The sequence below is a fragment of the Hyperoodon ampullatus genome (genome assembly GCF_949752795.1).
Source record: "Hyperoodon ampullatus genome assembly, chromosome: 5".
Lineage (NCBI taxonomy): Eukaryota > Metazoa > Chordata > Mammalia > Artiodactyla > Ziphiidae > Hyperoodon > Hyperoodon ampullatus.
In genome coordinates, this window is record NC_136918.1 from 8,191,620 (window position 1) to 8,263,288 (window position 71,669).

Here is a 71,669-nt window from a genome sequence, read left to right on the forward strand (position 1 = left end):
TTTCCAGATTTGTGAGCTGTCCTAACAAATGATCACACCTGAAGTAGGGGGTTGTAGGAACCCCCCTGGCTTTGTAGCCAAAGCAGGACAGAAGCGGGCAGCCTGGGGACCGAGACTTGTGACTGGCATCTGAAGTGGGGCCATCTTTGGGACTGAGCCCTTAAACCTGTGGAGTCTGAAGCTAACTCTGGGCGGTCAGTGTCAGAAGCGAATTGAATTGTGGGACACCCGGAGCTGGTGTCCGGAGACCGGAAAATTGGTTGGTGTGAGAAAAAAGCCCCACACATTTGGTGTCGCAACTATTGTGAGTAAAAACAGCTGAGCTGAATATCGTCCTTCTCCAGAAATGTTCTGACGTGCCGTCAGCCGGCTCTGGGCCAGGCTTTGTCCAGTGCTGGAGACACACTTGTGAACAGACAGACCCCGTCCCTGCTGTTGGGTGGCTTACGGTCAATCACAGGTGACAGCGGGCCAGCCAGGAATTTCAACGTGCTTGGTTGTGTAATGACAGTGCTGAGAAGTGTCATGAAGGAGAAGCACAGGGTGACTTGACAGTGTCAGACAGGATGCTGATCTAGATAGGGGAGTTCAAGGGCAGCTGCCCTGAGAAAGTGATCCAAGGGCTGATTGGGAGTCAGCAAGGTAGGAAAGAGGGAGGGACAGGAGAGGCAGCGTGCCGGCCGGAGGAGGGCAGGGAGGATAGATGGCTGGTGGCTGCAGTGAGCCTGTTCCCTGTTCATTCATTCGTTCATTAATCCGACAAATATTGACTGAGGACCTGCTGTGGGCCAGGCATCGTTCCCAGCACTGGGGATACAAGAGCAGGGAGCAAGACTGAAGTTCCTAGCCTCATGCCGCTCACTGTTCCTGCAAAACAAATCATCCTCAAACTGAAGGCTTAAGACAACCATCCTTTTACTCTCATTCTCATGGTTTGGAGGTGAACCAGGCCCAGCCAGTGATTCTCACCCAGATCTCTCACACAGTCATTCAGGCAATGGCTGGTCTGGAATCATCTGAACGTTCCCTCACTCACACGTCTGCTGTTAGGCATCCCCACCCCCGGGTGCCCTCTCATGTGGTCTCTCCTGCGTCGTGGCCTCAGAGCTCTGAAGCAAGTGATCCAGGAGAGAGCGAGCTAGGTAGAATCTGCATAGACGTTTCTGACCTGGTGTTGGAGCTCACACAGCCTCATTTCTACGCCTTTCTACTCCTCAAGGCAGTCCAACGCCTGTTCCCAAGACCTAGAACCCCCTCCTGGTGGGAGATGTGACAGAGAATTTGTGGACGTGCATTAAAACCACCACGCTCTCATGCTGTGCTCTCCCCAGCATTTCAGCCTTGGCTTCAAACTTACCTACCTGCCGTGGCTCACTCACCAGAGTCTTCCCGAAAGAAGGCAGCCTAATGGCCCTGGGGGTTCCACCTCCCTCCTCTGCCTGAGCAGCTTCAGAAAGGTACAGTTTTCTCCACCTCAGGTTCTTTCCTGTGAGGGGTTGTGCCCCTGGTGGACTAACACCCCAGGCATCTGCCCAGCTGCCCCACCTCCTAATGGGTTGTCAGAGGGCAGGCATGGACACAGGTCCCAAGTCTCCAAGGAGCAAGGCTCTTCTGTGGGGCTGAGAGATGGCCAGGATGGCTGGAGGGCTCTCGTGTATGGGCTTGAGGTGAGGCTGGGCCTGCAGGCCACGGGCAGGGTTTGGTCATCACCCCAAGAGCATTATGGGAAACCACTAAAGTGCCAGAGTTCTAATGACCACCTGCTGGGAAAATGATAGAAGACTGTCCTTCTGGGGACAACAAGATTTTGGTTGAACATGGTTTTAAATGAATCTGTTAGAATGGTTTATTTTTCTCACAAAGGAAGATGTCAGGTATGTTCCTAACTTGAGAAAAAGAAACAGATCTCCATCCTGATTCGATCAGTCATAACAAGACTAGTGATATGGCAGGCTGCGGTTAGTTATCACAAGGTTGGTGGGCAAAGCCAATCTTCCATAACCAACAGTTCACAGCACTGTTACTGAACACGATCCACAGCAAACATTCCCACCACCTTGATGTCCTGTAATACACACAATAGTGCCCAACTAATAACGCCACAGATTTTGGAAGATGACTATTAAGGCTCTAAATATTACAGGATAGCTCTTTGCCCTGTTTAGTAGACATACTTAGAAAGTCAATTTAGAAACTCAATTTTATGGTGAGAATACAGAATAGGTATTTGCTCATCTAGCCTGAGTTTGTGGAAACTGGTGAGTAAACAGGGATCGTGACGATCCCCGTGCTTGGCATTCTCAAAAGCTCTTGCACCGACAGCTTCTTCCTTCATGTTTCGCATTAAGCATCGCTTAATTTTTTTTTTTAGAACCCCTAGTAAAGTACCAGTAAGTATGACTCACTTTGGAAAACTTGGAAGGACCTGCCATCCACTGAGTGAGGTGGCTGTCTTTGTTCCGAGGTCTCTCCCTCTCTCAGCTCCAAGTTAGGGTTCAAGGCAAACATCATATTCCAGATCACAGAATGATTTAAAGATGTAAATAGTCAGAACTCTCCAGAAAATGTTGCCTGATAATAAGCTTAGGGGGTTAGCCCTAATCTGTACATTTAAATATTCCTAGAAAATGCTTGCTCCAAAGCAAAAAAAAAAAAAAAATTTATTGGTGTATTTTCCGGTGGGTAGCAGACCCATGAGCAGAAAGGAATTAACCGTTACTGAGTTACTGTGACTCAGGTGTTTCGTGAACAGTTTGCTTAATCTTTATCAAAAGCCTATGTGTATGGGAGTTCCCTGGTGGCACAGTGGATAAGACTCCAAACTCCCAATGCAGGGGGCCTGGGTTCGATCCCTGGTCAGGGAACTAGGTCCCACATGCGTGCTGCAACTAAGAGTTCGCATGCCACAAGTAAGGAGCCAGCATGTCGCAACTAAGACCCGGCAACTAAGACCAAGTAAATAAATACATATTTTTTTAAAAGAACATGTATATGGACAAGTAACTGTTAGGATTAATGTTAAGCTGCTATAACAAATAAACCCCTAAATTTCTGTGGCTTAACACAATAGATGATTTTTCCCTTACAAAAATGGTCCAGTTTGGTTCCAAGACAATGGTATCAAGGCTGGTGGTGTGTGAAAGTGGTGGGAGCTCTGCTGCACACAGATTTGGGGCCCCAAGCTTGTGGAAGCTCTGCTTCTGTAGCATGTAACTTTCAAGTTTGCCTTTTTCTCTTTTCTTTTGGTTATTTTATTTTATTATTTTTTAACACTGTACATTCATATTTACTCAACATCAATTTATATCCTATCTTCTTTTTTCCTCCAGTTTTATTGATACAATTGACATACAACATTGTGTTAGTTTAAGGTGTACAACATAATGGTTTGATATGTGTGTATATTGCTAAATAATCACCACAGTAAGGCTAGTTAATATCCATCACCTCACAGAGTTACAAAAATTTTTTTTCTTGTGATGAAAACTCTGAAGATCTACTCTCTTAGAAAGTTACAAATATAGAGTATTGTTAGCCATAGTCACCATGCTGTACATAACATCCCAAGAACTTATTTATCTTATAGCTGGAAGTTTGTACCTTTTTACCACCTTCACCCATTTCGCCTAATGTCCACCCTCCACCTCTGGCAACCACCAATCTGTTCTCTGTTTCTGTGAGTTCAGTTTTTTGTTTTTTTTAAGATTTCACATATAAATGAGATCATACCATATTTGTCTTTTTCTGTCTGACTTATTTCACTAAGCTTAATGCCCCCAAGATCCATGCATGTTGTCACAAATGGTAGAATTTCCTTCTTTTTCATGGCTGAATAACATCCCATTGTGTATGTGTGTGTGTATATATAAAGAACCTAAGTGTCCATCAACAGATGAATGGATAAAGAAAATGTAATAGATGTATATAGATGTAGATATAGATATATATCTTGGTTATTATAAGTAATGCTGCAGTGAACATGGGATGCAGATACCTCTTTGAGGTAGTGATTTTGTTTCCTTCAAACATACACCCAGAAGTGGAATTACTGGATCATATAGTAGTTCTATTTTTAATTTTTTGCAGATCCTCCATGCTATTTTCTATAGTGGCTGCACCAATTTACATTCCCACCAGTAGTGCATATGGGTTCCCTTTTCTCCACACCCTTGCCAACACTTGTCATCTCTTGTCTTTTTGATAATAGCCATTCTAATAGGTGTGAGGTGATATCTCATTATGGTTTTAATTTGCATTTCCCTGATGATTGGTAGTATTGAACATCTTTTCAGGTACCTGTATGTCTTCTTTGGAAAAATGTCTATTCAGTTCCTCTCCCTTTTTTAAATCTGTTTTTTTTTTTTTGCAGCTGAGTTCTTTATATATAGTTTAGATATTAATCCCTTATTTGATATGTGATTTGCAAATATTTTATCTCATCACATAGGTTGCCTTTTCATTTTGTTGATGATTTCCTTTGCTGTACAGAAGCTTTTTAGTTTGATACAGTCCCACTTGTTTATTTTTGCTTTTGTTACCTTTGCTTATGGTGTCCATAGGAGCCAAAGGAGTTTACCCTTTATGTTTTCTTCTGGGAGTTTTATGGTTTCAGGTCTTATGTTCAAGTCTGATCCATTTTGAGTCAATTTTTGTGTATGGTATGAGATAGGGATTCAGTTTCATTCTTTTGCATGTGGCTTACAGTTTTCCAATACCATTTATCGAAGAGGCTATCTTTACCCATTGTATATTCTTGGCTCCTTTGTTGTAAATTAATTAATCATATATGTGTGGATTTATTTCTGGGCTCTCTGTTCTATTAATCTATGTATCTTTTTATGCCAGTAGTATACTGTTTTGATTACTATAGTTTTATAATACAGCTTGAAATCAGGAAGTGTGATGCCTCCAGCTTTGTTCTTTCTCAAGATTGCTTTGGCTAATTGGGGTCTTTTGTGGTTCCTTACAAATTTTAGGGTTGTTTTTCTATTTCTGTGAAAAATGCCATTGGAATTTTGATAGAATGTGTAGATTGCTTTGATTAGGATGGACATTTTAAGTTCTTCTAATCCATGAACATGGAATACCTTTCCACTTATTTTCCCTTCTGTTTCTTTCATCAATGTCTTATAGTTTTCAGGGCACAGATCTTTCACCTCCTTAGCTAAATTTATTTCTGGTATTTTATTCTTTTTGATGCAATTGTAAATGGGATGATTATTTTCCTAATTTCTTTTTCTGATAGTTCATTTTTAGTGTATAGAAAGGCAACTGATTTTTGCATATTGATTTTGTAGCCTGTAACTTTACTGAAATTGTTTATTAGTTCCAAGTTTTTTGGTGGAGTCTTTAGGGTTTTTTGTATATATTATTACATCATCTGCAAATAGAGACAGTTTTACTTCTTCCATTCTGATTTGGATGCCTTTTAATTCTTTTTCTTGCCTAATTGCTCTGGCTAGGATTTCTAGTACTGTGTCAAATAAAAGTGGCGAGAATGGACATCCTCGTCTTGTTTCTGATCTTAGAGGAAAAGTTTTTAGCTTTTCACCGTTATATATATGAGTACCATTGACCTTGAGGCTTGTGTTTCATTACAACTTTAAGCTGAATCAATCTAAATGGAGCTTATTACAGTGTTATTCCCTACTTTATGGGAAGGGAGCTGGGGCTAAATAACAGTTCGGATTCCTTCCAAGATAAATGTCTGTGATTCTATGTGACCATGTTCTTAGCTCTGTTTTTGCTCTACCTGTCTCTTTATACATGCAAAGAAACCAAAAAAAAAAAACCAAAAAAACAGTTTTGAGAGTTTCTCAAAACATCTGAATCAGAGAATCCTTGGATCTCAGCACATGGATGCTCCTACAGGTCACCCATGCCAGCCCCTCCACAGCACCTCCAGCAGGTAACTGCCCATTTGACCACCTCCTTGGGCAGGAGGGCTCATTCTGTATTGACACTGATGCTGCCAGCCTCCCACTGACTCACCCAGCAGTTTTCGGAAAGTTTTTTTAGAGGCATGGAGTTCCTGCCCACCAGCACTGGCAGTGATGTTGACACACAGAGGACCTGGGGCCCCATGCCTCATCATGACCGAGTCACGGGATGGGCCAGCAGTGAGCACAGGTTTTGTCAAAGCTCTGTAGGTGAGTGTGCTCCCAGCCTGAAAAAGGCCTCCCTGGGAGAAAAGCCTTGATCTGTTGCATGGATGAGCGCTCCATTCATGTATCCACCCAGAGCAAAATTCTATTTCCAGGTAGTACTGTTAACATAGAAAAAATGCAGCTTTCAGAAAGCATAAGTGGCCTTGGCAACCTGCACTTTCAGGTGTGCCTGGTTCACTTTGGACAGCTGAGATTCTCAGGACAGTGTGAGCTTTTTTGTTTTTTTTTTTTTCCTTTAAAATTTTGACTTCATCACTGAAATCTTCCATTGTACATCACTTATAGTTCCAGTTTTATAGTCCTGCCTATTTAATCCTTTTGTGCTTTCCTTGACATTTTAAGAAACTTTTAATTGACACAGTTTGCTTGCAAAATAAAAAGAATCAGCTGTATTTTTTTAAGTGGCTTTGTGGTGAGTAAGGCATGCCAACTGCGTGTTCTCCCATTTTTGTTGAAGTACTTATCGTTGCTCTTGACATTCTAAAATAAGAATGCCAGTTTCAGATGTGATGCTTCTAAAACTTAAGAAAGAGCAAAGCAGCCAAGTTGGCTGGCACCCAGACTTCTCCCCAAATGTCAGGAAAAAAATCACTGAAGAGTACATAAAAGTGAAAATCCTGGCTTGCTGAATTATTTATTTCAGTCTCTTCTGGTCCTGAGAAACGATCAGTAGCCCTGACAAGTTTATCCTTTGTCGAGCTGGAAAAAACCTCAAAGGGAAGAGTGGTGGGCTTGTGTAGCTCACAAATGCAGGGCAAAAAAACCCTTTACTATTTCAGGGATTTTAAAATACTAAGTTTGCAGATTATCTGCCTCAAAATCCTTTTTGGAAAGAAACGATAGTTAAATACTTCATGCTGCATATTTCAGCACGTGTGAAATATGGAAAAAAAGTCTTGTCAGTAGAACATGTAGTCAGTAGTCTGAGGGATGCTGCTCTGCTGGTTGTACCCAAGCAAACTGATGCTCGTTAAACATATAATTATAACGACATGTGCTTTGATTGCTGGATCTGAAAAGGGCTGGTACTGTCATCAGATGACTGGGTTTGAGAATAATTTTTTAGAGTAATTGTGTGTGTTGTCAAATCTTCTCCAGCTGTGGGTTGTTACAGGCATCCCCTCCCTCCCTCAGTCCTAACAGAACTCCCATTCTGTTCACCATCTCCCTCCCTGCGTGGGCCTCCGCCAGGACGTGAATCCTGATTGGTTTCACCCAGTCTCGGTGGTCCATTTCTGATGCTGGTGATCAGTCTGGGGCATGGGCCTGTGACACAGTTCTGGCTGTTAGACGTTTGGGGAAGTCCGCTGGAGGGTTTCTGGGAAAGGCATCCTGGCGTCCAGTAGAAATGTGCAGGATCATCCCTTCTGCCTCTGCATATTGCCAAGGGGGATGCCTGGAAAGTGGTCACCATCTGTGATCCTTGAGTGGAGCCATCCTAGGGACATGACAAACACGGAGGACGGCAGAGAGCCCAGAGATGGGAAGATCCTGACTTCCTGATGATGCCTTTGAGTTGCTGAATTAAGCAACCCTGCTGCAGCAGTTCCTAGCACTGTGACTCATGTGAGAATGTCAATGGGTCCCTTTGCGTTAGCAGGGTTTTCTATTACCTGCAGCCAAGCCATCTTCATAGATACATGAATTGTTTGAGATAAAACAAAAAATGTAACTCAAAAAGAACAAAGGGGGGCTTCCCTGGTGGCGCAGTGGTTGAGAGTCCGCCTGCCAGTGCAGGGGACGTGGGTTCATGCCCCGGTCCGGGAAGATCCCACGTGCCGCGGAGCGGCTGGGCCCGTGAGCCATGGCCGCTGAGCCTGCGCGTCCAGAGCCTGTGCTCCGCAACGGGAGAGGCCACAACAGTGAGAGGCCCGCGTACCGCAAAAAAAAAAAAAAGAACAAAGGTTACCCCAGCCATGTCTCATTTATATCACGTCTAAGAGTGATGTTCAGCCTGGTCAGTGATGAACCTAATGCAGTTAATCAGGAGTCTGTGTGCTAATTCATCACAGCCCACAGAGGGAGCCCGCATGGAGAGGACCCATGTTCTTTAGAGCTAGTGGCGAGTTCTAGTTAGGGGATTGCTCTGGCTGCTTTAACAGAAATGACAGTGACTTTTCTTTTCTTTTTAAATTTAATTTTTATTTTATATTGGAGTATAGTTGATTTACAATGTTGTGTTTGTCTTGGGTGTGCAGCAGCCTGGTTCAGTTAGACATATGCATGTATCCATTCTTTTTCACATTCTTTTCCCATATAGGTTCTTACAGAAATAACAATGACTTTAAAAGATTGTGAGATTGATTTTTCTCTCCCAAAACAGTTTGAGCTGGTAGGCAGTTAAGGAGATGGATGACCCATGGGGTCCTCCAGGGTTCTTCTCTGTCATCTACAAGGATGTTGTCTCCATGGGCATCGAGAAAGCTGGCTCACCACCATGCCAGGGGTGGGGGTGGGGGGAAGGAGGAGGGGCACAGTCGGGTAGTGGACGCAGCCTCCTTTTGACCCAGCATTGCACATATTACCTCCAATCACAGCTCATTGACCAGAACCTGGTCACATGATGACAGCTAATCGCAAGGGAGCCTGGGAAATAGCTCTCTCTAGCTGGGTGGCCACGTGTCCAGCTAAAACCTAGAGGATTCTGCTAGTAAGAAGGCGAGAATAGACACTGGGCGACACTTAGGAGTGTCTGCCACATATGTGCCCTCTACGGTGAAGAGGAAGGACGTGACCGAGGCAGAGTGCTGGCAGCCACTCTCTGGTTGTGAAGCAGGGCTGTGTGCCAGGAGGGCCAGGCTCCCTGAGCAGCCTGGAGCCTTGCGCTGGTCGTGACCTGCCCTTGGCCTGTCTTCCGTTCAAACAGGGGACTTGAACCAGGTGGTGTTCAAAACCTCTTCAAACTGACTCGGTCTGTTTGCCGCAGTGCAGGCGTTTATCTCTAGGGTGGGCACAGAGACAAGGCGGGAGCAGGGTGAAGACCCCACGTGTGGGTGGTGGGTATTAAAGCCATAAGAGAAGTCACTGCTGACACTGAGAGCTTAGTAGGAGCCCGGAACTGGGCTGTGTCCCTTACAAGGATTAACCCCATGAGCCTTACACACCCTATGAGCTGGACTGTTCCCATTTCATAGATGGGGCAGCCGTGGCTCAGGAAGTGTTAGAGAAGGGCCCTAGACCTGGCCAGCTGACCCCGGAGCCCACATACTTAACTCCACGTCGCGGGAAGCAGGACTGGGGCCTGCAGAGGGATTTGTGGGGTGTGGCCAGGTCATAGTGAGCCCGGAAGGCAGGGCCAGAGAGCGCCGGGCCGGATGCTGCCCTCATCCAGGGCCAGCTTCGGGCGTGATCTGCAGCGTTGATTGCTCCCCGCCCCCCACCCCGACTGGTGACCCTGTAGCCAAGGAGGTGGGTGTTGCCACTCCGTGTCACATCTGGGCATGACGCTGTCTTGGGTTACATCACCCCTCCTCCCCAGCCCAAGGTAGAAGACAGGCTGTCCTTCAGGAGGAGAGTAATGTGGGTGAGAGAGGCGTCGGGGAGGGCTGGCGCAGAATGTTCCAGGGGAGGCACATTGCGTGGCTCTCAAGCAGCCTTTAAAGTGTCACCCCTGCTGAGAGGGGCAGGGAGGCCTCAGGGCCTGCTCCTGTCCTGTATTCCCAGCAGAGGCTGGTGCTGGGAAGAGATGGAGAATCCCAGCCCTAGAAAATGAGGGTCAGTCCACGAAGTAGGCCTGTCCCTCAAGCTGGCACTGCTTGGTGGCCTGGCTCCTGAGATCAGACCTCTCCCCTTGCTCCAACCTGGAGGTCAGTGGCTTTGGGCCCTGAGGGGACTCCAGGAAGGGAGTGGGCATCAGTGGGTGAGCAGTCCAGCCCCTTGGTGGTGGGATTCCTTGGGGTCCATGGATAGGCTGGCCCAGGCGGGGGGAGTGGGGCCCTGGTAGCCACCTGCCTGTCGGCGCCGGGCCACAGGCAAGCTCCCCGTGGAGGAGCAGACCCAGGTGGGGGGAGGGCTCCCCGGCCCGGCCCTGGTGGGGCCTCTGGGCAGCCGGCTGTCCCCGGGGGCAGCAGACTCACTGGCTCCTCGCACACACAGAGATGCAAACCCTCAGGGTCGGGACAGTCTTACTTAGTGCTGTTTCTTTGGTTCGTTCCTCAAACGCACACGTCTTCCGAAACTGCAGCTGTGAACCCGTCAGCTCCAATCTGCTGTTGAAGATTGAGCTCAGCTCGGGCCCAGCTTTCTCCACAGGAAGCAGTACCACCCGCTCTGGGCCTAGGCAGGTCCCCTCCCGCCCCCCGCTCTGCTTCCCCGTCAGGGTACTGGGTTCACAGGCCAAATGTTCTGTTTACTCACTGCTGCACTGACCAGACTGTGAGCTTCCTTTTTTTTTTTTTGTTAAACACTTAAAAAAATTTTTTTTTTAACCGCAAACATACACAGAAGCACAGAGGATCATATGATGTGCCCTGAGGGTTCATCACCCAGCTTCAGCAATTGTCAGCAGTTCGCCAATCTTGTTTCACTAATTCCTCCTTGACCTTCCCCCGCCGCTCCCCCATCCAGAATATTTTAAAGCAATTCCTAGATCTCATATCCTTTCTCTCATAAGTACATTTCAGCTGTGAGCTTCAAGATGGCAGAAACTGTGTCCTGTATCCTGTGTCCTCAGCACTTTGGATGGTGCTCGACACATACTGGCTTTGGGGAAATATGTTGTTTTGAATCAGCTGATTGACTGGATGAGTGAATCGGTTTCGGCCTTTAGAACCCAGCCTGCAGGTTAGCTGGAATTTGAATAACTGGAATGTGAATGACTGCTGGGAGCTCACAGCCCCCTTGGTGCTTTCCAGGAGGTTCTGGAATCTATCAGGCTCTCACTCATCAGACTTTAAGATTGGTTTATTCTTAGCCAAGCGTCTTTGATTTTGCAATTAAACTCCACTTTGAGGTGACCTTGGAGAGGGAGGATTACGAAGATGTAGCTTTTACCTTTGCTTGGTTCATATTTAGTTCACAGTTATAGACTTGGGGGTTTTTTGTTACTTATAATGCTGTATTTACTTAGGCCAAAATGATTAAGACCGAAAAAATATATACCAAAGTATAGAATACATCTAAAGCATTTTCTTTAATACCGTCTTTCTATTCCTGGTAATGGTATTTTAACTACACATATGAGATAATTGAATGCATATTTTTCTTTCAAACGGTCATGGTCACGTTTAAAACCCCCAATTCTGTACACTTTGAAGGGGACTCTGAGACCGGAGTCACCAGACGTGGCATTTCCAGCTTTTACAAGGTGAAAATCAGGCCAGGGCTTGGGCTTTGGAAATCTCTGGTGGTAGAATGGTAGCTTGTAAAAATGCCTTTGATATATTCCTTTTTCCTCTTAATTCAGAAATGGTATTTACCATAATACAATAATGGGAACTGCCTATTTACTAGTGCTTTTTTTTCAAAATTACATTCTAAAATATTTTCTTTCACTATTCAAATCTGTTGTAAAGTTGAATTAAGTTAACTGAGTTTTCTGTTTGCTTATTTGTTTGTTTTCTCTCTGGCTGCTTCATCAGGGATTCAGAGTAATAATTCTGTTTCTGGATTTAAGATATTTTTACCGTGTGGGTTTAGCGGTGGGGACTAAGGCTGGGCCCAGTAGACATTTGATGATTGGTAACTGTTAATATGTTCAGCCTGCAGCATGAAACAGTGGTTTCCACTGAAGTATTTACAGGGGTTGGATTTGGTCATGATGTCATATAGAGTCAAGAGCATCTTCCACGGAAGGTGATGGGACTTGAGAGACGTTTGACGGTTAGGAGAGGTGGGAGCTGTACTGAAGTAGGTCGCAGTCCTGCAGCATCTCACCCTGCTGATGTGGCGGTGACTCTTCCTGTGGACTTTGCTTTCTGGGCTGTGAGCAGGCTGTGGGGTTTCTGCTGTGGGCCCGGTCCCGGCTGTCTCTTGGCATGACCTGGACAAGTTCTATGGTTTATCTGGAGGAGCTGCAGTAGGTCCCAGGGGTGTGCGTGCTCTGAACTCCTGTGGAGGAAATATGTAGGAATATGACTGGAAGAAGACCCAAGGAATGCTTGATGTCTTGAGTGGCTGAGAGCCTCCTCGCTAGGGATGGAAAAGGAGAAAGGGTCTCTGGAGGACGGGGCTGGAGCTTGGGCCAGAGAGACGGAGAGAGCCTGTTGGCTGGTAATCCTGTCTTCTTAGGATGGGGCCCAACAGAAGCTGAGACAGACTGGAAAACCTGTGGCAGGGCGGGACACCACAGCTGAGTCAGCCCCAAGGAAGGCCGGCATGGTGGGGCCGGCCAGGAGCGGGCTGCAGACGTGGCCGCCCGCCCTGACGGACGGGGCCGGGCTCGTGAATAGGCAGTGGCCCGTGGCCAGGGTTTGGAAGGGGAGCCACAGCATGGGGCAGAACAGCAGCCCCGGGAAAGGGTGACTCTTTGTGCTTAGCTGGTGGGCAGAGGTCTGTGTGACTCCTCCAGAGCTGGGGGTCACACACAGCACATCCCTCCTCTGCGCCAGGTGCCCTGCGTATTATGATATTTACTCCTGCTCTTTATTTTATTTTTTTAATAAATTTATTTGTTTGTTTGTTTATTTTTGGCTGCATTAGGTCTTCATTGCTGCACGCGGGCTTTCTCTAGTTTCAGTGGGTGGGAGCTACTCTTTGTTGCGGTGCACGGGCTTCTCATTGCGGTGGCTTCTCTTGTTGCAGAGCACGGGCTCTAGGCTCACGGGCTTCAGGAGTTGTGACTCACGGGCTCAGGAGTTGTGGCTCGTGGGCTCTAGAGCGCAGGCTCAGTAGTTGTGGCGCATGGGCTTAGTTGTTCCGTGGCATGTGGGATCTTCCCAGACCGGGGCTCAAACCCGTGTCTCCTGCATTGGCAGATGGATTCTCAACCACTGCCCACCGGGGAAGCCCCACTCCTGCTCTTTTACGCTCTTATCCCTAATCTTTTTTTTTTTTTTTTTTTTTTTTTTGTGGTACGCGGGCCTCTCACTGTTGTGGCCTCTTCCCGTTGCGGAGCACAGGCTCCGGACACGCAGGCCCAGTGGCCATGGCTCACGGGCCCAGCCGCTCCGTGGCATGTGGGATCTTCCCAGAATGGGGCACGAACCCGTGTCCCCTGCATCGTCAGGCGGACTCTCAACCACTGCACCACCAGGGAAGCCCTATCCCTAATCTTATTTAAAGATCAGGGTCCTGAAACTCAGCAAAGTGAAGTTGTCAGGAGGACACAGAAGAAAATAGCGGCAGAGCAGGGAATTGACACAGATATGCCGGCCTCTGAAGCCTCATGTTTTCCACTCTATCAGGGCTCCCCGGATCTCTTCCACTGAAGAAGTGAAGAAACACCCCAGGGCGGAGCCATGCACCGGGTTCTCACATTGGGGTCCTAGCTCCAGCTGCAAATGCAAACTTCAAAGCCTTGTAATTATATCGTTATTCTTTAGCCATTTAAAAAAAAAAAAGAACAGAGCGTGACCTTCCTTTCCAAGTATTCTAGGAAAATTAGCTCCAGGAGAAGGCATGTATGTGTTTATCCCAGGTTCGGTGTTAATGTGCTGGCCCCTAGGCTTTGTGCCACCGGGCTGGTCCTAGCACAGTGGCAGTAATGAGATTCTGACCATTATTTGCCATTTGCAGTCTGCCAAGGGAGAGTCAGAAGGTAGGGGCACAGAAACCCAGAACGTATCAAGGGGAAACGCTGCGTGTCCCTTGATGGAGGCCTGTGTCATCAAATGAAAAGCCACAGATAACGTGGAGACGTCAGTAGCCCAAAAACTAAAAGCAGTACGGCAGTCATATGATCCCAGCCATCTGGTTAACCCACCATTTCCTCGGTATTTTAAATCTGGAACTAAATATAGCTCCTTTCCCCAAAAGCCCTCAGCATGTTGAAGAATGTAGATGAGATGGAGCTTTTGTTTGTGGTGCCTGCAAAAAAAAGATGAGGATATAGGGATCTAGACCCTGGCTTAGAATTTCCTGGTAAAAACCCAAGGTGTTTTCTCTTTATTGGATCAGTTAGCTTTTGCTTTACAGGTCTCAAGCTCCCCAAGCTTAGTGGCTTACAACAGCAACCTTTACATATTTGCTGTGATCTGGGGCTTGGCCGTGCAGTTCTTTTAGTCTGGGCTGACTCTCCCGATCTGCATCTACGGGTGGTAAGCCTGGGCTGGATGGTCTCGGATGGCCTTGCTCACATGTGTGGTGATTGGCAGGTTGGTGGTCTGAAGATAGCCGCAGCCGGGACTGCTTGCCTTGGCCCCCTGTGGTCTCTCATCGTCCAACAGCTCACCTGGGCCTCTTCACACGGTGGTCTTGGTGTTCTAAAAGCAGCCAAGGAAGACAAGCCCTAATGCATAAGTACTCTTCATGCCTCTGTTTGCAGCTCATTTGCTATCGTCCCACTGACCAAAGCATATACCTCGTCCAAGCTTAGAGTCGGTTTGGGAGGCATCTACACAAGGCCGTGGATACAGAAAGGCATGAACAGACTGGGGGCCACCACCGCAACAAATCAAACCTGTCTATAAGCCTGAGATTTAACTTAGCAAAAGCAGTTGTTTCCACCTGATGCCCACCTGAAGATGACTCTGAACCAGGCTGTGACTCACCCTCGTGTAAAGAGGCAGTTCTAGTGGCCTCATCTGTCAGTAAGTGTGGTGGAAAATCTCCCGAGAGCCTGGAGGCAGGAAGTGCTTAAAGGTCAGACCTAGCCCAGCACCAGAAGAAAGTTCTCACCACCCACACCGAAATGCAGGGCAACCAGGAGGCAAGTCTGGTTCCCGAGGTGCTAAAGCAAGAGACACCACCAAGCTCAGAAATCAGTGGTGGGTGGTTTCCCCCGGGCAGCAAGGCTGCATCCCAGGCCCACAGTGAGAGGCTGAAAATGGCATCTGAGCCAGAGCGACAGAGGGACGGGTGGGGATGAGAACAGGTGACCATTTTAGCACTCACATAGCTGGAGGAACCAGCAAACACGTTAAGAAGCTCTTCCTCTTTCCCAGGAGGAGGGAGGAAGCAGCAGAGTGGACTGACAGAAGATGAGTAGGTAACGAAACCATTTTCATTACCATTTTCTTTTTTTTTTTTAATTTATTTATTTTATTTATTTATTTTTGGCTGCGTTGGGTCTTTGTTGCTGTGCGCGAGCTTTCTCTAGTTGTGGCGAGCGGGGACTACTCTTCGTTGCGGTGCACAGGCTTCTCATTGCGGTGGCTTCTCTTTTTGCAGAGCACAAGCTCTAGGCACGTGGGCTTCAGTAGTTGTGGCTCACAGGCTCTAGAGCGCAGGCTCAGTAGTTGTGGCACATGGGCTTAGTTGCTCCGTGTCATGTGGGATCTTCCCAGACCAGGGCTCGAACCCACGTCTCCTGCATTGGCAGGCGGATTCTTAACCACTGCGCCACCAGGGAAGCCCACCATTTTCTTTTAATATTTATTTATTTTATTTATTTATTTTCCTTATGTTTTTTGGCTGCGTTGGGTCTTAGTTGTGGCACACGGGATCTTTGTGGAGGCGAGAGGGATCTTTTCGTTACGGTGTGCGGTCTGCTCAGGTTTCTGTCTAGCTGTGGCGTGCGGGTTTTTCTCTCTCTAGTCATGGCCGCGGGCTCCAGAGCGCATGGGCTCTGTAGTTGGTGGCACGCGGGCTCTCTCGTTGAGGTGCGCGAACTCAGTAGCTGCAGCGCGCAGGCTTAGTTGCCCTGCGGCATGTGAGATCTTAGTTCCCCAACCAGGGATCAAACCTGCATCCCCTGCATTGCAAGGAGGATTCTCTACCACTGGACCACCAGGGAAGTTCCTGACAACCATCTTCTTTTGAGCGTCTACCATACGCTGGGGATTGTACTTAGCCTCACAACATCCCTGGGTAATTAGTCCCAATTTACAGATGAGGAAACTGAGTCTCAGAGAGATTAAGTAGCTTGGCCCATGGTCGCCGAGCTCGAGGTTCTGACCCAGCTCTGTCTGCCTCCAGAGTGCCGTGTGCCCTTTCTCTGCACGTGCTGCTGATGTGGTCCCACAGAGAAGCATCTTCAGGCAGCAAGAAAAGCAGAACCCTCCTAACAGAACTCTGAAAGGCCCCAAAGGCCATCTGCTGGGCAGGAACACTTGAAGATGTTCGTGTAAAGGAAATGGAGCCCTTCCAAAGGTGGTATTAGCCTCAAAAGAAGGTGGTAGCATAACAGAAGGGACAGGAAGGCATGAAGGAAAGCCCCAGGATATTTATTTTGGGGGGAACAGGGACACCCAAAAGGAGACATTGCTCTGAACCTTCTCCACATTCTGTGATCTAATCTCCATCCACACACCCACTCACCTTCCCCGAATTAAAAGGACCCCCTTATAAGAGGGTCATTGTAAAGTAGAATAAATCCAATCGGGAACGACTGGGTTAGTGAGAGGGTTCTGAAATCCACGGGCTGGTGAGCCAGTAGCAGCCAGCCGTCCTCGGGTAGCCAAGCAGCTGGCACATGCCAAGAGTTAACTTGTTCTGCGTAGATACACGGGTTGCAACTAGAATCAGTATGTGGACATGTGGGGATGACTCCGTAAGGCATAAGAAAGAGCTTTAGAGGCACAGGTCTCATTTCGTATCGTGTCATCACCACTTCATAACCTTGTGCCCTTGAGCTTCGATTTCCTGCTTGCATGTTAGAAATTACCAAGCCTGTCCTCAGGGCATGTCACGGGAATCCTAAGGGAATGGATGGTTTTGAGAAGTTAGAAGTTCCTGGTTCCCGGAGGAGTGGAGCACAGGTTGGAAGCTGCCCAGGGGAGGCTGCTCCGAGGGGACGCTGACATTCCACCCGGGTGGGGTATATTTTGGAAATACTGGCCAGTGTTTGTAGCTGAATGTCGGTGCCTTCCATGCTCATCCCTGGGGAGCTTGGCCAGGCAGCAGAACCTGTCCAGGGTGAGGGGTAGAGAGACTGTGACTTGGATTTGACTTAGGTTGTTTTCCTTTGGGCGGGGAGGGGGACGGTTGCTGTTGAATCATCAGATGAGCATTGCCGAGGACACCCCCAAGGTCGAGGATATGAGAGAGTAGACTATGACGCCTCCCAGACACCCCGGGCAAGGAACTCGCCAGCCTGGATCGGCAGCCCAGAGCCACCCAGGCTTGATGCTTTATATCTGGGATTGGGGTTTGTCCACATGAAGGCTTCACCCTCTTTGTTGCCTCAAGGGGGAACAGCTACAGGGCCACAGTCAGATGGGCCCACATCCTGTCTCTCGTGACCTCAGCCACCTTGGGGGTTCAGTGCAGAAGTCCTGGCCTTGGCCTCTCACCAAGTGTAGATTCTGGTGAGCTGCTTTCAGGGTCTGTGGGTGTCCTTGCAAACACCCCCAGGGGGAGGCCATGGGGAGTTTGAGTTTGGGAAACAGAAAACATTTATTTGGGGTCCTAAATATATTAAATCCTGGGTGGGATCAACCAGGGTTGTGTGTTGTTTTAGCCAGAAATGCCAGAGAGCTTGTGAGGCTGGTGAGTCCCCACCAGGGCAGGGAGGTGAGTGTCCCCAGGAGGATAGATCACCTTGGGACATGAAGTACTGGCCCCTGGATAGGAGTGGTGACTAAAGGGACGGAAGCAGTGCTCCTTTGAAGGTATAAATTGGGATCCATTTGTTAACAGAGTTGCCGGACGCTGGACGTACAGGCTCAGCTGTGAGGTGCAAGTGTATTTTCGTCAGTCTTTTAGCCACTGTTCTCTTGTGATAGAAAGTCTGACAGGTCTTTTAAAGGAGTGGTTTCTCAAACTCCCTTGTAGGGCCCTGGGTGTGGAGGTGGGTGAGTTGCGGGAGGGCAGCTGGGAAGCAAGAGACCCCAGGGCTCTGGCTCCTGCGTCGTTCCCTGCACGTGTGCCTTTTTTTTTTTTTTTTTAACAGCTTTGTTGAGGTATAATTCACATACCAGACAACTCACCTGAAGGGTATAATTCAATAGCTTTTAATATATTCAAAGAGTTGTGCAGCCCTCACTGCATTAGCAGGTGAACTTTTATCTGATTGCTTTTCTGTTGTATTTGAAGGAGAAAAAGATTCTGCCACTAAAATCAGGTTTGAAATAACTGTTATAATCTTGCTGTGGTTAAGAACCTTTTGTGAAGAGGCTGTGTTTTTCAAGTTCTATTTTAAACCCCAGTGAGAATCAGGAAATAAATTTGGTGTCTAAGACTGATGGGGTAAAACCCATAGCAACCATTCACTTTTTTTCACAGGAGGGACATTTAGAGCCTCATTCAGCGTTTTTTTAAAGTCCTTTTGCGCAGTTCTAACATGGTCAGAGAACATTAGAATGGTGAGTGGAGCTGCAGGAAGACCCATGGATGCAGCTGAAATAGGCCCAGTGGTCCAGGATCAGGGGAGGTCTCTAATTAGCAGATGTTCCTACTTGGTGTAGGAACAGATCCTCGACACAGCCCAGCTGTCCCTAAAGGCATTAAAGTGGGGCATGAGGCAGTGATTGACATTCAGGGTAACGATTGAAGTTAAAGAAGCAGGGTCTTCATAGCGAAATGTTCATCAGAAACGGTTGAGGATTTAGAAGTCGGGGGTCAGAATGGGATGAGCATTTGCTGGTCCTTGTAAAGGCTTCATGTGTCTGGCACACTGTAAGTGCTCAATAAACATCCTGTCCGTTTTTCTTTGGAAAGACCACGCTGTAAAATCTCCTTCTCTCTTGAGGTCAGATAAATGAAGCATTCACAAACCGTTCCCACTTGTTAGTTTGAAGGGCACCTTCTCAGCTGGGCTAGTTTGGGGGTGAAGACATCAGCAACAGCGCAGGAATGTTCTCCGAAGGGGATTCACGCTTCCCTGCCGGAGGATGGGGCTAATTAGATTATTTCCGGGTGACAACACTTGGTTTTCCACCTTGGAACACGTTTCTTGCCTCTCCTCTCTTCACAGGATGTGTTCCTGATTCAAGGTGAAACCATGAAGAGAAGATAAAACAAATAATAATGCTTTTCCGCAATCGCTTCGTGCTGCTGCTGGCCCTGGCTGCGCTGCTGGCCTTCGTGAGCCTCAGCCTTCAGTTCTGTGAGTGTGGCTGGGCTGGCGGGTCCTGGCCGGGGGAGTGCTTCTCTCTGAAATAGAAGGCCCCATGGGGAGGAAGCACATAGGTCCCAAAGCCTTTGTTCTTTCGGTGAACAGTGAGGTTTCAAACAACCCAGTCTTTTTTATTGTTGGCCCTAGCGGTGGGTGGCTGTGATTCTGTGCCTGTGAGGAACAAGAGCAATCACTAAGCCTCGTGACTCGTTTTTGGCTTCTCCCTGGATTCCTAAACTGCCTGGTTATTCCTGGATCTTTAGTTCAGGTTCCCAAGGCGAAGACAGTGAGTGGGTCAGCTCGTGTCCTCATGCCAGGTCGCACAGCAGAGGTGCCTGGCCCACCGGTTGGTTCTTTGGGGGTTGGGTGTCCGTTACTAGGGAGGGTAGGGGGATTAGGTCCCAGTAGCAAATGCAGCCCCTGGGCAGCAGGGACTGTGCATGGGAAGCCCCACATGGCGAGCGCAGCTGAGGAAGCCAGTCCATGGGCCTCACCGCCTGCGCTCTGCCCTTTACTGGGAGCCTGTGCTCAGGCTGGGCCCCAAGTCTGTGTGCCCCACTGCTCCCTGAGGGTGGTTGTCCTCAAGTAACAGATGCGGTCTGGTACCTTGTTGGTTATAACCCTTCAGTGGTGGGTCTCCGGGAGGCCCCTTGCCTTCCTGGGGCCCCTCTCTCACCTTGAACTTTACGCCATAGGCTTGTCGAGTGGCTTGGCGTTCTCTCCACATCCAGGTTGTGCTCTGTGCCCAGATCCTGCCGGCCCCTCTGCCTGGACTGTCCTCCTCACCTCCCTTCCGTCTTCTCCTCCACATGGTTCACTCAGCCCTTTCTTTTTCAGGATCGTTCCGTGACTCCCTAACTGGGTCTGGGCTTCTTGGCCCTACTTCCGGGGTTCCCCGAACCTGCTCCCCTCTTAACACTAGCCGGGCGGCGTCATACTTTTCAGTTCTTGTGTCTTTTCCATCTACAAGACTCTTTGAGAGCAGGACCCACATCTGTTTCCCTCTTTATCACGGGAACCAGCACTGCCAACCACACAGGAGGTGTCTCAGGAATGTTTACGTGAACGCATGAGTCTACCCCTGCTCTGGAAAGCAGGCTGACCCTAATTCCCTGTCCTGGTGCTGTGTACTTGAAGCTGAGAAAATATCTGGGCAATGCCGGCGATTGTGCTTTTGCTGCCACCTACCTGCCCTCCACTTCCCACCTCACCCCACTGTGTGGGAGACAAGGGCTTGGCCCCTGTCACCGCCTGGGACATCTCTGTGAGGGGGTGGCGTTGCTGTCACTGTCTGCCTGATGGACGGAAGGCAGGTGGCTGCGAGGGCGGGATGTTCTGAGTGTGCTGGGGGACGTGGGAAAGACCTGGCATTCGGAGTAAGTGGTTTGAAGGGAGGAGGCTTTGAGCACGTTTCTCCGCTTCACCTCCAATCTGTGACATATTCCATGCACACCTCTAGTGCATATGACAGGCACTTCTAACAGTAAAGAGAATTAAAAAGACTCACTCTGTCCTTCCAGAGAAAGAGGTCAAGAGAAGATACTTGTGTAAAGTTTAAAGATTCTCCAGATGGTTAATAAACTGTTTTTTTTTTAAAAAAAGAATCTTTTCCAGAAAGTGTGTTAGGACTGTCATTCATTTAATTGTTTATAACTTTTCATTAAAAACTTTCCATCCTGTCACTGGAGAGGTAGGATGTTACAATCAATCAACCGTGATTGTTATTCTCAGACCCTGACAGGTTCTGAGACGTGAATGTGGGTTCCTTGTGTTTGCTGCGTTTCTCTTGCATGAGGTGGTTTCCGCATCGCTCAATTGGCCTGTGTGTTTCGCTTATATAACTCCTCTGAAAGTACCTTCTGTTTTAGGAGAGCCGCTTTTCAGCCGTACTGTTTTTCGGGAAAATTTTGCAGGGTAAATTGGCCTGCCCGGGTCTGAGGTCTTTATTCTTGAACACACGAGTTCGGGAAGACATTAGGATATGAACGTTCTTTCTGCTCTTCTGCTTCTAGGTAAACTGTAACTTTGGAATTTAACTATTTCCGTATGAAAATTGAGTTACATTGCTTTATTTTTTAGTTGCTTTATTGGTTGCTATTTATTGTGGTGTAAGAAACTGGACTAATTTGTAATACAAAGGTGTCTGCTTAAGTAACCCTTATATTTTCATCCTTACCCTAAAATATATGGACTTGTTTCTTTGCCGTTTCTTTTGACTTATTTTTGAATACTGGATTAGCACATAGAGTTGTTTTAGGTGATCTCTATTTGACGCAATCAAATAGAACTTGGTTTTCTCATGTTTTAAATGAACAGTATTGTTTTATTTGTTTTCTGAAATGATTGTATATTTTATTTGGTCTTGGTGATAGTTTTCTTTTTCTGATGTTTTGAATATGAGAAAGTTATGACCCAGGTTTCAATGAAAAAAATCAGGTTGTTTAAAAAAGCATTTCTTCCTCTCGCTACAGAAAGTGTGTATGTGAACCCACATATATTTATTAAGTGCTTATGTGTGTTGGATATTTTTCTACACTGTCGGGGTAGAGGTGGTCGGGAAAGGATACAAAAAAGATTAAAATACAGTTCCTAGTTTCTCAAACTACGTTTAGTTTAAATGGTAGTAGTGACTCCCTGTATGCTAGTAGACATTAATGAAAATCATTCATTTTGTGTTTTCAAGTCCTTGATGTTTTTGAGTTTGGAAATAGAAGGATTCTGAAATTCCCGATATTCAAATGGAAGAAGGGAACAAGTAAGGTATATATATCATTAGTTATTCTAGTTAAAATGTGTACGAGTGGAAAAAGAACTTCTCAAATTGAGGGACCCCTTCCGTGCGACAGGAAAAGACCACTGGCTTATGAAAACCTGTGGATGATTCGCTATTTTGCTGCTTTTTCTGCTCGTTGGTAATCGTCCATTTTCCTGCTTTGACCCATCCTTTCCTTCATGCTTATCCTGTGCTCAGTTCACCACGTCCCAACCACCATTCCCAAAATGGCAGCGTGGCAGGAGCTCAGCTCGCAGACCCTGGAACCACAGCCTTGGGTTTGAATGCCGCTCTGCCACTGAGCAGCTGTGTGCCCGTGGCAGGTGTGGCCTCCTGAAGCTTCTATTCCTTCTTCTGTAAAATGGAGTTCATTGTTGGTACTTTGAAACATTGGCGTGAGAACGGAGATTTTGTGGGAAAACCCTTGGCTCGGGGAAGCACAGTCAATGTAAACAGTAGAGTCCTGTCATGATGTATCATCCCCAGAATCCAGGGCTCTTGGTGTCCCAAAGGCTGCTTCAGCCACTTGTGGAGAGAGCTTTTGAAACAGTATATCATGCATTTCTTTCTTTTTGATCAGAGTTCATTGGCCATGATAGGAGTCAGTCTACACTGGGCCCCTGTATCTTGGGCAGGGCCCTGGTTGACCAGAGCAGGCTTCTAAGGGAGATGTCCAAGGTGGACTGGAAACGCAGATCCCCAGGTGGAAGAGGGGAGGGTTAACCTGCCAAAGTGAAAGCCAGAGTGAAGGCTGTCTTCAGTATCTGAAGAGCCCTATCTCTATCCAGGATCTGCAAGAGGAGTGAGACCAGCTCTGTGTGGCCTGGTGGCCAGGGAGACACATTTTAGTTAAGCATCAAGTGAAGCTTCCTGAATGTCATCGTCAAGTGGAGGTGGAGTGGGCTGTGTGCACATCCTGGAGCGTCGCTCTGCGAAGAATAGGACAGTAGACAGGTCACTGGACCGGATCCCATTTAAAACCTCTTCAGACTCTGAGGTTTTGGGAATTTTATCTTTCCTTGTTGATCCAGTGCCATGAGTTTGCATAGCTTTGTCCTTCAGCAAACATTCCACTGTGTGCTGGGCCAGGGCTGGGCGTTTCATCTCCTAGGAGCCACAGGAGTTCTCTGTCTGGTGGAGGAGAATCCCGAGCAGATACTTGGAACACAGTGTACAATATGCTAGGACAGGAGAGAGGCAGCCCCACGAGGAAGTGGGAAAGAACGTGGACTCCAGAGCCAGACTGCCTGGGTCGAGTCCCCGTCCTGCCACTTACCAGCTATGTGAGGTCAGGCACGTTACCTACCTTCTCCGTGCCTCGGTTTCCTCATCTGTAAAATGGGGATAATGAGAGTTCCTATTTCATTGGGTTGGTAAAGGATATTTATAACACACCTAGAACAGTTCCTGGCACATAATAATCACTCTATGCATGTTTGTTAAATAAAATGAATGAGAGATGACTCGTGACAGGGTGACATGGGCGGAGGAAGGACAAGAAGCCAGTCCAGCGTAGGAGGTCAGGGAAGACTCATTCCCAGAGGAGGTGACATCCGAGCTTCAGCCTTGAGGGGTGAGTTGGAGTTGTCCAAAGAGGAAGCTGGGAAGGGCATTCCTGGCAGATGGAGGTGGCAGGACCAGGTTAGTCACCGGTGTGTAGCTGTGAAGGTGGACAAAGGCCCAGGCCACCTCCATCACCATGTTACATCCTGAAAGTATGGGGAGCCACTGAAGCAGGGAAGACAGCAGCATATCATTAGATTTGTCTGGGAAAGACCACAGTCTGGTACAGTGTTTGCCAAAGAGTGGTCTCCTGAGCACCCTGATCAGAGTAGCCCCAGGCGTCTGTTAAAATGCATGTTCCAAAACCAAAAAATGAGCACATTTGTGCCCCTCCCCATAGAATCAGGATTGTGGGAGTAGAACTCCCTGGGGGTTCTAATATACACAATATTTGGGTGTTACCCATTCAGAGGCTGGTGGGAAGCTGATACTGAGAGACAACTCAGGGCCACTTTCCTCCTCCAGTTAAAGGCTGGGAGGGGCTCCGATGAAGGTGTTGGCCCCGGAAGGAAGGAGCAAAGCTGAGAGCATCAGGTGGTTCTGTGAACTTTCAGCTAAACGATCGGCCGGTGCAGCAGGACCGGGGTGAAGAAAGAGAAGGGAAGGCCCTGCCGCGCCGTGTAGGGCTCAGGTGGGTCAGTGGGTGCTGCCTTCATCCACGCATCCACGCAGCCGCTCACACAGACGGCCCCTCCACCTGGCTTAAGTGTGCCGAAGGCCGAAGGTAGTACCCAGTGCACATTCTGGGAGGTCGACCACGTGGAGCTGTTGGCTGTGGAGGAGGAGGCCCGGGGAGAGCATTCTGAGCAAGCGGAGAAGCAGGACAAGCCCAGGCAGCTGGGTGGGAGCGGGGCAGTGCCTCCGCCTGCTTTGCTGCTCTTCGAGGTCGGCTGTCGGCATTTGCAGCTCCAGCTCTTCGTGGGCCGAAGGTCTGTGGCGTATGGCGGCGGGGATTTTGCTGAGACACAAATGCACATAATCATAGCTGTGAGTGGGCACCTTGGGCTGGTCCTGCGTCCCGCCCTGCAAAGCTGCGGGGCTTTGTCATTCTCTCTTCTCTGTCCTGTGTACATTTTATGGAGGAAAGCATGTGTCCGGGTGAGGTGTGTAAGTTTGGGGATTCATGAAGATCTTAATATGTTTTGGTGGCAAAGGTTTGGGGATGCAACCCTTAGGATGCCAAGGCTCTAATGTACTGTGTATTTAAAAAAACCCAATAAGGTTCCTGCTGGGTTTTAATTTTGGTGAGTCGAAGTCCAAAAAATGAGAAATTTAAAATGAGGGCTTGCATTTTTAACCTAAGGGTTCATAGGTTCTAAATAAATTCTTTATTTAGTATTTTTTTAATTAATCTTGATCCTTTTCTTGGAGATTTATTTTCTTTGATTTCTGAGAGTTTTAACATTGCTTTTTCTTTGAATGTTTCATGCCCAGCTACCACACAGAGTCAAATATCTTTGGCTAGGAAACATTCTGTAGGTAAATGACAAACTTAAGTCTGACAAATCAGCTTTTATCATAACGTCTGAAGCTCATGTCATAGTTATCATCGGAGGAGGTGAGGGTATCGTGTACCACGCAGGCCCTTCCACGAACTAAAAATGGGACACAGTTATGTCCGTGGGTTCTTTCTAGGTTTCTTCCAGGGTGGGGACTTTGGTTCTGTGTCTGTCTCTCTCTCCTTTTCTTCCCTCCCCCCACCACTTCCCCTTCTCTCCCTCACCCTCCGTCTCTCCCTCCCTCCTTCCTTGTTTCAGATCTCAGATAATTTCTCCTAAGGATAGACAGAGGACAGAGATGTATGCTCAAAGATGTTCATTGCATCACCGCTTATAATAGGAAAAGGGGGTAGACAGCCAAAGTGTCCAACAGGAGATACTGCTGCATCCATTATACCATGTTTACATAGACCTGTCGATATTGACTTGGAAGGTTGTCCATAATATATCTACTAAAAGGACATGTGGTACGTGTGTGTGTGTGTGTGTGTGTGTGTGTGTGTGTGTGTAGTCCACAACATTGATAAGAAAGGGAATCTCCCAGTTTAGAGGAGAGGAAACTATCCAGGCTAGTTAATAAAACTAGGACGTGTTCGTAAAATGAGTCAGTGAATTCAGGAGGACATGTGCCAATCGCCAAGGCTGTATGAGGAGAGAGACAAAGTAGGAAAGGAAGCTGCAGGGTGTTGACGTCGGAGTACCCCCTGAGTGGAGCTGAGCCAGGGATGCAGTGGGTCTGCCCAGGTAGAGTTTGCACTGATCAGCTTGGGCCCCACTCCTGTTGTCTTGGCAACAGGGCTCCAAGCTGATGACATTAAACAGAAAGGAACTTGAAGTGAGGTAAGTGGTCATCAGAGGCAGAGCCCTGTGATCTTGGTAGCGTCCCACCAGGGGGAAGGGGTTGGAGGGGGAGGTTTTTGAGACTGATCAGCCATGAGGTCTTGGGGGACAGAATCTGAACCCCAAATAAGAAGGTGAAGTCAGGAATGCACACAGAGAGAGCTCTGGAACAGTCTCACCATCCTTCCTGCCAGTGTGGCCCTGGCACACGACGCCTCACTGGGGCCCAGCAGAGCCAGGCCGCCCGGAGTGGGAGGGACAGGGAGTTCGCCACAAGGCAGGGCCCTCTCTGAATTAACTGTTTTGGGCACCTCTTGCCCTCCCTGTCTCCCTCCCTCTTTTTTCTGTATCATCTGAAGGGCTGGACCCCACTGGCCAGGAGTTTTGCCTCCTGGGGAACCTGGAACCCCACTCTGCTTCTCCCCAGTCTCAGGTATCTAGCAGAGAGTGAGATGGCCAGTCTTCACAGCGTCCAGATACCTGAGGCCTCCTTGCCCCCTGCAGTGTGTGGTCTCTCACTGAGGTGGCCTCCCCAAGGCTCTCCCACCCACCTGACCGCTCTTCCTTTTGACCCTTTTCACAGAAGCAAATGACCAGCCTTGACCCACCTTTCTGAGCAGTTGGTTTGGTGGCCTCAGTGGGGTGCAGACCTTTGAGACACAGAAAACTTTTTGCTCTTGGGGAAGGGGGAACAATGTCCTTGGGCCGTAGTGACCCTGTCACCATTCCCACCGGAGCAGGGACAGGAGCACAGTTTCACCTCTGGCAGGACATCCAGCCACACACACTGCAGCATTCACTGTGGGTTCTCTGGGTGGGAAGAATATGCGTGACTCACTTCTTTTTATACCTTAGTATCGATGGCTCTTTTAGGAGGAACACGTGTTTATATGAATTGTAAAGATCCCTTTTCATTTTGTAAAAAGAAAAAAAATCTCTTCTCGAGGGTGTTGAAATTGGAAACCTATTTCCAGGTACACTGAGTTCTTAGCCTGAGTTCATGGACATCTGCATTGTCTCACATGGTTTCAGGGGTGCTGTGAACCCCCAGAGATCAAATTTAAAAGTAAGTGTACGCAGTCCTTTGTCAAGGGTGAGGATCAGTAGCTCTTATCAGATTCTCAAAGGTAAGATAGAGGGGACCCAGGCCCTGAGATGGGTAAGGATGTCTGAGGTTCTTTTCATAGCTCTTTTCGGGGACCTGCCTTGAACGTCTCTCTGATTTCTAGTCTCTGTCATGATTTGGAGTCCTTGGTGCTCGCAGCATCTAACCCCAAGGGACCCGGTTAGGTCAAGGCCAGTTACCAGTGGTCCCATAGGAGCGTGAGGTTTCCTGGCTCCTCCAGGAGTCCGCAGCTGGGCTCAGGCTCAGATCGCAGTGGGTCTCCTGCCCCTGCACTCTGGCCGTCCTGTGGACTTGGGTCTCAGTTGTCAGAAGGCAGTCAAGCAGGGAGGAGATAAGAGCTTGCCGACAGCCTAGGACAGGAACTGAGTCCTCAGCCGCATGAGGCCCAGCCTGCTGTGGGCTCTGGTGGTGTAGTTCTGGTTTTTATTTGAGACTTACACACATTTTTATATTCAGTGCAGGCTGGAGACAGAAAGGGCGTTAAAGACGCCTTAGTGGATCGAGGAACACAAAGGGAATTGTGGGAATTACCTGTCAGAGCAAATCATTCTTCTTTGGCAGGCCAGTGAAGGAGAGAATTCAAGAGCCTTTTGGACTATCGGGAGGAAGAAATCGGAGACGTCAGGTGACAGGACTAGGGGTGTTTAACTTATGAGAAGGCACCATCTTGGAGAAGCAGAATTATTTAAGGGAGTCGTGGCCCCAGGGCTGACTGAGGACAGACTTGAGTGGCACGAGGAAGAGGTGACTCTAGTCCCCTAAGGAGGTGACCGGCCCGGGGCTGAGGTCCCAACAGGCGTGAGGCAGGCTGTGGAGCTAGGAAGCTGAAAAGCAGGTGCTGGGGCCACACGTCGGCCCCACCAGGTTCTTTGCCGGCACAGTCAGTGGTGAGACCTCCGGGGTAGCTGAGCGCACAGCCATGGAGACAGAGGTCAGCCAACACTTGCCCACCTGCTCTGGGACACCTGTGGATCCCTGACACCTGTCTGCAACCTGCCAGGGTGTCTTTGTAATCAGAGGAAGAGCTGACAACTAAACAACGGCAGGATAACTAAACAGCTAAGGCAGGGATGGCAGGAGGTGCGGGTGTTCCGAGGTCACCTGACTCCCTGTAAAACTGACTCTTCCACATGGGGAAGTTCTCTCTCCTGGAAAGGGCCTTTATTGGCACAGTGGGCTAGTTGCCAGGCCCCATCCCTGGGGCCGTCAGGATAGCAAGGGGAGGGTCCTGGAGGAGGGGCGTGACCGCACCCACCACAGCACAGGATTGGCATGGGAGAGGAGGCACCCACAGAAGGGAAGGAGGGGCGGTGCTCTGACCCCGGCGTGGGCCCACGGCGCTCCATCAAAATCTCCTTCCTGTAAAGGCCTGCATACAGCGGGTTCTTCAGGCTAGAGCTGCTGGGAGAAGGCCAGGAAGCAGGTGGATTCTTGTCCTCTGCCCTGGGCCAGAGCCCCCGTATGGAGTGAAGAGCTGGAGGCCGTGGGCACCGGCTTAGTGCCCTGGAGGAGAGGCACTGGCCTGTCTTCGTGCAAGTCAGAGTGACTCCCAGGGAATGAGCTGGCTGCACACATTTGGCTGTAACATGACCCGCTGGCTGTGTGCATCACTGGGCATCTGGAAGTAACTAAGGGGGCCTGAGGCCGGAGACCAGACAGGAAGGAGCCCTCTGCCTAGCGGCCTGTGCTAAGTCCTGATCTGACCCTGACCCTGGACTCTTTGTTTCTCTCCTTTCCTCTCTTCCGTGGGGCCATCAATAGAATAAATAAAAATTAAAAGAAGCAGATCATCGTTGGATGAAACATCTCTCTTCAGACGTGTTCATAGCATTGACTGCTGAGCAGAGACTTGCTGATAGGCCGTATTGCACCTGAGGCTCTTCTCGAGCGCTCTTGTGGTACTTCCCAGTATCTCCTTTATATCCGAGTCGTTCCTGTATTCTTGCACCCGCACCCCCAAACCAACGACCAGGGTGTGCAGGGGCACCATGACAGGGCATTTCCCTCTAAGGACCATACGCCCTTCTGCTCCCGTCTTCTTATTTAATATCTTAACACCCTCCCCAACTGGATTGTAAGCTCCAGCAGAGGGCCAGAGACCTTAGTCTTTTAGTCTCTGAAGAATTCCCAGCAGGTGCTCCATAAATGTTAGACGGTTGGATGGGAGATGCATAAATACCCGGCCTGGCAGGTCAGCAGGCCTGGCTTACAGGCTGTGGAACCCCAGGCCAGTCCCTTGACCTGCCTCTGCCTGAGGTCCATTGCCTGGCTGATGGTTGCTCTTCCTAGGATGAGGTCCAAGGCTGGAAAAAGCAGTGTGGGCCAGTTGGCTCGAATTCTAGTCACAGCTACAAGGATGTCTGCTAATGAGGCACATGGATCCATCCTCTGTACATTGGGGAGGGTGTGGGTGAGACGGAGAGGGCCTACATGAAACAGCACCTGATTGTTTTACTCTGTGGTTCTAAGAAGTTTGCTGGTTGCCTTTACGAGTGAGAGGGCCCAGGGAACTGCTTTAGGGGTCATGTTCCCGCCATCATTTGACACTGAGACCTCGTTGGAATCTTTTATTTTTTTATTTTTTATTTTTTTTTGCGGTACGCGGGCCTCTCACCGTTGTGGCCTCTCCCGTTGCGGAGCACAGGCTCCGGACGCGCAGGCTCAGCGGCCATGGCTCACGGGCCCAGCCGCCCCGCGGCATGTGGGATCTTCCCGGACTGGGGCACGAACCCGCGTCCCCTGCTTCGGCAGGCGGACTCTCAACCACTGCACCACCAGGAAGACCCCTCGTTGGCATCTTTTTATACAAGAAGGCTTATGGATGTGAGGACAGGATGAAAATGACTATAGGAGAGGTGAGCAGGTAAAGCAGACGTAAATGGGAGAGACTCGTATCCATGGGGTGGCTTATGAAGTGCTCTCTTCTGCTGGGAAATCACACCACAAAGAAATTGCGTGCCCATTGGTGCTGAGTTCATTATCAATTAAAGGTGTCTCCTACTCTGCAATTCATGTTGGCCACAGGGATGCTGTGGTCCCAGGGCACTCATCTAGGTTCATGGGGTTTTTACACCTACATGATGAAACTTGTTATCCTTCCATCTCTTTGCCTGCCCGCTGTTCCTTCTGACGCTCCCACAGTCCTTTTTTCTTCTGAGCTGCTGTCATCGGCGTGGGATCAGCAGAGTTCCTCATTGTCCTGAGGGCATCGGAGGAGCTGGGGAGGCCTGCCAGCAGAAGCAGTATCCTGCAGCGCCAGGCCCCAGGTGTGGAACCTGCTCCCCAGCCCCGAGTCTGCCCCGCAGCCCCCTTTGAGATGAACAGGGCAAGCCCAGGACTCCTAATGGGCAAGTCAGGCAGCAGCCGGGGCAGAGGTGCCTCCAGCCTGGGTCTGCTCCTTTGCAGCCGACCTTTCCCCGGATCCCTGCGCGTCGGCCCTGGTGGGACCGACTGGCCCGGGCTTCAGAGGGATCTAGATCCAGCCTCTGCTGCCTCTTGTCTGCTGTGCTTGTCCTCCCTCGTCCTCCTCTCCTCTTCCCCGTGTTGCCAGCTTCATTTCTGCCTTTCAGTCCCAGCTGGGGCGTCTTCTCGAGGAAACCTGCTTGGACGATCCCCAGCCCCCAGGCTGGTCAGGTGACTGCTTTCCCTTAGTGTTCCCACATGAGGATTCAAGAAGGTGTTTCACCAGAAGCATGGAGCACAGTACCTGGCTCAGGGCAGACCTTTAATTCAACAGGTATTTATGGAGGGCCTTCCCTATGCTGGTTGCCGGGGGAATATAAACTTGAAAGAGACATAGTTCTGGCCCTCTGGACATTTGGATTGGTGAGTTGATAAACTGTGGACACCTCTGCTTACATGTACTGTAGTGTGAGCTAGGAGGGCAGCAAGAACCAGGTGGGCTCATAGAAGGGGGATGTCCAAACTACTTGGGGATTCGGGGTGGGCTTCCTGGAGGAGGTGACCCCCGGGATGAGTTATGGAGTTGGCCAGATCTGGGAAACAGAGGTTGGGGTGAGGTTAGAGGCATAAGCAAGAGGAGGGAAACATCCTGAAAAGCACCCTGTGGGAATGGGGGCAGCTCTGAGCAGTTCAGGACAATGAGAACCAAGGTAGGGGCGGGGACGCAGGGAGACGTCTCACCCCGTGGCCTCTATGCGTCAGAACTTCCCCTGATCGTCTGGTATCTGGAGGACCCTTCAAAGGACCCCACATGGACTGATGCTGTGTCCTGGTGACTCAGGAAGGTGTGAAACAGGTGGAAGGTAATCTCAACAGCTAGTGGGCGAGGTTGACAAGCCCAGATGCCAGAGGAAGCAGCAGATAAAAACTTTCTGGATGGAAGGCTTCTTTACCTGTGGCTTTCAAACCATTGCTTCCTTGAGTTGTGGGTGGTTCCTATCTTAGTCTGTTGGGCTGCTAAATAAAAATACCGTAAACTGGCTGGCTTATAAACAACAGAAGTTTATTTCTCACAGTTCTCGAGACTGGGAAGTCTAAGATCAAAGCACTGGCAGATTCTGGTGTCTAGTGAGAGCCCACTTCCTAGAAGGCATCTTTCTGCTATAACCTCACATGGCAGAAATGGGGGTGGGGGAGATCTCTGGGGTCTCTTTTATAAGGGCCCTAATCCCATTCGTGAGGGCTCCACCCTCATGACCTAATCACCTCCCAAAGGCCTCACCCCCAACTACCATCACCTTGGCAGTTAGGGTTCAACACGTGAATCTGGGGGGACATAAACATTCAGCTTATAGCAGCTCCCAGGCGGCAGCCCCAACAAGCCTAACCCCGTGTGCTCTCAGAGAAGCTAGCAAACTGTGGGGACTCTGGGATGTGCAGGGACCCATGCCCCTCTGTCCCTGTGTCACTCATATTATCATGTCTCCTTAGCTTCGCTTTTCCCTGGCCCAGACTCAAAGGGAGTGTGCCCACAGGCATGGCCAAGGGGCCAGAACCTGGTACCACTTTATAACAGAGCAGAGTAAAGGATTGAGGGGTGCCGCACAGCCGGAAGGGCTGGGTCGTTGACATACTGCCTTAGGACATATACTTTTCATCATTCTCTTGATCTGGCACAAATCCTCCCATGGTAAGTGACCTCTGGACACCGGAGCTATGTATTAGCAGTTCTGGGGCTTTCTAGCTGTTAGGAAGAAAGTGGCTCTAGGACCAATCAAAGGGCTAATTTGAGTTGGTGAAGGGCCAACTCGAGCTCTGTGGTTGTTGTTTTATCATAAGTAATGAACGAAAATATGCTTATTGAAAAAAAGTATATCTAGACATTATTTCTACCTGTAGAATATATGTAACATATGCTTATTGTTAATCCATATCTACATATGTATGTGCGTGGATTTGTAAAACAACATAGACAGAGAAAAACAAGTGAAAATAGTTCTTCACACCCCATTCTACCCATTTCCCAAAGGCATTGTGATGGATGTCCTTGTAGACATTTTTCTGTTCATTTACATACTAAGAGTGCCTGTATATTCATACGTTCATGGTTAAATTTTCTTTCCACAAAAAGGCTTATATAAATATCCAGTGACTTGGTTTATTCACTTCATTTATCTTTGATTCTTTTCCATTCTTTTTAACTGTGGCAGAATATTCCACTGTGGATGTAACATTCTGTTCTGCTGATGAAAGATATTTAGGTCATTTCCCTTTTTTGTTGTTGTTGTAAACAGCGCTGCAGTGAATCTCTTTGGCCATACGTCTTGGTGATGGGAATTGACATCTTCGTCGAATCGATTCCAAGAGGTAGAATAATGGGGTCATGGATAAAGCACATGTAACCTTTTAGTGGCAACTGCCAAATACTCCTTCCGAAAAGTCCTTCCAGTTTCCTCTCTCACTTGCAGTATATGGAAATGTAGGTTGCACACCCTTGCCAGTACTGATATTATTGTTAAAATATGAATTTTTAGGGCTTCCCTGGTGGCGCAGTGGTTGAGAGTCTGCCTGCCGATGCAGGGGACACGGGTTCGTGCCCCGGTCCGGGAAGATCCCACATGCCGCAGAGTGGCTGGGCCCGTGAGCCATGGCCGCTGAGCCTGCGCGTCCGGAGCCTGTGCTCTGCAGGCCCGTGTATCGGGGAAAAAAAAAAAAAAAAAAGTGAATTTTTAGTCTGGTGAGGTGGGGGTGAATCATATCCTATTGTTTTATTTTGTATTTCTTTAAGTATGTATAATGTTGAAGGTTTTTTCGTGTGTTTATTGCCACTGGTATTTATTTTTCTTTAATTAGCCCGCTTATATCCTTTATTGATTTTTCAATTGTAGGAGATCTGTGCACTTTGGATATTAATAATTTGTAATATATGTTGCAAATATTTGACTCTCAGTGGATTGCTTATCTTTTACTTTTGTTTATAACACCTGTTTGCCAAAGGGAAGTTTTAAATATTTACAGAAGAATTTGTAGGAGTAGCTAGGGAATTTAAGTGGATTTAGACTGGTGATTGGGCCCTGTTTTAGCTGTTGTTCAAATATATGCATATATATTATATGATGATTAATAAGCCTTTTAGAAGTTAAATGATTCATGGGCACACCTGTTTCTGTGTATTTCCTCAGTTGGCGATGCTAAAACTCCAACCATTATTTTGTAGGGAGTTCCAAATTGGGAACTCTTAGAAAGACTGGGGACCACTGACCCAGAAGATGGACTTACATCTGCTTATAAATAATTGATAAAGTGTATGAACCAGGACTCATTTCATTGAAAGTAACAGAAACCCAACTCAAACTAGCTGAAATAAGACGACTTTCTCGACTTACAGAACTGGAACATCTAATGGACACTTTGACCACATCTGGACCCGGGGGCTCAAAGGGTGGATTTCCTCAGGTCTTCCTTCCTCTTTCTGATAACTCTCTTCACTTGTTGGTCTGGCTTATCTCTACTTAGCCTCCTTTTCTTCCACTGCAGAGGCGGCCCATGAGCGACAGATGGCTGGGGCAGCCCCAGGTGTCCATTCTTAGAGATCAGCGTCCAGGAGAAAAGGAGCCCCTTTCCCCGGGTCTGTAGTGTACGTCTCTCAAGGAGGCAGGACGATGTGATTGACAGTTCAGCCGAACCACATGCGGGGGAAAGAATGGTTCACCAACAGAAAGAGCAGTAGACGGACAGACAGAACAGACTGCAGGGCCCACCCATGATATCCAGCAGACAGTGGGGGAGAACCTGGTCTGGAGGCAGAGGGGCGAGCTTGAGATGGCTTTCCATCCACCATGTACACCTTGGGCAGCTGCCTCAACCTCCCCTTGGATCCCTGGCTCTCTGCTCTGTAAAATGGTCTCTTGAGGATTAATGAGCGGATGCCTGTGCTTGGGCTCCAGGGCCCACAAAGTGCAAAGCAGGTGATATTAAATGAGATCCGTCAGACACCTGTCTAGCACTTTGTAGGCACTCAGTAGGTGATGGGTTTCCTCCTTAGTATCTACCAGAATTCAGAGGGTGTTGAGAACGAAGTAGTCGGGTTGCATGAAGTCAGTGTGTAAGTCCTTCCTTTACCACCATGGGTGAGGCCCCCTCTCTCTGGGGGGCCCACCTGGTGTTGCATAGATAATTATTGATAAGGAAAGGATAGTGGCATTGAGAGAAAGAGGCAGGGCTTGGAGGGGACTCAAGAAACAGTTGAAGCTGGCCTTTTGCTACCTTGAAGTCCAGCCTAATCTGAGGGAGTGGATAGTTTCGGTGAAAATCCAGCTGCCCTCTGGGCCTGTCTAGCTGGCCTGTGCACCCTATCCCCTACCCCCGCCCCCCACCCAGGACCGTGTGTGTCGTGACCTGCCTTGCTTTCTCTGCAGTCCACCTGATCCCAGTGTCAGCAGCTAAGGATGGAGTGACTAGCAAGAATCGAAAGAGGATCATGCCTGACCCGGTGACGGAGCCCCCCGTAATGGACCCCGTTTACGAAGCCCTTTTGTACTGCAACATTCCACGTGTGGCCGAGCGCAGCATGGAAGGTAGGCCTGGCTGCGCTGCCCAGCGTGGTACCATCTTCAACCAGCATCTAAGGAGCTAGACGGCTAGGGCCCAAATCTTGCATTTGCCACCAAGCTGTGTCCTTGAATGAGTTTCCCCAGGTCTTCATTTCCTTGTCTGTAAAATGGGCATAACTCACAGTCCCTACTCACAGGGCTGCTGGGAGGATTAAGTGACCTCTTTGAGCAGCACGAGGCTCATGATTAGCCCTCCACAAATGTGTGCCATCATCCTGATTATCAGTGAGACAGCAGTGGGATGGAAAGGTGGCCTTGGCTGGCCCTAGGGTGTCGTCCTCAGCTAACTCCTTTCCCGGGCGGGCTTTCCCTGGGCTTAGGACCTCCACAGCATGCCCTGCTGGTGTCTTGAAGTGAAAGTGTAGGAAAATATGATTTCTATGTTGGGTTTTGCTTTTTTGAAAGTGTATCAGAGAATGATGTTGAATATTTATCTGTTTGTGCCCTGCTGTGTTTTACGAGAGGGAGATTTAAAGCAGAAGTCATTGTTTCCAGTACTTCTGTGGGCATCCCCTAGTCTGTGGATGTGCGTGAGGCTACATGAATAGTCTTTTTTTTGCTTTACAGTGATGTGTTAGTTTCTGCTTTATAACAAAGTGAATCAGCTATATGTATACATATATCCCCATATCCCCTCCCTCTTGCATCTCCCTCCCACCCTCCCTATCCCACCCCTCTAGGTGGTCACAAAGCACCTAGCTGATCTCCCTGTGCTATGCGGCTGCTTCCCACTAGCTGTCTAGTTTACATTTGGTAGTGTCTATATGTCCATGCCACTCTCTCACTTCGTCTCAGCTTACCCTTCCCCCTCCCTGTGTCCTCAAGTCCATTCTCTACGTCTGCATCTTTATTCCTGTCCTGCCCCTACGTTCTTCATGACCATTTTTTTTTTAGATTCCATATATATGTGTTAGCATACGGTATTTGTTTTTCTCTTTCTGACATACTTCACTCTGTATGACAGACTCCAGGTCCATCCACCTCACTACAAATAGCTCAATTTCGTTCCTTTTTATGGCTGAGTAGTACTCCATTGTATATATATATATATATGTGCCACATCTTCTTTATCCATTACGTGAATAGTCTTGCCCACGTTTCACTGGAGGTCAGGTGACCCCCGCCACACCCTAGAGCCTCCCCGTGACTTCCAGGGGGCTGGGGTGTAACCAGCCCTCTCACGTTCCTCTGCCCTGCCCTGTGAGGCTAGTCAGAGGCCTCCCACCCAGCACAGCACCCTTCCACCATGGTCACCCCTCCCCTCCTCTGCGAGGTCAAAGGGATGGACATCTCCTGGGTGATAACCAGACAGTGTGCTTCTCTCTCGCAGGTCACGCTCCGCATCATTTTAAGCTGGTCTCAGTGCATGTGTTCATTCGACATGGGGACAGGTACCCACTGTATGTCATTCCCAAAACGAAGCGCCCAGAAATTGACTGCAGTCTGGTGGCTAACAGGTAAATTGCAGTTTTCCTAAAAGTCATTTTCAAGAATCTGTTGCCTCTGTTGAAATTAAAAGGCTGACTGGAGAATTACAGAATCGGGGAGTGGCCTACACTTGTCCAGTGAGTACTGTTTGCCAGGAGTCTGATCTTCAGAGCAGTCCTGCAGGTGAATGCCATTTCACAGTTGAGAGGACAGAGGCCCAGAGAGGTGAGAACACCTGTCTGAGGCCACACAGCAGATAAACTGAGATTTCAGCCCAGGCCACCCTGCTATCTGCAGTCTCCCACCCTGCTATTCTTCAGTTTGAGAAACAACTGGGATGGGGTGCAGTGAGCACTGGGTTAGGAGTCCTCGGACCCTGGCATGGCTGTTCCATTGAGGGGAGCAGGTAAGTCCCTTAGGCTCTCTGAGCCTCAGCCTTCTGTCTCTAAAATGGGGATGACGCTGCTGACCGGACAGGGCTGGGGTGAGGAGTAAGTGGGATGAGGAGGAGGATGCACATTACCGGTTGCAAAGCCACAACCGGAAGACATTTACTTCTTCAACCTTTTCATTCTTCACAGGGGTAGAGACAGCCTGCCCTTGGTTGAGAGCCCTTACGATGAAAAATACTTGAAAAGAGAGTAGAAACTGTGCATGTGGACATGGCATGGCTCTAAAATGAGAGGCACAGTTAGCAATAAAGTGATGGGCCAGGCCTCAGCAAATGTGTCAGGGGACGCATAACCTCCCAAGCAGAGTTTACTGAGTGAGGAGAGGAGGCGGGGGAAGTGCTCGATGGGGATGACGTTCTTTTGATGGAATGCCTTGGGTGCCAGCCTGCCCCGGGCGGCGCCAGCCTGGTGGCACCATGGATTGCCTCCCTGCAGCCAGGGCTCTCCCTTCACAGTGGACTGCAGTGTGGACCCGGGAATTCCAGGTTAACCCTTTGCATCTCAGCCTTCTTACTGTCTAATATCAAGGGGAAGATGAAGTGAACCATTTTATGTAAAAACATCACAAAATACCATGTGACTCTAGGCTTTCATTTCCTGCTGGAGGCCACGACCCTCGCAGCCTGGGGATTTAACGTCTTCTTTTCTGTGTTCAGCAAGTACGGATGCATGTCCTTGTGTCCCGTGGGCTGGGAAACACCCTGGATGGAGTCCAGCCCGTGTCAGAGCACCGGGCAGTCCCTGGCTTTCTTCCTCGTCTCTAGCCCGTCTCTAGCCCTCTGTGCTGGCCTTTCCGCTGGGACCCTCGGCCCCTGCCAGCCACTGCGTGCCAGCCCCTCACCCTTCAGGCCTTTGCACCTGCCGTTTGGCTTGCTGGTCCCCTTCCAAAGCTCCTTCAGGGTCCCCTGAGATGGTACGCCTTCTAGGAGACCTCTCCCAGTGCGTCAGCGGGGATTCTCTGCTTGTATCAGGCACCGCCACTGCCTCACTCAACCTGAAAAAGGGGGACGTAGGGAAGAATCTCAGAACAAAATACTTAACGACCAGACCTTAACTGGCTTAGGACTAGGCAAGGGTGGAGGCCACTTGCTGTGCTGGGTATTAACCCTTTAGTTTCTGGGCTGGAGCATCCAGGGTGGCGGGAGGACACAGGGAGGGCAGCTGGGGGGGTGGCTTTGCTCCTTTGGGTGCAGCAGAGTGTCAGTGTGCTAACAGCTGGCACAGTCCTGCCGTTGTACAGGACTTTGAACAGCCCAGGGACAGGCGGGCCACTAGGCCGCTGAGCTGGCCGGACCCAGAGCAGCCTCAAGGGCTTTGTGGGAGGCACCACGCTTCAGCCGGCAGCTCGCAGCTTCTGCTCCCCTTTCTCTGGCTGGGCTTCAGGTTCCCAGGCGTGAGAATGGGTCTGCCCCCAGGCCAGTCTGCTGTTGCTGAAGAGGTCCCTGAGCACCGTGAGACCTCTGAGGGCCACCTGGCTGTTCCCAGGGAAGGGCCCAGTGGGCAGGGCCGCCGGGCAGCGTGCAGGCCTCCAGTGGGCGTGCTGGTGCTCTATGACTTGTCCTCCCAGCATCGTTGTCTGTGCTCTGCCTGCACCACCGGCCCCTCAGGGCATTGAGTCTTATTCCTTCCATATCACTGGTGCCCAGCCCGAGCCTGGCATGTAATAGTTGTTGGACTGGGTTGGTTGCAGAATGAATTCAGGAGCCCAGTGAGAATCACAGGTCATCATTGCCTATCATGTATCTATCATAGGAGATTTGAGTCTTGACCATGAAATCCTCTGAGGCCATTGTCACCGGTTTGACGTAGGGCAAATCCCTTCACCTCTCTGAGCCTCAGTATTCTGTCTGAGAGCATGCGGATAGTAATCCGGTAAGTCCCCTGCATACAAACAAGTGCCATTCTGAGAACGCGTTTGTAAGTCCAGTTTGTTCGTAAGTCCAACAGAGTTAGCCAAGGTACCCAAGTTTTACAGATGACACCAGACACGTGAACTAACTTACGTGATTGGACATGCGAACGTACGCTCGCATCTTTGAAAGCTTTGAAGGTTCGTATGTAGGGGACTTATCGTACCTCCCTGAAACATCCTCGTGAAGTCTACTAAGGTGATGGAGTAAAGTGCTGAGCCTGGTCCCCACTGAGAGCTTGAGAAATGGTGTTTCATTTACCAGAGCAGCCTGGAATCTCCCAGGCCCGGCCTCTTTTCCTCCCTGAGTGGTCGTGGTCACAGGGCCAGGTCGGGTCCCAGGGTCCCTCATTCTGCCACAGCCGTGACGGGGCCACTTCTGGAGCTCCCAGCTGAGAGGTGCAGTTCCTGGGGACCAGCTGCCCCAGCTGCCTCTGCCTCATTTCCCCTGGCCTTGGTCTTTTGGTCTAGTTCTATTTCATACAAATGCAGTCTGTATTTTTAGGAGCTACTTTCAATCCTTTATAGAAAGTGGGTGGAGTATGCATGTTTAATTAATTAATGGCATTTAATGAATTCCATCTTTTATAACAATAAAAGTTGACTTGTCATTATGAACGCACATTTAGCGTAAGAGTGAGCAGGACCCCCAGCTAAGGGGACCCACTCTGGGCCTCTGAGCCCCCTGGGACTGTGGGATCTGGGTCACCAGCTGTGCCTGCTGCCTTCCCAGGTGCCAGTTCGGCTTCACGAATTATTAACTTTTATGGCCTCCTCAAAGGCGGAGCGTCCTGAATTGTGCCCATTACTCCCGTCTGGTGAAGGACACTGGGCTGGCGGCGGGCGCGCAGCGAGCTGAATCAGCGGGAGCCGGACACCCCAGTGTTTCCCTCCCTGAGGACACCTTCCACGACTCTCAGAGTCTTTGTAGTGGAAGCTGCCTCTTCGTGAGTAGTCGTGGGGCCCAGGAACATTGTCTGGCTGGGAGGTAGAGGTCGACTTGAGAGTTTAGCGTGTAGATGGCCGCCGAAGCTGTGGACTTGAACGGTATCACATACAGAGCCTCTGGAGTGAGGTAATGGCCAAAAACAGAGCCCTGTAAGAGCCCCAGCCAATTACAGCACAGAAGGGAGGGTCCCAGGAGGAGATGGAGAAGTTGCAACAGGAAGGAGGCAGGAGAGTGATGTTATGAGAGCTGAGGAAGCAGAGTTTCAGGAAGGGGGAGGGGGTGGGTAATCACATCAAACAGAGCAAAAAGGTCCAGAAAGCTAAAGACTGAGAAAAGGATGCTAAGTTTATCTTTTTAGAATTTCACTTTATTACTAATATAAAATAATAAATTCTTTAATTAGCATAACTTGTAAAAATCCGTGCTATGAACTTACTATGGTTTCTAGCCATATAAGCTTTTTTGAATTGTGTTTCCTGGTAACAGTGTCACTGGTCTTACACCTCTTCTCTGCTTGTCTTAATGATCTGTACAGAACTCAGTAATTGCTCAGATTATGGCTAAAGCACAATAAGTTTTCTTACAGGTGTGTAGATGAGCCTTGGGGTTCCATGTATGCTTTGTGGCATAAATAGGTGTGAAAAATGCATATAAAAATGTAAACAAGACCTCTGAAGTGAATGGTTTGAAGGCTTAAGATGGTAGCACTGCTGGTTCTTTGCATTTTCAATATGAAAATAGATTTCCAATGAGAACACAGTAACGTGGGTTTTTCCTGAAGAAAAATTCATCATCACAGATATAATCATTTCTGTGTTGGTCAGGGTAAGGCTAGGCTGCATGCTGTTAGAATAAAGAGAACCAAGGAGGAATTCCCTGGTGGTCCAGTGGCTAGGACTCAGCATTTTCACTGCTGTGGGCCTGGATTCAATCCCTGGTCCGTGAACCATAAGCCGCGTGGTGCGCCCAAAAAATAAAAAAGAGAACCAAGAATGCATTGCCTTAGATAATAGAAGTTTATCTCTTGCATGAAGGTCTGAGATGAGTGTTCCAGGTTGTACAACTTGGCTTTACCTGGTCATTCAGGGCCCCAGGTTCCTTCCAGGTTGTTGCTCCCAGCGTGCCCTAGGCATGTCTACGTGACTGAACCTGGGTTGCTGCAGTACCTGAATAGTGGCCAGAAGGAAGGAAGAGAGTGTGAAGGGGGCACGCCTGTGATCTGAAAGCCTAAACACAGATTGGCATACATCCTTCCATTCCACTGGAGAATACTTAGTCACGTGGCTCTACCTGACCACTAGGACTTCAGAAATGGGCTCTAACCAAGTTCCCAAGAAGAGGAGAATAGATTTTAGTATATAGCTGTTAAAGAAAAAACAGAGCCAGAGAACAGATAAAGTAGTAAAAGCAGATCTTATTCAGGAGTTAATGCAGAGGGGTAGAACTGGACTCAGTTCCAAATACAGCACGGACAAGTGGGGTTTTATAGCCAAGGAGCAGGGTGTGGGTCAGTGGATGGGGAATTACTATGAGGAGACATCAGGGGTCAGGGGGTTCTGGCTAAACTCACTCCACAGGATTCTTGCTGAAGGCAGACCAGGGTGATCAGATGCCGCCGGGGGTGAGGAATTTGATCATGTATCAAGGGTGATCAGATATCAAAAGTGCGAGATTCTGGCTAAACAGACTTAGCAGGATTCTTGCTGAAAATGGGCAATGCAAAGACAGATATAAATCCAAAGAACATGAAAGTCCAGAGGTCAAGGCTTGGTTGGGAAGAGGGTTCAGAGGAGACGAAAATTTGATCAAAGAGAGTCTGTTACAAGTAACAGTCTCACTCACAACAGCCTTTATTTTTAATATTTCCATCAAAATCTGGATACTTTCATAAACACTATGGGAACTTGCCGTATTCATTGCTACAGATTAAGAAGGCTTGGACTTCTCCTGAAGCATCGAAGGTTGGGGCACTTCCCAGTTGAAATCATTTCCGTGTGCTTCTGAGGCATTTACCATGTGCTGGGTACCCTCTCCGCCGCAGGGATGGAGCAGTAGATGCAGTTGGCAGGACTAATCTCGGGTGGCTTTGGCTGTGGCAGCTTGAAGTGGGAATCTCAGTTGCCTGACCAGGGATGGAACCCAGGCCACAGTACTGCCCTGGCTCTTGTCTGCTTGGAAGAAAGAATTCAGCAAAGAGACAAAAAGTAGTGAGGCAAGTAAAGTGTTTATTAGGAGAGAAGATACATGTAAAGAAAGCATGGGCGGGCTCAGAGAGAGAGAAAGAGAGAGCCGTGGGCTTTTGGGGTGGGTTAAATCACTTATATGGAGGCAGTTCTGGGTTTCCAGTCATCTTGCTTTGTCTGGTTTTGAGTCCATATCTCGTCTGGCTCAGGGCCCTACCCTGGGTGCACGTGCATCTTTCAGCCAAGATGGACTCGGGCGCTAGGTTCCCTGAGAAGTTGACAGAACACATTATGGTCTAGCACCCCCTCCCCTGAGGAGCCTTTCTGCACATGCATAGCTTGGGGGTCTCCTTGACCTCCAGAATGAGAAATATGTGGTCTCTTTATCTTTTATCTCGGCAGGACTCAGCTCCTCGTGGCTCCCGCCATTATCTTTATCTTGGAGTATCTGTCCACAGGCGAGAGATGTCAGCTGCTCAGCCTGGGGCCCATCTATCTCCTGCCTCAGGATCTGGTCATTCAGATCCAGGACAGGCCCAGGGACTCAGGTTACCTGGTCCTCTTCTTGATTAAAAGTCTTTTGTTATTCTCTTCCATAAGTGAAGTTTTTCTTCCACGAATCGTCATCTCTCCATATCGAAAACAAGTTTCCATGAATACAGTTAGATATTAATGCATCATTAAGCAGTCAGATTCCCTGAAAACTCTCAGTAGTGAAATTTCATTTCTAAAACTGGTAGCAAAGCTTTTCTTAGATCCTCAAACATCACCAACCTGAAATAACGGCCTGGAGCGGAACATTTGACCCCTGTTGATGGATAGCCTTTGTTTATGTGGATTTGTTTTGGCAGCCTCATTATCAGTCTGGACATTTTATTTCACAGTTTGCAAATATTTATGTGTTTTAGCCTCAGGGAAAATAACACATTCTCTGTTTTTATGGAAAGCCGTAATGCCCTATAGCAATCCAGGGTGATTTATTAGACTATATACTCTATGTCAGGATTAGCATTCTCTAATTTTAAAACATATTTCTGGAATGGATTTTTTTTTTTTAGCTTTATATTTTTGAAAGATAAACCCATTTGGGCAGCCATTGTAAAAGCATTGCCAAAGTTAGTTAGGCTTTCAGACAGCGGGGGTCTGCCATTAGACAATTTATCTTTGCTTCTTTTCGTGCTGATTTAGTTGGGAACTACTCTCTCTGTCCACCTCTGTTCAGCTGGAAATGTATAAATGTTCATAGGCCATTTCATTATTTAAAGAAAAGGTGTGTATACTCATAGGTCATCTCATTATTCAGAGAAAATGTGTATATATTTATGGGTCATTTCATTATTCAGGGAAATTGTGTATTAGTGACTAGAACAATAAATCTTGATTTGCCATGTGTACTTCATGGCAGAAATAGAAATAATGTCAGATCTCATAAATAACCTGGTGTGTTTTTTTTCACTGTTCATCCCCACCCCACGTGCAATGAGATACCATATGTGCAAAATGCATAGTGAGCTGTAGAGATCTGGGTTATCTTAATCAGTTAATTTTCTTCACAGGAGTTTTTCCAGAGGTCACATAAGTTAAGGATTAAGGGTTACCCCAATGAAGGTCGGGATGCATTTTCTAGGAGGAAGAGGCAGCATGTGGAAAGTCTTGGAAGCATGAAAGGACAGGTGTGCAGGGCCCACAGAAGGCAGATGCTGTGCGTGGCCAGAGCACAGCATTAGGGCTCACTGGGCCTCACAGTGAGGCAGGGCCAGAGTAGACTGACGGCTGTGCGTGGCTTCTTGGGAAGGTGGCACCGTGGAAGAGCAGTGACAGTCGGGGTTGCCTTCTACGTCGGCCTCACTGGCTGTGGAGGAGGCAAGATGCGACCGCAGGCGGGCCAAGGAGGGGCCCATGCCATCCAGACAAAAGCTGACTGAGGCAGACCCTGCTCAGGGCTGCAGGGATACAGGAGAGCGGGGCAGAGAAGCCCAGGAGGGCACCTGTGCAGGGCGCAGGGGAGGGAGAAATCGAGGAGGACCCGCAGCCTCGGCTTGGCTGCCTCGGGTCGGGGGGTTGGTGGCCTCCTGGAGGGGGAGACAGGAGTGGGGCGGCCTGGGCAACCAGGTGGATGAGGTCCACGCTGACTCCCACGGTGCTGAGGATGATGGGTATTTCGGTGGAAGGCGGGGTCTCGGGCTGGCCTTATGGAGTGGGGATTTTATGTGTAGGTGGTAGCGGGCATGTAATCGTGAAACTGGAATGTGCTGTTATTGTGGGTGAGAAAGGGCTTGGCTCACTTGGGATCCTGCTTGCTGAGGCTGAAATCGTCATGGACGGTTCTGGAGCACGCTAACCACTAACTCTCTCTGTGTTGCCTCTTTAGGAAACCGTATCACCCTAAACTGGAGGCTTTCGTGAGTCACATGTCCAAAGGATCCGGAGCCTCTTTCGAAAGCCCCTTGCACTCCCTGCCTCTTTACCCCAGTCACCAGCTGTGTGAGATGGGAGAGCTCACGCAGACAGGTATGTGGAGCTGCCCCTCCCCTATCAGTCTCCCACCCGCTCCTGTATTTGGCGGACGCGTGTATCGGGGCCTCCTGGGAAAGACGCTGTGGGCGCAGGGGTGAGTAGGGCCAGCACCTCAAGCAGCTGTGTGCCCACCAAGGTATCTGATTCAACATGTGATTTCTAAATATTAGAAATAACCTTTTTTCTTATTACAAAAACCATATATGTTCATAGAAGAGAAAGCAGGAAAGACAGTTAAGCAAAAGGAAGAAAATTTAAAGCACTCATAATCCTATCAAAGAAATTAATAATCTTTCTTCATGTGTTTATATCTGCATGCACTCGTGGGCGTGCGCGCGCACACACACACACACACACACACTCTCTCTCTCTCTCTCATTCTCACAGGTGGTATCTTCCTAAACACTGTTTGTTTGGAGTTTTTTTGGTTTTTTGTTTTTTTTTTTTTTTGCGGTACGCGGGCCTCTCACTGTTGTGGCCTCTCCCGTTGCGGAGCACAGTCTCCGGACGCGCAGGCTCAGCGGCCATGGCTCACGGGCCCAGCCGCTCCACGGCATGTGGGATCTTCCTGGACCGGGGCACGAACCCGTGTCCCCTACATCGGCAGGCGGACTCTCAACCACTGCGCCACCAGGGAAGCCCTAAACACTGTTTTGTAACCTACTTTTTCACTTAACAATATATTGAGATCATCTTTCCCTATCAATAAATGTTCATCAACAACATCATTTCTGACAGCTGCATATTATTCCACTATGAATGGGCCATGATTTATGTAACCAGTCCCATGTCCTTAGCTACTCAGACAAAACAGCTGAAAGGTTTTAATGCACCAGATCTCAGGGAGACACGCATATGGCAGAGCCCCACTGAGCATGGAGTTTGTCTGGCTTGTGTGTTCCTCACAGAAGCTCCTCTCTCCCTCTGCAGCCCTGTCCGTACTGTTGTGCAGCCAGTTCACTGTCAGCCTAGGTTGGTGATTTAACAGTGGGGTCACCTTTGTCGGTACGAGAAGGAACTGGTGGTCCCCTAAGAGGTTCCAGCTTGCTGCTTCCTCAGTCAGGGACCTTAAAGGACTTTTGCGTGCTCACCAGCCTTTCTGGAGGAATCAAGGCGACTGATCGGCCACGTTCTGTTTCTTGATCCACCAGAACCTTAGGACCTCAGCTTTGATGGAAGGAAGGTCTCTGTCCTGTACTTGGCCCTGTTGGTTTCGCCATGTTTTGAAAGCCATTATTATTGGGGATACTGAGTGACAGAGTGGGGCAAGCTTAAGTCTCTGGAGGACTAGCCTTGAATAAGGAGTTCTGTCAAAAGCTTTTGCTAATTAGTTCACGTGCACAAGCTCTGCATTAGTTTAAAACAAGAGTTCTCCTCCTACCAGATCCAGCACCCCCTTTTATTAACAAGTGTTTTGTGGTGCTCCCTGAACTATCCTGAAGTGAAATTTGAATATAACTTTTCTATATACATAATTTTAAAAAACAGTCATGTCAGGCACCCTAATTGTAACATGAAGTAGAAACAACAGGAAACTAATTTATTATATAATTCTGTATATCTCAATATAAATGCCTGAGCGCACCTTTGTTAGAAAATAGGATGAAATAATCAGTTGCTTGGGCTTCAGTGTAGACTGGTGTGTGTGACAGCTACGAATGCAGACTGGTCAAGGGATGCGTGTTGGTGACACTACTACTCCGTGTCAGGACATGATTTTTTTGACAAGTTGTGATCAAAACAAAAGACAGGTGTCCCTTAATTTATATTGCATTTCTGGAAAATTCAGTGGATGTTAATGTTGTGCAAAAATGGTTTTGTGTTTATAGACACAAAAAACCAGATTTGAGATTGAAGTATTTAAACAGGGTTTTCACACGAGGGAATGTCTTATACATTCAAAAGTTATGTGGAACAGAAAACAGTTCCTCGTGAAGACTGTCTGGCCCTTGGACCCCACCCGCTAGGGATCAGGAACGCACTTCCCCGTATTACTGTGACAACCCAAGCCCTCCCTGAGGGCAGAACCATGCTTGCCTAGAGCCACTGACTGCAAGTAATAGAAACCAACTCAAGCGGAAAAAGGACATTTATTATAAAGATTCAGGGTGACTCACAGACTCTTAAGGGCAAGAATATGACCAGACCTCCAGAGACTGGTACCAGCTATAAAGAAGCTGTCTGTCCCTACCTCTATGGTTTTGCTGTGTGTCTGTCAACAGAGACAGTCCTAGCCACGTGCAGAGATGAATTTACATGTTCAAGTTCCTGAGGGAATCTAACGGGGTCCTTGAGGGTCAGCGTCCGTCAGCTGGCTAGGAAGTCAGGGTAATTGCATCGGGCAGCTATTCATTCTAACCTTTCTTCTCCATTGACCTATGATCATCATCGTTTTCTAAATTAGTATTACCCTAGAAATCATTTTTGCGGTCGTTTGCTCCTATTCCCTCATTCTCTTTTTAGTGGTCACTTTTATCTTCTATTTGAAATTTCACATCGCTGTTAGAATCATCATTTGTACGTGGCACACTCTGGGCGCCCCACAGGAGCTGTGTAAGATGCGACTGATCACAAGTGCCTACTCTGTCCCAGATGCTTTGGCGGCTGCCGCATGTAGGGGACGGGGGGTGGTTGGATGACTGAGATGCTGTCCCAAAGGAACCTGCAGCTGCAGGAGTACAGTGCATGGAGACCCCTGAGGGTGTTGCTGCGAGTGGCAGGCTCTTACAGAATAAACACGGGTTTTGGAGTAGACAGACCTGTGAAACGGGGCTCGTAACATCTTCCCGACAGCGCTGGTGGCAAGCTGCAGTAGACAGCATGTGTAAAGCGCCTAGCTCAGTGCTAGCATATGCTAGGCTCAATGTATGCAGCTGTTGCCTTAGCGGTCCAGCGGCCTGTGCAAACAGGAGGGAACGATTCATTGGACCTCTGGGGAGTGGAGGAGGAGGAGGGAGACAGAGAAGGTAGTATTGGAGCCAGGATGAGGATTTCACTAGGAAGAGAAAGGGAAGGGCGTGAACAGAGTCATGAAGATGCAGCCTGTGTTTGGAGGGAAGAAGAAGCCCTGAATGGATAGCGTTTCTGCAGGAACATGTCGGGAGGAGGTGATGTGAGCACAAGGTTGGGCCGGGGCAGGGGCTGGAGTTCTGCTCGGCCACGTCTGAACTGTGAATGGCTTGGGCCTCAGTTTCCTTATCTGTAAAATAAGGAAAAGGGAGATCATGATAATATGCCTTCTTTGCTGGGTTTTTGTGAGGATTAAAGGAGAAAGGTTGGCACACAGTAAGCGCGCCAACCTTTATGTACATAGCCTCAGAATACAGGGTGGGCCCAGAGGGGAACGGGGGCAGACACAGATTCTGGACGTTTGTCACTCATGGTTGGTCCCTTTATGCGGGTCATTTGAAAACGCGAAGACCTGCCCCAGCCCAGATCCCTCAGGGAATTCTGCTGTCAACACCCTTCATTCGAAGTAGCACCTAGACATCCTTTTTTTTTCTTCCTGAGCTATTCCCCTTCCTGGGCCAACACCGTTCCCTCCGTCTCACGCATTTCAGCCTGAAGTTGTCTCATCTTTGTGGTGGGGCTTTTCAAACCATTCGGGCATCTGACTAAGTGGCATTACTGGTCACAGGGCCTGCCTGCGGTTGACACTCTCAGAGAATGCAGATCTTGCACTGAAATTCCATCCCAACACCCTGTTGGCTACAGAGTGAGCTTGCTTTTATCTTGGACTACCTTCTCCTGCTTGAAGATAAGGCTTTTGCAGTTTTTTCCTTTTTTTTTTTTTCAAGATACTATACTGTGGTATAGTTCCTGTGTGTGGTTCGAAACTATAACAACTAAAGGGTAAACTTAAAATTCACGCTCCTACCCATGTTCCACCTCCCCCCGTTTCTGTGCCCCCATCATCCCCAGGTAACCGTTGTGCATCCTTGCAAAATTTTTCTATGCAAAACACAGGCAGCTGCCAATACACGTTCTTATTTTCCCCTCATTTTTATTTAAAAGCAGCATAATAGACATACTGTTCTGCAGTTTGCTTTTTTTTTCCCCCAAATATTCTGAGTATCTGGGAGATCATTCCAAATCCATACAGAGACAGTATCCTTGCTGATGAGCAGGTAAAGCCCTAGCAGGATTGGGCAGAATGCACCCAGAAGGTGAGCAGAGAGCCTTCAGCTGGGACAGTAGGGAGGACGGTGTGAAGGAGGGAACGTCCCCAAAGTGAGGGGACCAGGCAGCCAGCAGGTGACTTGTTCTCCTTGCCTGACAGATTTCCCTGAACTCCTCCCAGGGCGGGAGGGAGAAAGCTCTCCTTAGGCCCCTGCCAATCACCTCCTAGACAGATGTCCACCAGTGCAATGGTTCCTACCCTCTGAGCCCCGCCAGTCACAGCCCTCCTCCAGGGGAGGGACCAGTCAGAAGGGAGGAATCAAGGCAGATAAATGGTCCTCGTGCTTCCCAGAAAGGCGTGGGTCCAGAGGACCGGGCCCCACTCTGCTCATCCCTTTGTGGATAAGCCTGAGGGGCTCCCTTTGCACGCTGACGTGAGCCCGTTCTCGGGGCTTCCACGCACTGGGGGCCAGGCTCGAGGATGCAATCGTTCGCTGTCTAAAGCATTCCAGAGTGGGACGGGCCTTGACTCCCTGTGCTGTTCCCTTTGCTAAGCTGGTAGTCAGGCAAGCGTGTGGCACTCTTGTGTTTCAGGGATCGTGCAGCATCTGCAGAATGGCCAGCTCCTGAGGGACATCTATCTGAAGAAACACAAACTCCTGCCCAGTGACTGGTCCACAAAGCAGCTTCACTTAGAGACCACTGGCAAAAGCCGGACGCTGCAGAGTGGGCTGGCTCTGCTTTATGGCTTTCTCCCAGATTTTGACTGGAAGAAGATTTATTTCCGGCACCAGCCCAGCGCTCTGTTCTGCTCTGGGAACTGCTACTGCCCGCTGAGGAACCAGTACCTGGAAAAGGAGCAGCGTCGGCAGTACCTGTTGCGTTTGAAAAACACGCAGCTGGAGAGGACCTACGAGGAGATGGCCAGGATCGTGGACACGCCCACCAAGCAGCTCCGGGCCGCCAACCCCATAGACGCCATGCTCTGCCTTTTCTGCCACAACGTCAGCTTCCCCTGCACCAGGAATGGCTGTGTTAACATGGAGCACTTCAAGGTGATCAAGAGGCATCAGATAGAGGACGAGAGAGAGAGGCAGGAGAAGAAACTGTATCTGGGGTACGCGCTCCTGGGCGCCCACCCCATCCTGAACCAGACCGCGGGCCGCATGCGGCGCGCGGCCGAGGGCCGGAAGGAAGAGCTCTTCGCGCTCTCCTCTGCTCACGACGTCACTCTGGCCCCGATTCTCAGTGCCTTGGGCCTTACAGAAGCCAGGTTCCCGAGGTTCGCGGCCAGGTTGATCTTTGAGCTCTGGCAAGACAGAGAGAAGCCCGGCGAGCACTCCATCCGGGTTCTCTACGACGGTGTCGATGTCACGTTCCACACCTCCTTCTGCCAGGATCACCACAAGCGGTCTCCCAAGCCCATGTGCCCCCTCGAAAACTTCGTCCGCTTTGTCAAAAGGGACATGTTCGTGGCCCTGGGTAGTGGTAGCACTAATTATTATGATGCGTGTCACAGGGAAGGATCCTAAAAGGTACGTGGTGCGGCGCCAACAGAATCTCTGCCAATACCGAGGGATGGGAAAGGTCCGCTTCTAGTTCTTTTGGTTGCTAAGGGTACAAGGTGATTTTTAAAGGCCGGAAATCATGCTTGGGGGCCACATAGATTTAGGGTTGAACAGTGAATATGTTGCTGTAATTGGGTACTTGAGTTACTTGGTACACAATGGCCAGTTCACAGAGAAAGGAAGGTACTTTATCATAGCCAGACTTTGCTTAGGATGCCAGAATAATGCTTCGGTACCCAAAGCTGCCAATCCACATATGTGTTCTTTTGATCTGCCTTGGTACTGTATGATGGAACCAGCAAACCTCAGCCAAAAGTTTCTTAATCTGGGACAATCTTACCTTGTCCTTGTTCAGTGAACAATTTCCTGAAGTGATTTATCTAAAATAGGGGTAGGCAAACTTTTTCTGTAAAGGGCCAAATAGTAAATATTGTAGACATTGCGGACCAAAAGGCCACATATAGCGTCTGTCACAGCTACTCGATTCTGCTCTTGTAACTTGAAAGCAGCGACAGACAGCGTGTGAATGAATAAGCATGGCTGTGTTCACAGGCCGCACAGAACAGGCAGTGGGCCAGGTGTGGCCCGAGGGCTGTAGTTTGCTGATCCCTGTTCTAAAAGCTAGGCTCTACTACAATTGCACTTTCAGCACTTTGCGAGAGAACCAGTTGAATACCCAGAATTATTCAGTGGTGCCTCCAGTAACGTCTGCTAGAAACACAGAATCTGGTCTGTATCCGACATTATAACAAAACTTGAGGGGAAATAAACATTGAATCAAAATGAATCATAGAAAAATTATTAGAATAATACTTGATGTTCATGATGATTATGGTATAACATCTGAGTATGTCTTAAATATTTGTCTGCTGTAGTCTATTTGCTGTACATGCTGAAATTTTTGTATTCCATTTAGTATTTTTATAGTCTAGGAAAATATTTTCTAAGACCAGTTTTAGATGTGCTCTGATTCCTATGAAATATTCAATTTACTGTATCTGCTTGGGGGTTAGAAAGGAGCCAGAAGCTGAATTCAGGCACTTTCTTCCAATAAAACTAATTATGGCTCATTGCCTTCGACAAGCAGTAGAATTGGATCGATTTTTAAACCATTTTCGTGTTTCAGATGGTAAATTCGAACTGAGTTTTAAATAAGTTTTTGGAAGAACTTTGTTACTAGATAGTTAAATAATCTTTATAAGGTATTTTATATATTAGAAGCAATTATAATTAAATCTGTGATTTCTGACTAAAATGGTGCTAGTTCTGTGCGAAGAAATATAAAGTGAGATTCCCCGATGTCGCTGGTATTCCAGCCTTTTCTCTTTGTTTTTTGTCCAGTGTTGCATTTGAATACGTCCGTTTCTATTAATAAATTTTTGAAGATTACTCGTACACACAACTCATGGTTTGTACCTGTAAGTCACTCTGTTTCCTTTCAAGTGAGTTCATATGTTTTTTTTCATTTATCTTTTTTTAAAATAAATAAATACATTTTAAATTAGAAAGCTCTACAGCAGGGGTCCCCAACCCCCAGGCCACAGACCGCAGCCTGTTAGGAACTGGCCGCACAGCAGGAGGTGAGCTGCGGGAAGGCGAGTGAAGCTTCACCTGCCGCCCCCGTCGCTGCCCATTACCGCCTGAACCATTCCCCATCCCCCCACCCTGTCCGTGGAAAAACTGTCTTCCACGAAACCAGTCCCTGGTGCTAAAAAGGTTGGGGACCGCTGCTCTACGGTACACGTGGGTAAGGGAGGGCCAGGCCCCAGCCTAGTGTGGCCAGCCACACGCCAAGCTGGGCCCTCAGGGGTGACGGGAAAGGACAGCCGTCCTGCACTGGGTGGGCCACACAGGGGCTGCAGCTTCCTTCTCTGACAGCAGCACCAGGGCTCGGTGGCCGAGAGGATGTGTCACAGCTGGTGGCCTGGGACTGGGTGAAAATTTATCCCCAGAGCTTCTTTTATTGCTGAAAATGGTGTGTTATCTCTCGAGTATTTAAAGCCTAAGCAGGTTTTTGTTGTTGTTGTTCCCACTCACAGTCTATCTGAATCAGAACTGCTAAACACAGCTTGAAGATTTTAAAAATAAAGGTGAATCAGAAGATGTTTTAAAAATCAGTTCGCAACATCTGTGGGTAAAGGTGGATATTTTGCATAAGAGCCACCATTAAAAGTTTAGATAGAGGTTTTGCCTCCCAAGACATTGGGTATGCATGGCATTAAAGTATCCTCCTCAGTATCGACTTCTGAGACATTTCGTTTCCATAAACAAACACTGAGCACCCAGCTGAGGTTTCCTTTAATAATATGTCTTTTAGATACATTTCTCATCAAGTTGCTTCCCATAACAGTATATCTTGGAGAGTTCCACACTGAGAGAGGGTGGTGGGGCCGGGGCGGGAGAGAGAGAGAGAGAAAGGGAGAAGGAGAGAGAGAGAGATGGTACGGGGTGGGGGAGAGGGAGAGAAAGGGGGAGAGAGAGGGAGAGAGAGAGAGAGAGAGAGAGAGAGAGGGAGGGAGAGAGAGAAAGAAAAAGAAGGAAGGAAGAAAGAAAGGGAAAGAAATAGAGGAAAAGAAAGAAAAACAGAGAAAAGAAAGGAAGGAAGGGAAGGAAGGAAGGAGAAAGAAAGGCAGTCAGCTCTGGGCAGCTCTTTTATAGCTATAGGCATAATTCATGATTTCATGATATAGATGAGACTTTTTTTTTTTTTTTGTGGTACGCGGGCCTCTCACTGCTGTGGCCTCTCCCACTGCGGAGCACAGGCTCCGGACGCGCAGGCTCAGCGGCCATGGCTCGCGGGCCCAGCCGCTCCGCGGCATGTGGGATCTTCGCGGACCGGGGCACGAACCCGCATCCCCTGCATCGGCAGGCGGACTCTCAACCACTGCGCCACCAGAGAAGCCCTAGATGAGGCATATTTTTTAATTTTCATTAAAAATAAATGAAATTAAAATGTAACACCAAGGTACTAAAATAGGACTACAAGGCTTTTGAGGTACACAGAACAAAGTAGAGAGACCAGCAATTGTATGTGTTGATTAATATGAGTAGAGTACATGTTCTTTCTCTAAATTCACTTAGAAATAGAAATGAAGAACTTAACCCAATGTTGCTGTTAAGCCTATTTGAGGGTCTTTGTAGCTATAGCAGAATTAGATGTTTGTAAGATTTGAGTGATTCCTTTTTCTAGAACTCATAGAGACTGACGCGGGATAGGCAGGGATGCTTCCGTTTCTCTGAATCTTTAGAAAGCCTTCTGGACAGATGGAGCAGTCTAAGCGTGTTTAAACACAACATAAGTAGAAAGCGGAAGACAGCTGGGGTTCACGTTGCGGGTCGCGTTGATCGGGGCTCGCTCAGAGCTCTGGCCCGGGCACCAGTTAGCTCCCACTGTGCGAGGCCCCTGAACTGAGCTCTGGGTCGTGCCCTGGATAGTGCCTGCCTAGTGGCCAGCTCAGGCTTGAGAGGAACCAGCTGACTTCATCAGAGTGTCCAGTCAGGCCTTCCGGGCCTGTGAAGCCCTACTGCCAGCTGAGAGTGGCCTTGATGAGGAGAAGGTATCCCCGGGACAACTCCTCCCAGGGCTGCAGAGCCCCTCACGGAGGGGTGGCCTGAGGCCTGGCTTCTGGAGAACTCAGTAGTAAAGGCAATATTTTTGGGGTCCTGCTTCCCTCGGCGGGGAGGCACCCCGTAAGCATCTCTCTATCAATCTAACCCTCCGAGGGAGGTCGTATTACTCCTAATTCAATGAAGAAACACTCTCATCAGGGTGAAGTCACTTTTCAAAGGAAGAGTCAAAGTGCAGAGTCTAACCCAAGTTTACATGACATCAGTGAAACTTACAGCACATGGACTGTGACACACCGTGTCAAGAGGCTTTCCTACACTCATCTAATCCTCCCGGTAACCCTACAATATACCATATTTGCTGGCGAGTATCAGTGAGTACTAAAATATAGTGGGATTACAACAGCTATAAATTTAAATCTAAATGGTTAGGAGAATATTCCAACTCTGCCTCCGACCAAAAACTGGTTACAGTTTTTGTTAAGAAAAAACTACTTACATGAATAATTTTACAAACGCATTTTTGCAGTGATGTTATATTATACTCAGCCACTAGGGGGCAGCATCGAATATAATTGTTAGCCTTCGGGACCCAGTCTTCCATTTGTAAAGGAGGTAGGTATTTTGGGAAGTGTTTTAATAGGATGGCCAGCTGTCCTGGTTTGCCTGGAAACTGAGGAGTTTCCCAGGATGCGGGAGTTTCAGTGCTAAAAGGGGGCAAGTTCCAGGCAAACAGGGACACGTTGGTTACCCTAGTGTTACATGAGACATGCACTAGGTGGTACTGTCATTTCCACTTTATAGAAAAAGGGAAGTGTGATGGAGTGAATTCTCTGAAGTTTCACACAGCTAGCTAGTATGCAGCAGAGCTGAGGCTCAAAGCTGTCGTCTGTTAACCCAAAGGCCCATGTTCTTAAGCAGAATATGATTACGCATCTCTGAACCATCCAGGACTGTTTGGTCACATCCAACAGAAAACCGTCTACAGTGATTAAGCGAATAAAGCCTTCCAATTTCTCCAGTGGTTCCACCATGTCATCAGGAACCCAGGCTGCTCTCTACATCTTACTGGCCAGAATGGGGTCCCGTAAGCCACTGCCACTGCAGAGAAGTCTAGGAAAGGGAGTATTTTTATTGGGCACGTTGCTGTCTCAAGCAAATCAGGCTGCCTTAATAAGGAAGAAGGGGAAAGTGGATACTGGTTAGAGAACCAGCAGTGACTGTCACATTCTCCAAAGCCACCCCTTAGAACTGAAGTGTGGTGGATGCTCCCCTACCCAGATTCCCCACTTCAGGACTTCTTTCCCCAGTGGCTGGGAGTGTGCAGGCTGGCAGTGCCTCTTTCCCAGGCAGCCACATCCACTGACTGGGCAGGGCAGGGCAGGGATTGAAAGACCTGGGGACAACCCTGAAGGGCCATCCCAGCTTTGGTGCTCCCCGCGGGGTCTGTTGAGGCCTTGTGACTGCACTGCAGCCCATGTCTTCTGCCGCATCCTGCTTCCTTCCCCTGCTCCACAGTGTCGACCCCAAGAACGCTGCCCAGTAAACTTCCTACATCTACATCTGTCTCAGAGTCTGCTTCCTGGGAACTGAGCTGCAGTGGAAGGCAAGCAAATCCTAGGGACTAAGGCCTCTGCTAGTCTGGGCAGTAAAGCTGGAGTCATTTATTTGAAGGAGACAATGTAGCTATTGATCACAAATTTCTATCACTGCCTACGAGAGGCTTACCATTTCATTGCAGAAGCTAAGTAAGCACACGTGAAGCGACAGGAGACACAGGGCTGTTACAGTAAAACGCACCGTTTATTGAACACATATTAGGGGCTGGACACCGGGCCAAGCACTCAACGGACAGAGTCTCTGTCTCAGAGTATGAGTAGGCATCTATGACCTCCGTTTTACAGGAAAGGAACAGAGACTCAGAGGCAGACACCTGCCTCGGATGGCGAGGTCACTAGTGAGTAGCAGACCCAGGACTGGGCTGGACTACAGAGCTCTCCCAGCTTCCTTAGCTCACCCCTTCCTCTACCCTCACACAAGTGAATAAGTAAAACTGGGGACTTGGGGTGTAGGCAAGAGTTTACCCAACCCCAGGGGATGATCGCTGTTCCAGATGTTCATGTTTCCAGCAGTTTCTAATGCAGCATTTCAAAGAAATTAGGATCATCTTATAATGGTTATCTTAGCCTGGGTTCCTTTGAAAAGCAGAGTCTGAGAAAAAAAACCTTAAGTGTACTATTCAATAGGAAAGGTGGTCCCCAGGAGCAAAGGTGAAGGACAGAGAGGGGGAAAAGGGAGGCGAAAGCCAGCGTGAGGATGCGCACTGAGCTGACCGTGGTGATAGGCCATCCAGCCGAGGGAACTCCCAGAAGCCTTGTGAGATGCACCTCCTCACTGGTCACCTGGGGGAAGGGGGGTACATTTATCCCTCAGCTCTGTCCACAGCTGTGTCTCCCTCGCTTCTGGGTGGAACATGCATGAGTTGGGTCCACCTGAGCATCTGAGAAGCCCTCGGGCAGGAAGCAAGAGAAGGAGATGCTGCAGATCAAAGCCTGTGGGGCCTGGTGGTCACACCGTGGCTGGGAAAAGACACGAGGCCGAGACGATTGGAACTGGAGCAGGCGATGCACAGGGTGAGGACAAGCCAGCGTTCGTTGAGCGTTTAACGTGCCAGGCGCTGTGCTGTGTTTCACAAGCATAACCTTGTTTCATCCTCACAGCAACCCTGTGGCTTAGAAATCATCCTTCTCATCTCTCATTTGTGAGAGGAGGAAAGAAACAGAGAAGAGGTCATGTGCCAAAGCCTCACAGGCAGGAAGTGACAAGGCCGGGAGTCGAACCAGCCTGACCCCTGAGCCCTCGCTCAGGATCACTGTACCATTATATTAAACATTCCTCCCGGAGCCCCACGTGAAGTATGTGTGAGCGCTTACCAATATGCACTGAATACCTACTCAGTATTTCTGCCATATATGGATTGTACCTTTGTGTCAGTGCAAATCAAATCATGCCACTCCTGGTTAAAAACCCTCCACTGCCTTCTAGAGAAAATCCAAGCTCCCTAAGGTGACTCACCAGGCCCATCAGGGTCTGGCTCCCACTTACCACTTCAGCTTTATTACTTGCAATAGTACATGACTGAAGGGCTTGTCCACAGAGGGTAGTTGTGATGTGGTTTTTTTTGCACACCTGGGAGAGAGAAAAAGGGTCTTTGTATCACCACGTGGGATGTCAGGTTTGCAGAGTCTCTGAAAGGCCCAGTCCTGTCCACAGCCACCCCCAGCAACTCTCCCTCAGGACCTGGCAACTCCCAGTCCTTCACCGTCCTCCCCTTCCCCGCCTGTGTCCCCTTCCCCACATCCCAGAAAAGGAAAGCACTTTGCAACCACACAGACTGAGTTCAAACCCAGTTCTGTGTCACTTCCCAGCTATGAGGGCTCAGGCAAGGTATCTAGTCTCTCTAGGCCTCAGGTGCCTCACCTGTAAACCAGGATGGCACCTCCCACGAGAGAGCGCAGGTACAGCCCCGCGCACGTGGGTCACCTCCACGATGGAGCCTCCGTTACTGCCCCCACTTAAGCTTCCTTTTAACTGTGCAGAGTCACCGAAACCAGCTAGAACCAGAATATTGTCCTGCCCATTTTTTAATTTATTTATTTTTATTTTTATTTTTTTTTTTTTGTGGTATGCGGGCCTCTCACTGTTGTGGCCTCTCCCGTTGCGGAGCACAGGCTCCGGACGCGCAGGCTCAGCGGCCATGGCTCACGGGCCCAGCCGCTCCGCGGCATGTGGGATCTTCCCGGACCGGGGCACGAACCCGCGTCCCCTGCATCAGCAGGCGGACTCTCAACCGCTGCACCACTAGGGAAGCCCCCTACCCATTTTTTAAAGCCAGGAGGCCCACCTGGAGGCACAGCATCACGCTCTAGGCATAACTGGGAGATACAACTCCCTGAGCTCATGCACTTCTCTTCGGGGGAGGAAAGAACTTGAATCTTCTGAGTCCTGCCTTTGTGACAGTGTCGTATCTGGCACCTTATATAAACGTCTCCATTATCTCTCAAGGGAAAGGAAGCTCACTGCTCGTCCTTTCCTCGTGTTTCTGTCATCATCTATGTCTAACCTCCAGCTTCCTGCCTGAGTTAGAGTGGCTGTCCGCTGCAGCAGCCGCAACTGAGCACAGCATTCAGCAAAGGAATGGCAGTCTGGAGGCTTTAGGCCATTGGTCTGGCCCCTCCATGGCCCCTCGAGGCACTGAAGGAGAAGCAGCCCGGGAAGTGATGCGCACCTCGACAGAAGACAGATCCTGCCCTGGGTGGCTCCGCTGTAGGAAGCTGCACCCCTCCCTGCTCCTGGGGCCCACCAGTGAGGCACTCCTTCTCCATCCTGCCTCCTCCCCAGTGCTCAGGAACGGCAAGTCCTTTTCCTGGTGGGCAGCTGGCTGCTTCCTCCCAGCGTGGAGCCAAGTGTGTCTTGGCTAGGCACTCCCCACATGAGAAGTCCTTTCAGGAGCCTTTCTTCAGAAGCTGGCCAGAGACGGGGTGGGGTGGGTGGGGGGTTTCCACAAATGGTCAGGGGCACCCTGTGCCCGTGAAGGGGCGCCACACCGCCCTCTAGTGGCAACTCCGTCTGGCCCTGTTCTGCAGTTTTCCCTCTTTCCCAGCAAACTGAAGCTCCCTCTGGTGGCCTAGGAGTCAACTCTTCTCTCCACCTGTGTCCGCTGTCTTCAAGATGTAAGCAGAGACACACTGTCTCCATATGGTCTCACCCCAACTGCCCTTTTGTCTAACCGATGAACCAGCTGTTTAGCAGTCTCATAACTGGCTCCCTGATGGACAGACCATTAAATTGACCTTCTCACTGATGGATCCTGATGGACTACTGTCCATCTGAAAAATTAATCCTAACTGACTGGCTGGTTGGCTGATTAAGTTTCTAAATCACAAATCATTTGATTGACCTACAGTCTAACTGACCTACTAAGCCTAAATAATTCAACACCATCTGATAAGCTTTTTTTTTTTTTTTAGGCCACACAGCTTGTGGGATCTTATTTCCCGGGCCAGGGATCAAACTCGGGACCCCTGCAGTGGAAACACAGAGTCCTAACCACTGGACCGCCAGAGAATTCCCTACACCTGATAAGCTTGAACTGCCTGCCTGGCTGACTCACCCACTAACCAGCAGAGAACTGGCAGGACGGACAGCCCGGCTCTAACCAGGGCCAACACTTGGCTGGGAGGAGAGGCTGCCCCTTCCCCATACCTTGATTCCTCTTCGGGCTTGGGGGCCTACTCTTCTCCCCTCCAGAGCCACCTGAAGACTGCAGAGGGGGCAACCAGGAAACTGACCTTCTGATCTACCGCTAGTGAGGTTCTTAACCAGGGCTCCACAGATGGGTTTCAATTCTGTTTTCCAAATAGCGTGGCTATAAAGATGTGTGCTATCTCAGAAGAGGGTTCACAGCTTTCACAGGATTCTCAAAAGAATCCAGCATACACAAATATCTTCAGAACTACTGCTCGGGGAAGATCCTCAGCAAACACATGCAGATAGGCAAAGCCCTTACCTAAATTCAAGCCCCATTTCTCTCTCACGTCGGGCCAGGGTGGCAAGAAGGTAACTAGGAAGACTGGGAGAGTCAGAGTGGACATGGATGTAGTAGGGTGGAAGAATAAAGGCTGAGCTGTGTGTGAATTTTCCAGAGAGAGGCCCAAGGATATCAATGTGTGTCCTTTTGGTTTGTAGGCTACCCTTAGCCCAAGATGCTGGGCACCCTCCGCTCTGGGCAGAGACTCTGAGCGGAGACAAAGGATACATTTACTAGGGCCTTTGTCTGGGGTAGGGAGTATGTGGGAGCGTGTGATTACGAGCTATGTGGCTGTGTGTATTTACACACCAGTGTGCTCACAAGGGTGGGCATAACAGAGCCGTGTTGCTATGTGCGTGAATATCCTTTGGGTCAGTGTACATCTGAATAGTTTTGTGACTATCTACACATGTGTGCTCACTTGTGGACCCCCTCAAGTCTTTGGGGGAGGTTGAAACAGATTCTGAGTAAGAATTTCACTAAGTGAGAATATCTACAGACAGGCCAGCAGCCCACACCAGAAATCTGGGAATTCTCTACTCCTCCCGCTCCTTGAACCCCCCTCATCCCCTCAGTCCACTGTCACCATCGGCTCCCATCACCTCTCCCTGGACTCGCCACCCCTCCGAACCGCAGCCACAGTGACCTTAAAAAATGAAGTTAGGATGGCAGTGCGCCCCACCCGAAACCGACAACAGATTTGCACTGTCAGGGGATAACGCCCATCTCCTCCGTGTGACTCGAGGGTCCCTGCATGGCCGTAGCCCTGCTCACTGGGAGCTCTGCGCTCTCAGGCCCCGGGCTTTAGATGCGTCGCCCCTGGGCCTGGTCCTATGCCACACCCCGAGCTTTGGCCCTTAGGCGCTGCTCCTAACCCTCACACTCGCGGAGATGATCACTTGCTGCTGCAACTGCCCAGTTACAATTGGCAACTGTAACTGACAGAGAACCCAAGTCTGTCTGTCACGTCCCACCTCGGGAGCCCTACCCACAGGACAAAGCCTAAGCCGCCGTAGGTCAGAAGCCCACCACGCACAAGCGGACACGTCTCTCTCCCGCGCCGCGGAGCCCTGGAAGCCGGGACGGCAGATGGAAATGCGCGTGCGCATAAGGACCAGCAGGAACTACGACCCCCAGAATCCTCCTGACCAACACTCCATTTCCCACAAAGCCTCGCGGGGCCCACCCCGGAACTGCGCCCTTTTCCTGAAAGCGGAAGTTAGGGTGAGTCCGGCCTTGGAGTTGGTTTCGGAGGGAGTAGAACGGTGCGAGGTTTTGAGTGTTGTCTACCTCCAGGGGTCGTTCGTGAGTCAGAGAAACCGGGACTTCAGAAGGAAAGGACCTGGCGAGATTCCTCAGTGCATTGTTCCGTTCCCTCTGGCGCGCACGATCAGGCCCGCTGCAGCCTTGCGCTCTGCCCGCTGCGGCTTTGTCGCCCTCCCGCCGCTGCGTGCTCTCTTCCCACCTCTGGGCGTCTCTGGGGATAGAGGCCGATGGCTAGATGGTCTCAGGTACCCCTTATTCCCAATCCTGCATTGCCTGCCTTCCACTGGGAAGAAGTGAAGACCTTGGCCGTGAGGGCATAACCCACAGGGCTCCCCCTGTGGGTCCCACAGCTCTTTTGCTTCTTCCAGCAGTAGCTTCAGGAGTCGAAGCTGTGGCCAGTGGGGACAGGTGTGGACAGTAGCAGGGGGGGTGGAAATATGTGGTTCCTGACCTGCTGTCCCGGTTCCCAAGAGGATAACTTTCCTGTGGCCCCAGTCTTATGGCTATATAGGGTCCGTCCAGCACATGTCCTTAATTGCTTGGATTCTGGAGAAAAGTCAGCCTCCTTCTTCAGACCCTCCAGTCCCAGCCTCATCCCTCAGACCCCAGCAACTCCTGTCTGGGCCCCACTGCCTATTTAACCTTTTCACATTTTCGAAAGTGTGACTGGAGCTAGACTATCTGCTGCCAGGATGGCACACTCACGTGGCTATTGGCAGGAGCCTCAGTTTGTCACCATGTGGACCTTTCCATAGGGCTTTGAGTATCCTCGAAACATGGCAGCTAGCTTCCCCCAGAACAAGTGATCCAGGAGAGAGGGATCAAGTCAGAGGCATTGATGTTTGTTTGTTTGTTTGTTTGTTTTTTTTGCGGTACGCGGGCCTCTCACTGCTGTGGCCTCTCCCGTTGCGGAGCACAGGCTCCAGACGCGCAGGCTCAGCGGCCATGGCTCACGGGCCCAGCCGCTCCGCGGCATGTGGGATCTTCCCGGACCGGGGCACGAACCCATGTCCCCTGCATCGGCAGGCGGACTCTCAACCACTGCGCCACCAGGGAAGCCCGGCATTGACGTCCTTTATGATCTACCCTTGTAAGTCACACTCTGTAATTTCTACCACATTCTGTTCATTAGGAGTGAGTCATGTGTAAAGCCCATACTCAAGAAGAGGGAAATTAATCTCCACCTCCTAAAGGGAGGAGGACCAAAGAATACATGGACATATTTTAATAGCACTACATTTAGTGAACCAATATTTTCCAAATGCCCAATGCATGATGTTACAAAACCATGATGCATGGGTAAAAAAAATCTATTTCAATTGCAAGATAGCCCAACTGGTTTTTAACGTAACAGGGTATGAAAAGTTCATTGATGTAGTGTTAGATTCCACATTGCTACTAAGCTTTAAGAAGCTATCATTTGTCGAGTTTTGGTATAGTATCAAATAAGAATATCCAAAATTATCTGAAAAGGTTATTAAAATACTACCTTCATTTCCAACTACTTATCTCTGTGAGGCCAAATTTTCTTCATATACTTCACCCAAAACAATATTAGAACAGACTGGAATGCAGAAGCAAGTGTGAGAATCCAGCTGTCTTCTATTAGGCGAGACAGATTTGCAAAAATGTAAAACAGTGCAGCCCTTCTCAGTAATTAATTTTTGTTTTTTTCTTAAAAAGTGAGTGTGTGTGTGTGTGTGTTTGCATTAACAAGTACTGGATTTATTATTGTAATTTTTCAATGAATTAAATATTTTAAAATCTTCCGTTTCTAATATGGTCACTACTGATAGATATAATCCGTATAAACAGGGGACTTCCCTGGTGGTCCAGTGGTTAAGACTTGTCTTCCAATGCAGAGGGTGCGGGTTTGATCCCTGGTCAGGGAGCTAAGATCCCACATGCCTTGCAGCCAAGAAACAAAACATAAAACAGAAGCAGTATTGTAACAAATTCAATAAAGACTTTAAAAATGGTCCACATCAAAAAAATCTTTTTAAAAAATCCTTATAAACCAAAGCCTTTTGACATCCTCAATAATTTTTAGAGTGTAAAGGGGCTCTGAGACCAAAAAGTTTGAAAACCAGTGTCTAAGCAATCACGATGGTCCTGTCACCCTTGAAATGACATGTTTAAGTATGGGCATGCGGTGCAGTTCTGGCCGATGACATATGAAGTGAGGTGTAGGCATTGTGTTCAGTTTTCAGTTCAGGGTATTAAATGGAAACATGCATAGGGTCTTCAAAGGGATTGGTAATATTCTGTTTCTTATGCTAGATGATTGATATGTGATATTTATTCACCTTCTTTATCTCTTACATATTAAATTATTTTGTATGTGAAATATTTTATAACAAAAAAATTAAAAGAACACATGTAAGAGAAGATTCCTCTTCCTCTATGTAAGCATTGTGTCTGTTTTGCAGCATATTCATCTGGTATATTGGGCCTAAGTATGCACTGTTGGGCTCTGAAGAATTTTGTGTGTGTTTCATGGCTCTTTGAGCCTGTATCAACAACATATTTGTGATATTTGACTTGTAACCTGAGAGTCCCCAGACCTCTCGCCACATACGCAATCTCACCACATTCACAAGGCTGTCAGTTCAAGTTGTACAAAGTCCCTCATAAAAAGACCTTCCCTGCTCTGGTCTAGTCCCTTCTCCCCTAAGGTCAAGCAGGATACCAAGGTCTGTCATGCATCACATCTCTGCCAAGTTCTCTCACCTAAGGCCCTTACAAGAGTAGATATCGGCTGGGCTTGCCAGCTCACCAGTTCTGCAAACTACCACACACTGAATCCACTTTAGACCCCTTTTAGAATGTGTATGAGCACCTTCTAAATGGAACCCACAACAGACACAAAGGCAGGCTCACTACACCGTTGTTGAGTGAGTGGACCCCCTCCCAGTGTGGTCACCCATGTGGTTCCAGCAACCCGCAGTCACACTGAAGGACCTAGAGCTATGACACCATGGTTTCTGGGTTTCTCCGACCCCTCCTCTTAATGTAACTTTCTCAGAAATTCATGAATCAAGTAGTAAATTAGAGAATTAAACGATCCAGTTAGGTTTGAGTGAATACCTGAAAGAAATCTGGGCTTGGCTATCATGGGTGAAGGGGGAATGCCTATTGGCCAAGTACAAAACATGTCTGCTACAATTGTCTACATATATATGTGTATTTTAAATCTTTCCACAATAAAGTGTATTGCTGTGTGACTAAAAGAGAAAATGAATAAAGGTAATGAATATGAAGGGGAAATAGACAAAACAAAGAAATGCAGACACATTTTGAGGTATTGAGACAGATATGCTTAGAGGAAGCAGACCCATTTGCTGAAACCCAATTTACTGATCAATGCACCATATTTACTTGCTGCTTTTGCCTGTTTATACAATTTACAGCAATTCATACTGGATGGAATTTTTAAAACAACCTATGAACATTTCTAAGGTTTTGGAATACTGGCCAAAATCTGAGTAGGCCAGTATTCCATTATATCTGCATAACAGCACTTTAAGGGCTCTTCAGTCTGTCACAGCCCGGTTAGAAGAGAAGAGATGTCTAGGAGAAAATATTCATGAGACATATAAAAGATAAAAGCCATAGCCCACATATGTAAATCAATAAGAAAAAGGCAACCTAGTTAAAAAATGGACAAAGGATATAAACAGGCAATTCACAGATTCAGAAATACAGTTGACTGAAATACATTTGACAAGGTTTTCAACATTAGTAGTAGAAAATACAAGATAAATACAAGGTAAAACAGCAGGAATATGCTTATTTTTACAACATATTATCAGTTAAAAACAGTAATAGGGTTGGTGAAGGTGTTTCTGACATCAAGAGTTTTCATAGAGTTCAATGTTGATGTGAGTGTAAATTGGTACAGAATTTTTGGTAGGCAATTTGGCTGTAATCAAAACAGTATGGTACTGGCACAAAAACAGAAATATAGATCAGTGGAACAGGATAGAAAGCCCAGAAATAAACGCATGCAGCTATGGTCAATTAATACACATCAAAGGAGGCAAGACTATACAGTGGAGGAAAGACAATCTCTTCAATAAATGGTGCTGGGAAAACTGGACAGCTGCATGTAAAAAAATGAAATTAGAACATTCTTTAACACCATACACAAACTCAAAATTGATTAAAGACCCTAATGTAAGACTGGATACTATAAAACTCTTAGAGGAAAACATAGGCAGAACACTCTGATATAAATTGTAGCAATAACTTTTTTGAGCCCTCTCGTAGAGTAATGGAAATAAAAACAAAAATAAACAAGTTGGACCTGATTAAACTCAAAATCTTTTGCACAGCAAAGGAAACCGTAAACAAAATGAAAAGACAACCCACAGAATGGGAGAAAATATTTTCAAATGATGCAACCGACAAGGGATTAGTCTCCAAAATTTACAAACAGCTCATGCGGCTCAATATCAAAAACAAACAAACAACCCAATCCAAAAATGGGCAGAAGACCTAAATAGACATTTCTCCAAAGAAGACATACAGATGGCGAAGAGGCACATGAAAAGATGCTCAACATCGCTAATCATTAGAGACATGCAAATCAAAACTACAGTGGGATATCACCTCACACCAGTCAGAATGGCCATCATCAAAAAATCTATAAACAATAAAGGCTGGAGAGGGTGTGGAGAAAAGGGAACCCTCTTGCACTGTTGGTGGGAATGTAAATTGGTACAGCCACTGTGGAGAACAGTACGGAGGTTCCTTAAAAAACTAAAAATAGAGCTACCATATGATGCAGCAATCCCATTCCTGGGCATATATCTGGAGAAAAACATGGTTCAAAAGGATACATGCACCCCAGTGTTTGTGGCAGCACTGTTTACAATAGCAGAGACATGGAAGAAATCTAAATGTCCATTGACAGACGAATGGATAAAGAAGATGTAGCACATATATACAATGGAATATTACTCAGCCATTAAAGAGAATTAAATAATACTATTTGCAGCAACATGGATGGACCTGGAGATTATCATACTAAGTGAAGTAAGTCAGACAGAGAAAGACAAATATCATATGATATCGCTTATATGTGGAATCTAAAAAAGAAAATGATACAAATGAACTTATGAAACAGAAAGAGACTCAGACTTAGAGAACGAACTTATGGTTACTAGGGGAGAGGATGGGGGAGAGGGATAGGGAGTTCGGCATTGACATGTACACACTGCTATGTTTAAACTAGATAGCCAGGGACTTCCCTGGTGGCACAGTGGCTAAGAATCTGCCTGCCAAGGCACGGGACATGGGTTCGAGCCCTGGTCTGGGAACATCCCACATGCCGCGGAGCAACTAAGCCCGCGAGCCACAACTACTGAGCCTGTGCTCTAGAGCCTGTGAGTCACAACTACTGAGGCCCCCGTGCCTAGAGCCCGTGCTCCGCGACAAGAGAAGCCACCGCAGTGAGAAGCCCGCGCACCACAACGAAGAGTAGCCCCCGCTCACCACAACTAGAGAAAGCCCGCGTGCAGCAACGAAAACCCAGCGCAGCCAAAAATAAATAAATAAATTTAAAATAGATAGCCAACAGGGACCTACTGTAGAGCACAGGGAGCTCTGCTCAATATTCTGTAATAACCTAAATGGGAAAAGAATTTGAAAAAGAAGAGATACATGTTTACGTATAACTGAATCACTTTTCTGTACACCTGAAACTAACACAACATTGTTAATCAACTATGCTCCAGTATAAAATAAAAATTTAAAAAAAAAACCTTAAAAAAATCACCATTAAAACACTTGTGTTTCCTTTGAGGTAGTAGGGGGAGCTAGGACAGAGTGGGCGAGCCTGAGGAATGACATAGTGGGAGGGGCTAAAGGACTGGAGTGTAGGGGAGGCATCTGTGGGACTGGGAGTGATTTGGCCAGACTGGGATTGATGGGTGAGGGGGAAAGAGTCGAGGGTTTGGAGGAACCAAAAGGTGCTTGAAAGGACTGGGGGAAGTGGGAGGACTGAGACGGATTAGAAACAACTGAAGAAACTTTAGTTTCTTCAGGGGAACGGCTGGAACCGGCAGGGACTAAGAAGGTAAAATGGAAACAACTGGTTTTCAGTGAATTGACCCAGAGTCACTGGCAAACAGGACCTGTTAACACTGAGCAAGGCTCCTGTGGAAGAAGGAGGTTTGACGCAAACAGGAAACACTAATTTTCAGAATTCTACCAACTGTGCCTTGCAGAGTTCTTTTACTTCCTCTTGTCTTGGCTCTGTTATTACGTTGTAGTTTGCCTCTAAATCAGCTGAGATCTTTGAAGACTCCTTTGTCTGACCGTCAAAAGGTGTGACTCTTTCCCACGTGATCCTAGGTACAAAATAGACATTTCAGCTGCCTCTAGTAGAAACTTCCTCTGTCACTCTTAAAACTTGGGAAGTCGCTTCAGATCCTGGGAGGGCATGAAGAAGGCTCTCTCTGCAATAGAGTGTAGGTGTGCATAAGGACGCGCAGATCTCTTTCTCTTCTCTCTTGGTTTGAGTCATGCATTCTTTTAACAAGTAGAGGGCCCTATGGTCACTGGCTTTCTCTGTGGTTCATGCTATTTTCCACACAGTGAATCACAGGGCAACCAAACAGCAAGAATCTTCAGGGGGTGGAGGTGTGGGGTTATGGGCTGAATCATATCCTCCCAAATTTCATACATTAAAACCCTAGCACCTGTTACTTCATAATGTGACTATATTTGGAGATGGGGCCTTTGAAAAGGTGATTAAGTTAAATGAGCCTGTTACAGTGGGTCCTAATCCAATCTGACTGGTTTTATTATATAAGAAGAGTGAATTTGGACACACAAAAGACACACCAGGGATGTGCACACGCAGAGCAAAGGACACAGCAAGAAGCTACCCACCTGGAGGCCTGAGTATAGATGGTCCTGAGCCTAAAGATGTGGATAGTGATATGGCCTTGCGAGGCTGAGAGAATGAAAAAAGGGGGAGACAACCTCAGACTAGGGAAAGGATGAGGGAGTAGGTGACAGCTTGTTCCGCTAGAAGGTTCTTTGAACCCTGGTATTCCAAAGAAACTAGCCAAACTCAGCAGACTCAAGGTTTGGGGTTTTTTTTTTTTTCTTTTTTATTGAAGTAAAGTTGAATTACAATGTTGTGTTAATTACTGATGTACAGCAAAGTGACACAGTTATACATATATACACATTCTTTTTCATATTCTTTTCCATTATGTTTATCACAGGATATTCAATATAGTTTCCTGTGCTATACGGTAGGACCTTGTTGCTTATCCATTCTATATATGCCAGTTTGCATCTGCTAATCCCAAACTCCCACTGCTACCCTCTCCCACCCACCTCCCCCTTGGCAGCCACCAGTCTATTCTCTATGTTCCTGATTTTGTTTTTGTTTCATAGATAGGTTCACATGTGTCATATTTTAGATTCCACATATAAGTGATAGCATATAGTATTTTTCTTTCTGACTTACTTCACTTAGTATGATAATCTCTAGTTGCATCCATTTGCTGCAAATGGTATTATTTTGTTCTTTTTTTGTGGCTGAGTAGTATTCCATTGTATATATGTACCACATCTTTTTTATCCATTCATCTGTTGATGGATATTTAGGTTGTTTCCATGTCTTGGCTATTGTAAACAGTGCTGCAACGAACACTGAGGTGCATGTATCCTTTCGAACCATGTTTTTCTCTGGATATATGCCCAGGAGTGGGATTGCTGGATCATATGGTAATTCTATTTTTAGTTTTCTGAGGAACTTCCATACTGTTTTCCACAGTGGCTGCACTAACTTACATTCCCACCAACAGTGTAGGAGGGTGCCCTTTTTTCCACACCATCTCCAACATTTGTTATTTGTAGACTTTTTAATGATGGCCATTCTGACTGTTGTGAAGTGGTACCTCATTGTAGTTTTGATTTGCATTTCTCTAATAAGTAGTGATGTTGAGAATTTTTTCATGTGCCTCTCGGCCATCTGTATGTCTTCTTTGGAGAAATGTCTATTTAGGTCTTCTGCCCATTTTTTGATTGGTTTGTTTGTTTTTTTGTTGCCGAGTTGTATGAGCTGTTTCTATATTTTGGAAAGTAAGCCTTTGTCAGTCGCATCGTTTGCAAATATGTGCTCCCATTCTCGAGTTTCAGCATTGCCTTTTTCTTTGTATAATCCCTACCCAAATTCCAGCCAATTGCTCATTGTGCCTCCAGCAGGTTCCTGAATTTCAAGCTTGTGTTCACTGCTATATCCTCAGCACCATGATCTAGAACAGTGGTACTCAACAAGTATTTGCTGAGTGGATCAACAGATGTATGTATGGGTGGATGAGTGTGTGTATGAATCTATCTGGGTCTAAGATGCAGAACCTGCTCCTACTTCCCACAGCAATTTGTGATTCTCTTTGTGGTGGGTCCATTTCTCCTTCCACCTGCCCCCTGATGGCTCTAAAAGCCCTTAGTCATTTGGCTCAAATGCCCTAGCTTTGGAGACCAGCTACTTATTAACTAAACCGTTGCACCACTCGCTCTTATAGCCTTAAATTAATTTGGGTTAATTCTTAACTGTTTCCTTTCTGTTCATGTGTCATTTAATGGTTTGCCTTTATCTGATTTTCCCCAATTTCCTGTGCACTTGTGGTTTTCTACAGGAGCTCTGTACCAGAGGCCTCATGCGGCCACACCAAACGAGTGTGGACACCTAAGTTTTCCAGGAGGGTTCCCCTGCTGCTCTGGGTCTCAACCAATTGATGTCCATCCAGATATTCCCAGCCAAGGTTATTTATGCTAGAGGAGGAAGCATGCCCGCCCCAGAGCCAGTTCTTGGGGAAAAGAAGAATTCTTGATATAGCCCGAGCCCCCAAAGAAGAAAGATTTCTCTGCAACAGCTAAAGGTTGGTGACATACTTTTCCTCCAGCTCAGTGAAAGCTGTCCATGTTTGCTTTCTTTCCCATGCATTTCATTAGTGTGTTTTGTCCAAATGACCTTTGGAAGAAACAAGAAGGAAAAACTTTTAAATCAACAGGGTAAGCTTTATGGGGGACTGAGAGTTTATCCATCCCTGATTCTCAACATCTAGCATAGTGCCAGATGGGCAGATACTTAATAAATGTTTGATGAAGGAAGGAGAGAAAGACAGGAGGAAAGGAGAGAAAAAGGAAAGGATTGGAGATTGCCATGAATGGAAAGAATGCTAATTTATTATTTAGAAATAATATGGTGATAACATAGTTGTGTTTTCAAAGCTAATTAGTTGCATTATCACTGACACCTTGCATTTTATTGATTTTAGAATCAATAAAACAAATTAAATCACTTTACAAATTGAAGGATGTATTTATAAAGATAAAATAAATAGTAGACAACCAGGATAGCAACAACAAAAAAGTGCTCTTTGGCACTTAAGCATAAACAGCACTGCTCATAGCTTAAGATAAATTCAAAACTCTGTAACGTAATAGCCATTTACTCTGTCAATGCCGAATTCTCCAAAGCAAATTAAAACAATCAAGGACTTTATTTATGGATAAATGCAAGCCAATCATGGAGGTGAGAGAATTGACTGTAACTGGTCAGTATGGTATTTAGAAAAGGTCAACTAATCAGAAAGGTCAACTAATTTAGAAAAGGTCAACTAATCAGAAACTAATGTGCACTAAATAAATTTACAAATATCTAGACTTCCTGCTGTTGAGAGGGATTAACCACTCAAAAGTATTTTCTTATGTGTCAAGGAAAAACATCTCAGTGCAGAAAAAGAAACAGATTATGGAAATAAGCATTTTTTTAGTATCAATCTTTCATTTATTCAAGATCATACAGGCTACCAAGTTCAGGTCCAGCAAAATAATTCTAAATGACACATACATGGCAAAAGAACACACCACCGTGATGGAGGTAGAAGGGGAATAATTAAGCTATATTGTTTTTATAAAATCAAGATCTCAAAAGGGATTGTTTCTTCAGCAATTCAGTTAGTGACGTATATTAAACTTCTCAATGTTAGGAAAAGTCACTATAATTTTGTATCATTTTAATTTGGGGAAAATAAAATATAACATAGGAGAAAAATCTAAAAACATTTCCAAAACAAATTCAGAGAAACATCCATTCTGATACCAGTCATGCAGAGATTGTATTAATGAGGCATGTAATTTGTTGTGAAGGATTTGCCAGAGTGATTTAGACTATTATGATCCGCACAACTGTATTACAAAAGAAAACTGTTGGTGATGTAGGTAGATGATGACTGGTGACTGCCAAAAAAAAAAGAAGAAAAAAAAGTTACTATCTTAGCTGCTGTGGGGTGTTCCCAAAGTTATAATAAGATGATTCAGGCTTTTGTGTCAATAAATTTCACCTGTGAAACTGATTCGTGCAAGAGTTCAGTGGGTCCCAAACTTCAGTCAGTGATCATCTTTGTCCTGTTTTTCTGCCACTCGTACCGCCATTTAACATGTTTTTTTTTTTCCTTTAAATTAAATTATTTTTTAACCTAAATATATTTAAAAAGAAACTCAGTGGATATTACCACCTAATGTCATCTGTGATAGGCATTCTTTGGAAAACTCTTCAATAACAAACTAATAATAATAATTAATAATAATAATAATTTAAGACTATTTCAAAACTAACTCTATGAGATAGAGACATACTGGTAGAGAAGAAATTAGAATCCTTAGAACTCATGGGAAAGAGTTTGGATAACTCGTATGCTCAGATTACAGTTTGCTTTTTGTGGCTTCATTGAAGAAGCAAGTTAATGTTTATATGACACTGAACTTCAAAGTCCAGGCCAAAAGGAGGAAAACAGAGAGAGAGAGAAAAACAGTTGGCTTTTGTCACTTCTCGTTTTTCCTTACCCTGTGGCAAGGCCCCAGGGGGCAGCAGCACACAGACACTGGAGAGAACCAAAGCAGGGGGATGGGGTCTTGTCTTACCAGAGTACAGTACTTTTCAATTAAATTATAAAAATGTATTATGCTAAGATACAAGCGCTGTGTTTCCTGACTCACGTGGCACTTATTCTTGTTGG

General features: G+C 47.8%; 1 protein-coding gene across 1 annotated transcript; it reads left to right on the forward strand.

Moving 5' to 3' along the window:
- Positions 1 to 19,172: 19,172 nt before the first annotated feature.
- PXYLP1 (2-phosphoxylose phosphatase 1) lies at positions 19,173 to 50,165 on the forward strand (the record flags this gene model as incomplete). Its single annotated transcript, XM_079704955.1, has 5 exons — positions 19,173 to 19,251; positions 34,882 to 35,040; positions 36,407 to 36,533; positions 44,369 to 44,508; positions 49,228 to 50,165. 5 exons carry the CDS (start codon positions 19,173 to 19,175, stop codon positions 50,163 to 50,165), a joined length of 1,443 nt encoding a protein of 480 aa, XP_079561081.1.
- Between the last annotated feature and the right edge of the window lie 21,504 nt (positions 50,166 to 71,669).